General features: G+C 35.5%; 1 protein-coding gene across 4 annotated transcripts; it reads right to left on the reverse strand.

Annotated features, from left to right (window-relative positions):
- Positions 1–31,137: 31,137 nt before the first annotated feature.
- On the reverse strand, positions 31,138–52,464 carry LOC131051333 (HVA22-like protein i). 4 transcript variants are annotated; one of them, XM_057985796.2, is made up of 7 exons: positions 52,314–52,464; positions 46,036–46,178; positions 45,846–45,944; positions 40,914–40,970; positions 39,932–39,995; positions 39,548–39,754; positions 31,138–32,087 (listed from the first exon to the last, which is right to left on the reverse strand). In XM_057985796.2, the coding sequence occupies exons 2-7, from the start codon at positions 46,062–46,064 to the stop codon at positions 31,641–31,643; spliced, it is 903 nt and encodes a 300-aa protein (XP_057841779.2). In that variant the 5' UTR covers positions 46,065–46,178; positions 52,314–52,464; the 3' UTR covers positions 31,138–31,640. The 4 variants fall into 4 exon arrangements, with proteins under 4 accessions (XP_057841779.2, XP_057841781.2, XP_057841783.2 ...); XM_057985798.2 differs by having other exon boundaries at positions 46,036–46,114; positions 52,314–52,463; XM_057985800.2 differs by having other exon boundaries at positions 46,036–46,107; positions 52,314–52,450.
- Positions 52,465–72,089: the final 19,625 nt, after the last annotated feature.

Consider the following 72,089-nt stretch of genomic DNA (forward strand, 5'->3'; position numbering starts at 1 on the left):
CACAAAATATATATGATCTAATCCTATTATGCAACTATCCATATATATAAAGTATGTGCACATCCAAGACAATATATACAATGTTAAAAAATTAATTACACGTGTAAACAAATGTGTAAAGTCCATAAAAAAGTACATATCATATAGAAAAGTACATGTACATCATATCATAGCCAAATAAACAGCAAAATCTAAGTGCTATCATCAATAACATCTCGTGGTCTCTTCTCCCCGGGACGTGGACCAGATCCACTTGTCTCATGTTGTACAAGGAAACAATAATATTAAAATACTTGAAATTAACTATTAAAAGAATCATTTATCAAATATAGTTGGAATTCATAAATTAAGTTACAAACTTACCATATGTGTGTGCACATCAACTCCAGTAACTTGTTATGCATCTTGTATACAAGATAAGAAACATGATATAACGAACATGAGCACATACACGTGTTTATTTTTTTATTAAATAAAAATGAACATTTATAATTTGATTTTAAAATAAACATATAATAAAATATCATACATAAGGTTGCTCATCAGATCCTCTAGCAGTATCAAAACCAAATGTAGTGCTAGCTAAGTTCTGTACAAGGTCAAATTCAAAGTGTCCAATTAAATCTTAAATTAAGAGTCAAAATAAGATCAAATTAAGTATTACATATTAAGACCTCAAAGGATGTCGATGTGTGTTCAAATTGGCTCTGATAAAAATTATGAGGATAACCTATCCTGATAGTAGTGTCCACCTGCAAACATACATTTAATGAAATCATATTTATTGAATATATATATATATATATATATATATGTGTATCAAATAATTTCAAGTTAAGTTACAATGTTGTAAGAGTTCATATTTAATTTATGAATTTTAAGATACATACCATAGATGGTGTCATAGTTGTCACACCCTCTTCTCGATGTGATGTAGAGGGTCCCTCATGACCTGAATCCTGGAGAAAGAAGCATTCAATGTATCAACATGAAAATTTATATAGTATACAATGATAACATATTAACTTTAAAAGCTAGTACAATATCTAGATAGAAATTGATACTATACCCCATAAGGTGTGTTGAGTTGTGTTCCAGTAGATGCAATATTGACTCTAATATTAGGTGTAGTCCTTATCTACATAACCAAATTTATTTAATGAAGTATTAGATTGTATAAAAAAAAAGACATGCACTTAATTTATACCTATATTTAATGAAGTATTTAAGATTGACATGTACATGTATATATATCTATACCTGGTCAAGATGATCATCGGAGCAAAGAAAATCCATATATGATGTCATCATACTATCATCTGTTGCATCATGCTCAGTTGGAACTGAAGGAGATCCTGGATCAGAAGTAGGACCTACACATGTCTCATGACAACTAGAAAACATATGTGGCATCCATCGAGGAGCGGATGCCATGTGAGCAGCTTGCTCACTCAAGTTACCTGTGAGGGAAGTCAAAGCATCTAATGTCGAAATGAATGATGTATTCTGCACATCTGCAGAAATCGATGGAGCAACAAGTGGAACTATGGGTGGATCTAGTAGGGGATTATTACTCTGTGTCCCTAATCTATGTTGTGGCATTCCACGACCAACACCCTAGAATGACTTAATATCAAAATAATTTGGTTTTTGGTGCAATACAAACTCACAGTATAATTTCCTCAAAAAATAAAAAGGGACCTCATAATTACGATGTGGTAGATAATCAAAAACCATCCACCATCTATCCCAAAAGTGTCTAGCCATTTCTAGATGCACACACCACCTAATTGAAATTCTTTTCTGGTTAGGTTGCATTGGTTCTCTTGTTTTTGGGTTAGTAAAATATGGACATAAATGAGCTTTGGTTATTTTGAGATCAGTGATTTGTCTATAAGTTAAACCATCGGCATAAAAATCATGCAACTCTCATCGTCCTCTATGAAATTGATCTAATTGAGAATCAACAGATCTAACTGACTCGACAACATTTTGCATTGATTTTGCAAACTCTAGAAGATGGGGTGGCGTGATTGGCTCATTTTGGATAGCAGTAATATTTTGTTCAATCACTTGTAGGTTTTCATTAATTCGTTCTCTTAAAACTAATTTCATCCAATCTAGGGAGTGGAGGTGGAGGTGGAGGTGGAGGTGGAGGTGGAGGTGGTGGTGGTGGTGGTGGTGGTGGAGGAGGAGGAGGAGGAGGAGGAGGTTGCGGTGGGGGATTTTCACCTAATAATTCATCTATGTCAAAGACATCCATGATAACAAAGAGCTCCCGCATATATAAAGATATACATGAATTATATACAACTCTATGTCAAAGAAGAATCTATTTTAGTTTTTAAAAAAACATTTATAAATAGTAACATTTCTATGTTATTGAATGAGATACACATGAAATATAATATAATATTGAGCTTAAAAAAATATAAAAGTACATACTATTGAATCTTTAAATATAAAATTTGCCCACCAAACTTAATAAAAACTTTCAATGTAACTTCATAAATCTATTATATATTCAATTTAATTCATTCATTTCTTGTAAAATGCATCAACTATTAAAATCAATATAAAATATTTCATACATGAACTTGTAAAAAAAGTTAAATAAGATCAACATATGGTCAAAATAATGGTGATGTAGTACACATTATATAGGCAAAAGTGGCCATGAAATTAAAAGGATTATTAGGATTGATATAATGGTGATGTAGTACACATTATATGGTGATGTAGTACACATCATATTGATATAAGTAGGATTGCTCGTAAGATATGCCAATGTAAGATCAATAAAGAAGTGAGAAATAGGATGATCCTCCTTAGTGTAAGAATATATAAGGATTGATGATAAGTTCTTAAAGTAAGATATTGAAATGTAAGATCATTACGCTCTATAAACCAAGATATGATAATAAGATCATGCAAGATAATAACAATACAAAATCATCATGTGAGGCACAATCATATGATACTAAGATGCAAAAATGTGTGATCAAATAGTGATAATCTATTATATTCTTTAAAATAATAGGCATGACAATAAAGGATTGTAAATAGCATGCTCTTGTTGAAAAAAAATAAAATAATGATGATGTCATTGATGAAAAATAATAAATAACATGTTTTTAGTAACTAGACATAAGAGTGAGAGATCATATAGACCTAATTATCAGTGTACCTAGATATAATTATATATAAATGGAAGGATATACAAAAATGATCTAAAGTGACAAATTGCCCAATGTATGAACATAAGACAATACTTTAAGAAGATAGGTTAACCAATATACAAAAATAAGATAATGCTTTAATAAGATTAAAAAAACACTATATGAACATATGTGAAGCAAATAGTCTTGAAGATCATAAAATAGAACAAAGATTAAAGTATAAGACATAAATCATTATGGGAAATTAGTAGTTATTAATAAAGATTAGATAATGTAAAAATAGGAGATAAAACATATGAAGTAAAAGTGGGATTAAAAAAGGAAATCAAGTGAGAAAATATTAAACATGCCCTACAAGTGGGGTAATATAATATGAAGTAAACATAAAAGATTAAATTAAACATATATGTTCCCAATGTGGGAGATAAGACATAAAGGAGATAAATAGCTACCAAAAGATAAAGTAGATGTGAAAAGTGAACAATATGAAAGATAAATTATGAATGAAGGAAAACTAAGAGTTTTTTCTAGGTGATAAACTAATATCTTATATCTAGTGGTTTTTCTTTTATGCTATGTGTCACCTCAATGTGTACATTCACTTTGTTGGTGCATCATTATTTTCTTGCATTTAGGTAAACTATTGTATTGCATATTTGCACCTAGGATAGGATAAGATTACTTGGGTAGATATCTACCTAGGTAGGCATCACATGCTCAACTCATACTCCCTACTTTGGTAGAGATGTGGATATATGTTACTCATCTTCTAAATTTTTTTGTAAGAGTTCTCTGTAAAGAGGATTTTATAGATTAAAATTTTCCTAAAACATGTCTCAAAATGATTAAAACACTTGAATCAAGGTCAAAAACTAGGAATATGAGATACATGATATGGATGATGACAAGGATGGTTGAGAATAAAGAGAATTTGAATGGATTATGGTATACTCCTAAGTGTAGGATACTTTTAAAAAATAGTTTATACATGATGCAAGAATTTGGTCTTCATCATGGTACTTGTCCAAGGTGTCATAAGAATGGTTTTCACCCATGAATAAAAAAATTATGTTTACTTTTCTCTCTTTTTTAATTTTTATGCAAGACCAAATCCGTTAGGTGTGGATATGTTAAATGATACACAGGATATTTATAAGTTTTCAAAAATCCTAGCCAAAAAATTTAGGACACCAACTATGGACCTATTATGCAATGTCATGGCATAATAGGACTTATTATGCCGTCATGGCATAATAGGTCCTATTATGCAATGACATGATATAATAGGTCCTATTATGCCATGACATGACATAATAGGTCCATAATTAGTCCTATCATACTAAGTAAACATGTTGAATTAGTACTTTAGTGTTGGAGATGAATTAGATGATGAAGTTGGCAATTCGAGAAAAGCATGTCATGTCATGGCTTAATAGGTCATATTGTGGACCTATTATGCCACGATGGCATAATAGGTGGACTATTATGCAATGTCATGGCATAATAGGACATAATATGCCATCATGGCATAATAGGTCCATAATTGGTCCTATCATACTAAGTAAACATGTCGAATTAGCATAGTTTTAGTGTTGGAGATGAATCAGATGATGAAGTTGGTAATTCGAGAAAATTATGTCATGTTGTGGCTTAATAGGTCCTATTATGGATCTGTTATGCCATGATGGCATAATCGGTGGACTATTATGCAATGTCATGGCATAATAGGTCCTATTATGCCATGACATGATATAATAGGACCAACTATGGACCTATTATGCAATGTCATGGCATAATAGGACATATTATGCCATCATGGCATAATAGGTCCATAATTGATCCTATCATACTAAGTAAACATGTCGAATTAGCATAGTTTCAGTGTTGGAGATGAATTAGATGATGAAGTTGGCAATTCGAGAAAATCATGTCATGTTGTGGCTTAATAGGTCCTATTATGGACCTGTTACGCCATGGTGGCATAATAGGTTCTATTATGCCATGACATGATATAATAGGACCAACTATGGACCCATTATGCAATGTCAAGGCATAATAGGACATATTATGCCATCATGGCATAATGTGTCCATAATTGGTCCTTTTATACCATGACATGACATAATAGGACCTTTATGCCATGACATGGCATAAACCTAAGCCTAAACTTTGATGTCTAAAATTTGAAGAGTAATGTTAATTACTTTTAAGGTTATACTAATAGTGGTAACTTTTGTATTTCCTAATGAGGATTAAGAACAATTTTGGTACATATGTTCAATTTAAGGAATTGGAATGGTGGCTTGCTAGAATTGGTTAATTTTTTTTGTTTTGATTTTGTTTCGATTTGGTTTTGGTTTTTGTTTTGATTTTCATTTAGTTTCGGTATTGTTTTCGTTTTTGTTTTGATGTTTTTGAGATATCTAATTTGATATTTTGTTTTGTTAACTATCTAGGTTTGGTTTTGATTTGTAAATTTGTTGATTAGGGTTTAGGGTTAACTGTGGAAGAATATTTCAGAACAAAATTAAGAATGTACAAATGTAAAAACAAATTTATTTATAGGCTACTTTAAAAAAAAACTAAAATAATACTAAAAAAATCTAAATAATACACAAAAAACAGGAAAAATATCCAAGAAAATTACAAAATGTGAAAATAGATGATTGAATGTGTACCTGGGATAGTGGTTGAGGCTTGAAATGGAATCCACAGCACAGGGGCCCGTTTTTGATCTCCTGTTCTCACTTCACTTCCAGGGTGAAAATAAAAAAATTCGCCCGAAAAAAAGGGTAAAATACGATTTAGAAATGGGGGCCCGTTTTTAAAAAATGAATTTTCGCTTCGGGCCCCCGTTACCTTTCAGCTTGGGGGACCGAAGCATAAACGGGCCCCCGTTTTTAAGAGCGTGTTTTCCAACACGCAAACTTTCGCGAATTTGTGACTCATTACCTTGCACTTGCCTAAATATAAAAGTTAGATTTTCAACTAAACTTAATAACTGTAACTAGATGTAATATTACACAAAGGATAAATTATTGTCCTAGGTGACGTATGTTATGCCAACAATGTCTCTTTAGGACCCACTTTAAGAGACAAGAGGACACAATACAAAATGTTAAGCAATTTACTTCTTATCATCTTCAAAGTTGTCATTCAATGTGCATAAAATTTTGGCTACAAGTATCATCCACAAAGTATTTAGTACATATACTAAATTAATTCGTATGCTCTACAAAAATGTCACCAATAAGATTGTCATGTATTTCACCCTTCACATATAATAGTCATGTAATAATTATTTTGTGGGATTTCTTCGTTAGAAAAAAATTAGTGAAGTAGAACAAGAAGTAGAAAAAATGGATAGATATAAATTGCATGATGCCCACAAAAGCATTTGTAACTAATTATTTATAACATTATTCATAACAATTGTGCATTTTTATCAAGGTGGTCATGTTTATGATCCAAATACGAGAATCCTATTCTAGAGAGGCATCATGTTATTAGCATGATTTGGAAATAGATTGTTATACACACACACAGAGATATGTGTGTGTGTGTGTGTGTGTGTGTGTGTGTGTGTGTGTGTGTGTGCATATAGATAAATGAAAGAGTGATAAAATTAGAGTTCAATTAAAATTTAAGTACAATGTATTAAAATTGTTAGCCACCTGATGAGCATTTTCCTTCATATCGTAAGTGTCCTTTAAGAAAGCATTAGACTTTTAAACATTTTAAAGGTATATAAATGTGGAAGAATCATGAGAAGGTGGCCTATAATTAAGAATAGTAGAGCAAGAAACCTTAATTCATTAATTTTATTTGAGCACACATGTCTATAAAAAAGTAAATCCACTCAAGTGAAGACTATATTTTATAGAAGGAAAGAGTTTGTCAAAAAAATATGGTTCATATGCCATCACCATATAATGAAATTTTAACTTTACCACATAGAGAATAGATTCCTATAGTGTGATCACTCATAGGCTTATTATGTTTTTTGGTACATTTAGTTAAATTAGCCATAGTTTATTTTAAACACATGTTAACATAAAAATGTCATAAAAAACATACTTGATAGGTCAAAGAAATGGATAGAACTAGGGTGTAAATAATATAACCATTGAATAACATAAGCACTTAAGGTTATCAAGTGATGTGTCAACTATGGAGTGTTCTATGTACTAGTTATCATAATCAGCTAAGGTTAACAAGTAATGTGTGAGCTATGGAGCATTCTATGTACTAGTAGCTTTATCAATGGCTATATCGTTCACTTTCTTCTTAAGTTGAGTTGATTCATGAAATAGTGTCTATCCAAGGTGTTGTAAAACATGGTGAAACTATTGTAATGAAAAATTCTTCAAGTTTATGCAAATATGAAATTATTTTTGTCAAAGATTACCAAATAGATTGTTATGTGAAAGTAGCATTCAACAATGAGGTAACATCATAAAACTATACGTGACACAAAATTTACATGGAGAAACCCTTTTGGATAAAAATTCCACACTTAAAGATATCCAAAGCTTGTATTAATCCTCCAATAGATTCTCATTAATATAGCTTCCTTCCTTGAATTTTGGTAGAAATTTGTTACTTCAACAACTTGAAAAACAATCTATGCATATGCTAACTCAAGTCTCCAATTTATAGAAGAGATGGAATGAGAATACCATTGTGGTATCTCAAAACAAGGGGCAATAAAGACACCTACAAAAATCATATACCCCTTACTCATGGATAACCTAAAAACATAGTAAAAATTAATGATTTTTCACATGGATGTCATAACCAACATTGAATAGGAAACCTATCACTCTTAAGGCATCTTACACCTCATTACTCCTAATGATTGACATGCACAACATGGTACCCCAACATAAAACAATATGAAATGGGATCCCTCCATTTTTCTTTGGATGCTCAACAAGAGGAATCTTCATTTAAACTTTGTAACTTTTACTAATGATTGTATCCTTCCTTTATGAGTGCAATTGTAATGCCATTAGTAATTGTAACTAAATATTAAATTGTCCAACATGTCCTTAGGTTTATATGTGCACCTTCCAAGGATCATGGAGACACATGAAAATGACTTGGGATTGCAAGGTACTTATTATCACATTATCCTAGCACAAGGTAGATATGGGAAATCACCACCAGTATAATGAGTATGAAACAAAGGAGGAAATATAAATAAGATAATCACAAAGTGGTAAATTCATGGTAATACCCCCATCACTCCCTCAATATTTGATTTGGCGAGGGGGGATGTGGCTAACAAAGTCACCAAAATTTAAGCACAACATAATAAATCACTATATACCAACTCCTACAAATCAAGTTCTAAGAGGCAAGCTTAATTTTGTGTCAAACCAAATATTTTTTTCTTGTTCAAGACAAATGTAAATTTGTGGAAAATATGATGAGAAATCATGCTATGGAAGACCCTAACCCAAGGAGGGTGAAATATGCCTTTTCTAACAAAATCATTCGACCTACTTTTATAGTCACAAGGTTAAACAAAAAATTAATTTTATAGGGTTTGAAAATGTTTCTACTTTCTCATTCAAAAATTCTCCCGTCCCTCACTTTTAATCACAAACCCATCAATTTATTTTAAAATAAAAATTAAAAACTTGGGTCCTATTCCCTTCAAATATTCTTCCATTTAGGGCATCAATGAAGGATTTGACTAGGTCGTTAGACAAGCTTAGCAAGAAACTCTACATCCCCTTCCAAGTGAATAGTGAGTTAAATAAATAATCATACAAGGGCTTGTGTGTGTGTGTGTGTGTGTGTGTGTGTGAATTCAACACCAAATAATATGTAAAGCACTACAACCCTCAACTCCAACTTGAGGAAGTCAAAAGTAAAATAGAAGAAGATGACCCCTCCAAAATAATCATAATATAACATTAATAATATTCTAGTCAATTAGATTTTCTTCATAAGGAAGAGAATACTTTGTGATGGAAATATAGAATGCTTTGGTTATTATTAGGATACTAAAACATAAATACTTCTACAACAAAACCTATTAAACAATAAATTCCAACACCATAAAAAAAACTTTGATTTGTTGAAGGGCAAGTGTCTGAATCAATGAAGACTCAAAGAGAATCTCTTCAATCATTTTGTGTAGTTCCATAAGAAGAAAATACGGACCAATATTATGATTTAAATTTAATCCTAGACGATATCCCTCAGATCATTTCCCAAACTTAGAATAAATACTAATATAAGGCAGTGATAATGGAGGACAAAAAAATTATTTTTAGAATGAAGAAAGATAAAGCCCTTGGCCCTAATGGTTTCAATATGAATTTCTTTCTTGCTTTTCTGGAGGTTATATAAAATGAATTTTAAAAATGGTGGAATAATATGGAAAACACCCATATACTCCATGGAGGGTAAACTCGTCCTTTTTAGGATTGATTCAGAAAAATCACAAACAATGAGTCTAAATTTGTGTAGACTAATCTCCTTCTACAATACTTCATATAAGGTTGAAAATAATATACCCTCCCCTACTTGAAATGAGAATTTTTTTTTCTAAGCAAGTACATTTTATAAGAAATCATTCTTGTCTAGGAAGCCATCCACTTTAACAAGCAAATTGATAAAAAGTCAAGGCTATCAAATTAGATGTGCCTATTGATTTTGATAAGTTCAACTACTAAGTGATCTACAACACTCACCCCAAGCTACAATTTGATGATAATATTGTGGGGACAATAATGAAATGCATTAGTTGCCCTTGGATTTATCCAGTGGTCAATGGCAACCCAACAAAATTCTTTAAAATATCTAGAGGTCTAAGGAAAGGGTGCCCCCTCTCACCCTTTTTCATATCATTTAAACAATCTCCTCAGCTAAACTCATAAACATGAAGGGTAATGAAAAATCATCCTCAAGACTTTAAATTTTCAACATGGAAAGTTACTTAATCATGAGCTCAATTTGTAAATGACACCATATTACTAGGAAGAGCTACAACCCGAATTGCACAAATATTCACTTCAAATCATAAAGTATACTATATTGCAACTAGTTGCTTGGTTATGTCATAAACTTGACTCATTTTCAACTCAAAGCAATTACTAATATTTTAAAAAATTTTGACTACAAGATTAGTAATTTACAATCTTTGCTCTATTTAGGATTGTTGATATCATTTAATCTCCCAAAGTCTAGAATTGGGAAAAGATTATGTGTAAAATAAAAGCCAAACTAAATATGTGGGCTAATGGTTGATTAACTCCCCCTACGTGAGTTTGACTTACAAATTAGGTATTATATGCACTTCCTATTTTCCAAATAAGAATTATGAATGCACATAAGATGATTATAAGCAAAATGGAGAAATGAATTAGGAAATTCATGTGGAAGGGGAAAAACACAACAACAAAAGGAGATTATAGCTAGACCAGTGGGAGGAAATCACAAAGAGTAAAAATGGAGGGGGCCTTGGCTACCAAACTAATCCATAGAATGATCTCAAACAAAGATAGGTGGTGGGCCTCTTTTCTTTATCACAAATACAATTGATGTGTCCAAATGGTCATCTTAAAAGCAACCCCTTAGTTAAAACAAAACTCAAATTTGGACAAATCTTCAAAGGGCATGGTGTTAACATCTAAGCAACTATACCACTTTCTTAATGGGTCTTTCTACTTTTGCATGCATTATGATCGATACTGACATCTTCATGCATGTTCTCAGGGATGTGGTTCTCATTGTTGGGGATAGGCCATGGACTCAGTCATTGGATTATGAGGGCCTCCCCTTTCAATGTTGTTGTTGCTTTTCTACTAGTCACTTAGCCACAAATTATTCTCTCTTGAGGCTTAAATGTACTACCACTTGAGGGAAGGACGCTAATGGTGATCACTTGACTATCTTAGCTTTTGATTCTTTCTTTGTAGACTCTTCACATGTTGTTGATGGTTGCTCCCAGGATGATGGTTTGCCTTTTTCTATTGGTGTAGCCTCCTCAATCCCTATGGATCCTCCTCCACCTCTTGATACTAGTGCAACCCCCTCAAGACCCATGGAACCTTCTTCATCTATTGCTCCTATTTTATTCCAACAATTGGTGGAGGTTTTGTTGCTTGGTCAGCTTTTTGCTCCTAGTGTTGTCAGTCTCACTATGGGGTTCTCCTCTCTTGGTCCTAGTTGTGGTGGTGTTCCAAATGATAGTATTGATTAGATTATTATTTGTCAACGAAGGAAAGATCCTTCTTCCCCATCTCTTTTTAAACACTACCAGATGTTGAGATGGGGAGTGAATCAACTATTAAAACGAGCAAATAAAACTCATAATTTGTAACTTGCATCTAATAATGAAAGTAAGTAATCAGAGCAACAAGAATGTCCACACAAGAACACCAAATTTTTACATGGAAAACCCAAATTGGGAAAAATTACAATGAGATTCTAACTCACAACATATATATTAATTATTTTACAAAGCTTAGGCTGCAAGCCAAGGAGATCACTACTCAAACTTACAGACCAAGGTGCACTGCCTTAGAGAAAGATACAAATAAAGGAATTTCACAATTGAAGATCACTTCTTCAGGGAAAGATACATAACAACTATCTAAATACGGTATAAGTAGAAGATTGAATTGTATAGGAAATTGGCATATGTCAATATGTTAGTAACAGTTCACATATTTAAACTCGTCTATCACAATAATACTTTCGAACCTCTATTTCACACAGTCTTTTATCACAAATGAACTCAGACACATATACTTCTTTTCACACCATTCTATCTACATAACCCAACCGAATTGCTCATTATATACCATCTGGATCAACAAAATTATTCATAAGATCTAACACAGATAGATGTAGCATGTATATTACCACCAACGCAAAATGATTGGTACAACAGATGTAGAACACATAAAGTCATGTAAGGACCTAAACCATGTTGGTGTTGGCGATTTGGAGGAATTGATTATGTGTTGTATTGACGTTTTGTCATTGATGTCAACACTATTTGTTTGGATGCTTTACTGGCACCCTTCTGGTCCTGGTCGGATGAGTGGTTTCTGGTTGGTTTGGATCTGGCATGATCCGGTAGACTCCGGTATGATTTGGTTATAGAATTGGCTTATTCATGATACTCATGTTCATATTTAGTAAGTTGGTTTTGGTCTAGTGATCGGATGCTACCCTATTTGCTTGGAAGCTTGGCTTACGGTTTTGGCGAGGGTTTCACCGGCAGAACTTTTGTTGAAGGTCTTTGATGAATTGCATAAGTGGTGTTAATGCAGCTTTCGATATGGTTTCAAGATGTTGTTGGTGATCATGTTCAAGAATTGGTGGATGGAGATCATTGGCGTAGTGTGTGGACCTATATTGCATCTCGGTTGGTCTAGGTTATGGACTGGTTTAATGAAGCGTGTGGATTGGACTTCTTGATACGTTTCTGGTATGTCTTATGTGTTGGATATTATTTGTTTGGTCTAAGGCTGACATGTTTTGTAATTATGTATTTGGTTTATTGTCTGGTGGTTGACCTGATTGTTTATGGTCGAGGGTTTGTATATATAGATGTAAGATCTCATTGTAGATCATATGTGGGAATGAGATATGGATATGTAATGTGCAAATAATGTAATATCATTCAGGCAGAGGATTTGGTCGATCATTGGAGATCGAATTGGGTTTATGTAAAGAGGATTTAGTCCTCTGGTATTGAGCTTAACCGGAACTGTACTTAGGCATAGGAGAGGTTATCTTTGCAACTCAACCTCTTCTCTGGATTGTAGTATGGATTTCTATGTAGTCAATGAGACACCTTTTTGTGATGAGTAGTGCACTCTAGGTTTTTGGCCTTCCTGCAAGTGCAGGCCCCTCAATTGTAATTCACATACTTACTGCAGAAGTATTACTTGACTGTGGGTAGGCTTCCCACCATGGTTTTTCCCTTTACCGAGTTTTCCACGTATAAATCTTGGTGTCATGTGGATTGTATTTATTTTGTGATTATTGTTTATGCTTATTTGGTTTAACTGCTATTCTGGTATTTGGTTTAAGCATTCTGGTATTAATGTTTTGGGTTATGGTATTAAATTTTTAATTGCTTGAGGTTCCGGTAATATGAGATAACTCATTCACCACCCCTCCCCCACTCTCAGTTGTCTTTCGGTTATTTGAACTGTCTAATAGTTGGCTCACCTTCCAAAAAGAATTCTATACACAACCACATGGACCCAAAACAGTACAAACCAATCTGTCTTGCACAAATTTTTATTCCAATTCAAAACAATATTAACAAACCACAAAAATAAAAGTTAAGATAATCTAGGAGCATGATCTAATGATCTAAAACACACCTTACTCATCTACAAGACAAGAATGCAATACATTCTTTCACATCAACTTGAATTGCTTGAATTCCATCTGTATACATCTTATGATGCCAAGCGAACCAAACATAATTCACATGAACTCTAAAAATTCGTCATACAAAGATTATTTACCATCTAAAACACTATTTGATCATTCACACAACATCTAGAACATATATACACAATATGTGCATACCGTGAGCATATTGTATACAACCAAACTACTTCTAGACTAGAGAGTTTACATCAATGACATGTTGAAAGGTATATATGTAACAATCTTCCCCTTTGTTATTGATGGCAACATCTACACCACCAGTATATCCTTCCAAATAATAGAAAATCCAAAAGTCTCTCCCCCTTTGATATCAAGACAAAGGGTGTACTATACAATGAACTTACTCCCCCTATGAATAATAATTCATAAACAAAAATAATCAATAAAATATGTACACAAAAAAATGAAATATTTCACCACAAATGCTCACACATCTTGTAAGGTAGGGGATATGATGGTCTTGTGAATGGGAATCAATTCTTTCCAAGCATAGATCCAATCAACTTCCATAGATATCAAAATCTTGATTTGGCTTTCTATATCTAGAATAAGTTGTTCTACAACATTGCAATCTACCAAAATAGAAATAGATGCACACAGAGCTTGAAAACATTGAGCACTTTTACCATGCTAGAGAAATGTGTGTCCACAATGTCTCTCGACCTATAGAAATCCTTCACCACAAGATCTCTCTACCCTACAATCTCATTCAACTGTGTATATTGTTACTCTATATCTAGTCTCCCTTTACCATCATCGTCATTCTTTAAGTCAATAGCCTTAGATGTTTCTAGAATTTTGGTCTCAATAGCATCAATTTCCTTCCAAATTATGCTCATAGACTTGGGCCATGAGTGACAAAACTTGTATACTTAAATCACATCGTCCACACTTTGATCAAATACTGCAATGTGGTTCTTTAGACGGATGTGAGTCTCTGCACACTTGCTTATTAGCCATTGCCCCCTTAATATGTCATCTTCTTCTCCACGACATTTGTAATCTCTATCTCAAGGCTTGAAGCATGTCCCCTTAATATTTAAAATAAAGCTCTTAGTTGGTCTTCATCACTAGAATAATCATCAATTTGCACATCTGAAAGTTTCTTAGGAGAAACTTCAACATGACTTCAACTAAATCCCTAGATACATAACTTTTCTTTCTAGCTTTGAGGTGCAAAATTTCACCCAATTGAAGCATCTGTCAGGGTGCCAAGTTTCCTAGATTCTTCATACCCTATGTGACTATTACCTATAGTACCTCAAATGATATTCTCAATTTAATAATCATCTTCATCTTTGTGGACTTGGAGACATTTGGAGATTCCTCCACAATTATCTTTTCTATCTCTCTCCCTTTCTCTTGATCACTTCAAACATTTGAGCTAAACCAGTCTCATCCTTCTTCTTTCCTTCATCCATATCTAACCTGTTAGGTTCATTCTATACTTATCTTAACATTTTTTTTGCATTTACTCCCTCACAGGTATCCACTAGCATTTCCAACACTTCATTTGCAAACTGATCTTTAGTCTCATTCTCTGGAATACTATCATCAACATTTTGTTGTTCAACTTCGACCATCTACTCTTCTGCATTAATAGAAACTTGTTCAATATTAACTTGACTATCTAAAATTATTTTTGGTCTTACTTCATCAATGTTTTGATCTTTTACTCCCTTCTTCAGAACAAGAACACTCCTAGTAGATTCACCAATGCTCATCTCCTTATTTATCTTTCTTGAAGGACAAGATAATTTTTTCACAACTTCTAAAGCATATTATACTACAATAACATCATATTGTCTAACAATTTGCTTGATGTCATCAATATCTCCACCCATTATTAGATTCACTATTTCTTTCTTACGGAACCTTATATTAAAAATTTGTTGGATTTGGGCTAGGTCCTCCTTTGACAAAGGGCTATAGACTTTGTCTATAGTAGTTGTTTCTATTCTCCATTAATGCTTCATACAAACTTTTAGGAACAAAACATTGAATATCATATAGATTTTGATGACAAATAATCATATATCTAATCACAAGTTTCTCAATTACTACTTTATCAACTGGATGTGACTCATCATAGATATCCACAATATAATTCAATGATTGTTTTCATACATGGCATTAACAAGACAATCAAAGTTAAGAGATGGATCTACCTCTTGTTCTTCTTTCTTACCACCTTTCTTTTGGTTTCTCTTCCTTGATTCACTCTTCTTCTATTCAGTAGAGGTTTGGCCTCTTTTCTTCTTAGCAGGAGGAGCAACGCCTTCTTCTTCAATATCCTCCATCTTAGATCTCTTTGTCCTTGGGCTTATGGTAAATTTATATTTCTCTTCTTCTTTACCAATACTACTCTCAACTTCTTCAACTTCACCTTCTTGAATGTTAAGTTTCCTTTGATCTTTTACCTTCCTTCTCGGTGTCCTCTTCTTCTCACTAATGTAATCAAAGGAGTTCTAGACAAACTCAGCATTGTCAGAGGCAATGTAGAAACTCATTTAGTCATCCTCTATGCATAGACATCTGCAACTCTAGGCAAACCCATGTCATTGAATATTTTCTTCATCTTTTTCTAGAGTCCCTTGTTGGACCTCTCACTCCTCAAGTTTGCTTCTATCTCCTTTGTTGTCCCAAAGCGGGGTTCATTGCGGTCTCTATCCAATCCAATAATCTCAGAGATCTTGGATTCAAGCAACTCTTCAGAAACTTTATATGGTAACTCGAGAATGCAAGCAACTCTCAGTTCAACCAACATGATATAGCAATTGTCTTTGTTGACTATAAAATTAAAGGTCTCCTTATACTTTCGAACCAAATCTAGAAGAAATCTATTCCTTTCGTGTATTCCCACTTGAAATTATACAAACCAACCATCCAATGTCCTCCTAAAAGACTAATCATCTGAACTATAAACCATAACATATAATCCTATATGTGCTTTGATAGGTGAAGTTTTCTCCCATACATAATTATCCCTTATGGAAAGCTCATTTAGGTACATAAAAACAAGACAAACAATCAGAGAACCAAATTTGAATGGGTACTTACTTTTTCTTGCCTTCTCTAGATTGCCCATCAATTGTGCCAACAAGAGTTCGAACAAATAAAAAACGTTCTCTGCATACTACCATACGAAACACATAGTGAATTGTTATCGCAATCGTAGAACTCTCTCAGTTCTAAAAGATTTTTTATGCAAGCCCTTTAGTTGCATATTTAATTCTTGGGTCCTTGATGTGTTTGACAGCCATAGATCTTCCATCCCACTTATAACCAATCAATTAATATCATTCTTCACAGACTACTTCACCAAAATAGTGCCATTCTCACATATGTTGGTCAAATCCCTAATATCATTTTTTGTGATCTTATAGGGTTTGCCCAGATACATTTTGTATCCATGAATTCGCCTTAGAATAATATTTATCCATTCGGTATCATAGAAAAAATTTAAAAAAAACCTCTGAATATTAAACCCTAACTCAATAATGTTCTTGTATTGACTCTTAAGGGTAATTCCATCATTTTTTAAGACATTTTCTTCTAGAAGTCATTGAATTTAGCATGACTTACCTCTCATTTATGATTGGATTTATACCTTGATGTCCTCAGTGTATAGACAATAGCTTGGATATTCAAGAATGCACTTTCTTTATCCTTAATAGTTGCTACGAACAACTATGGTTTAAAAACAAGTCGAGGCTTAAGCTTAGGGTCAACAATAATAGGAATCGACATTGTAGTAGCAACTAGGGTTTACTTCCACTAACAATTCACAAACATAAATTGCACTAACAATTCACAAACATAAATTGCACAATAGCTCTTCTTTTGCTGGGATCTTTCAGAATATCAATTTGCAAGTGAGCAAAATCAGTCTAAAATCCCAACATATTCAAATCAACCAAGTATTGTCAGTCATTAATGCACTATGATAAAAAAGTTGATAAATAATTTGTTACATCTCTTTCTTTGCAGACCAATAAGAAAATATAGAATCCACAAGAAAAAAATTCCTAAACATTGCTTCATTGAAAACACTTCAGCACCAAACTACATGGGGGTTCTTAAGATCTTCTTTCAATTCTCCCCCTCAGACCTAGTGGTCTATTTAGTTTCCAAAAGAAGGCTTAGTTGGATCCATTTTCAATCTTTTCTTCAACCTTATCATCTGATTTATTTACCCAATTCGTCTTCATTTTCCCTCTTTCTTGGTTGATATCAATTTTCTTTGTTGGACCATTAGACTTCTTTGTCCTACTTTTGCAATTTTTTGTAATGTGTCATATCTTGTTACAATGATAGCATACTAGACCTATTTGATAGTTACTTTCATTCATTCTACCATTTATGAATCTCCTATTTGTCCTTCATTCCATAACTTTGATCCCATATGCATTGCAACCATAACAATTCCATTGAAAGACTGAGCAGAGTTCATATTTTTGTATCCACTCCACATCATCCTGCTTCTGCATTCAGTAGCTTATGTCCAAACTTATTGCAAGAGTAACATCCTATGCTAACATATTGATTTTTTATTTGACTTTTGCATTCACTAGATCTATGTCCAAATTTATTGTATGAAAAATAATTGTCGTTAAAAAAATACCTAGATGCAACCCGAGAGAACCTTCTGTCATTATTGTTATTGTTCCGAACCATAATGAATTTTTTTGTTAATTCTGATCAATATCCTTGACCTTTTCTTTTCCTTTATCTTTAGACCTTTCTCAAAACTAAGTCCATATTTATCATAATTCTACTTTTGAGTACTGAGCATGGCATCAAGTATTTCACTTCCATCTTTTAGTTTTACACCCTAGTCAATTTGTTTATTTGCCTCTTTTAGTTTCTTCCTTTGTTTAAAAACTTCCTTTTCAAGTCTGGTACATTCCTCGGTTTTTCTATATACCTTTATGTCAAGATCGTCCATGATCTTCCTGCCTTCATCAAGCAACTTCCCCAAATAGGAGATTTTATCTTCAACTTTCTTACACATGAATTTGTTTTCATGTAAATCGGCCAAAGCGGATCTTAATTCTCCTTCCATATCAACAGCACCTTCATCTTCCTAATTGCTCTGTCCCATAGCATCCATGTCATTCAAATATTCACCAAACATAGTGTTTTGATTCTGGGATCTACCTCAGTGGTTAAACTATAATTTTAGGAACCAAAGCTCTAATACCAATTGTTTAACACTACCGATTGTTGAGAGGGGGTGTGAATAAGCATATAGTAAAACTTGAATTGATAAAACCCATCTGTAACATGCATCTAATCATGAAAATAAATAATGAAAGCAACAAGAACACCATATTTTTACATGGAAAACCCAAAGTGGAAAGACCATGGTGAGATTATATATATATATATATATATATATATATATATATATATATATTGTTTTACAAAGTTTAGGCCACAGGCCAAGGAACTCACTACTCTAGACTTGCAAACCAAGGCACACTGCCTCAAAGCAAGATACAAATAAAGGACTTGCACAATTGAAGATCACTTCTTCAAGGCAAGATACATAACAACTGTCAAGATACAATAGAAGTAGAAGATTGAATTGTATAGGAAACTAGGATCTATCAATATGTTGATAACAGTTCATAGATTTAAGCTCATCTACCACAATAATACTTCTCTACCTTTGCTTTGCACAATTTCACAACACAAATCAACTCATAGTCACATATAATTCATTTCACACCATTCTATCTATATAACCAACTGAACTACCCATTATATACCATTCAAATCAACAAAATTCTTCATAAGGTTGGCCACAAATAGATGTAGCATGAATTTTACCATCAACCCAAAATGATCGATACAACAAATGTGAAATGTACAAAACTGTGTAAGTACCTATACTATATCGACTCACCTTCTAGAAAGAACTCTATACACACCATACACAATCACACATACCCAAAACGGTACAAACCAATATGTCTTACACAAATTCTTATTTCGGATCAAAACAATATGAGTGGACCACAAAAATAGAAGTTAAGATAATGTAGGAGCATGATCTAATGGTCTGAAACACGCTTTACTCATCATCAAGACAAGCACACAATACATTCATCTGCATAAACCTAAACTATATGAATTCCATTTGTATACATCTTTTGATGCCAACTGAACCAAACATAATGCATGTATGAACTCCGAAAATTCATCATACAAACATTAGTTACCATCTGAAACTCTATTTGATCATCCACACAATATCTGGAAAATATATACACAATTTGTGCACAACCTAAGGATATTGTATACAACCGGACTACTTCTGAACCAGAGATTTGACATCAATGACAAGCTAAAAGGTATATTTGTAACATCTCCCCAAACTCTTCCCCAATTTGTGGGTGATTTTTCAACCCACCTTTGATGTGGGGTGCTAGTGTGTTGTATGTGGTCTGTTTTGGCCTATGTTGTCAAAAGTTTGTTCTTGACTAGTTGTTTGTAGCCTTTGTGGTTTGTCTTTGTATAGGGTCAGAACCCTTGTTTTATTGCTTTTAATATCAAAAAGATCTAACTAACTATTTAAGATGTTGAGAAACAGTGAAAAAAAATCTTGAGAACAAAATCTTAAAGCAATCTAGGCGAATTGCCCTAAATTTTTGTCCATCTAGAAGACTAGCTCCTTGCAAGTACATTTGTTTTCACAATTAAGTGGTAAACATTTAGAAAATTCCTAAATTCAATTCTAATCAGGATCTTAAAACCCTCTAAATCTAAATAATGATAGCTACTCATTTCTCTCCTCCATTAAGGGAAGACTACCTTATAATCCTAATAATGAAGACACAATCATATGAGGTGGCATTAAAGGCTTATATACTTACTCCATAATAAAATTGTGCAAGATGCTCAAAAGTAATTTCTCAATTGTAAGAAAATAAAAACATTTATGGCATGAGGATGCAGTTCCTAAAATTGATTTTTTGAATTATGATGCAAAACCAACAACTCAATTTGGGTAACCTAAAAAACAAGAGGCATTGTGGGTCTAGATTGATGTGTTCTTTGCAAGGAACCTAAAGAAAGTGGGGATCACCTCCTTATCCACTTTTCTTTCACTAAAGATGTGTGTAAATGTATTTTAAGTAACACAACTCCCAACTTGCTACTTTGATTTTCCTTAGGCAATCATTGGCATTTAATTCTCTATACAAGGGGTGAGAAAACAAACTCGGTGTCTTCTTGCTATCAAATGCCTTGTTGCACACTATCTTTCTTAGAAAGTTTGGAAGGTTTATAATACTCTTATTTTTAGCATTCAAACCACCCCACCCTATGTAATAACCAATTCAATTCAATCCTTTCTTGAGGAGATTGCTTCTCTTAGCATCAAACGTATTAAGGGAATCAAAATAAGGAAATGTCTCATTTTCAATCCAGAGTTCACTCATTACTTTGATGGGATCTCAAGGAGGAACCTAGCACTAATAGGGACAAGGGTATCCTAAATTTCTAATAAAAAACATTATTTGAGATATAGTACATGTCTTGGCTCTATTTAATACTATAATACCAAAATTTATGTTCTGAACCAAGGCTTTAACTACCCAAAGATGAAACATGAAGGTTTTAAATGTCTAAAAGTTTATTGAGACTAGTCTCATAATCACCACAATTATAAAGGCTCAATTCAATATGTTAAGCTTTCTGTATAAAGTCAAAATCATAAATAAATTAGTTAATTATCTTCTCTCTAAATAGAATTCCAACACATAAGAAGGAAACACAACATAATGGTAGATAAAATGGCCAATGTTGGAGTCGCACTATGTATATGTATATGTACACACACACACACACACACACACACACACACACACACACACACACACACCTATACGTATACTTATATATATATATATATATATATATATATATATATATATGTATGTATGTACACACACACACACACATATATATATGTGTATATATACATACATACATACATACATACATACATATGTATATATGTATATATATGTGTGTGTGTGTGTGTATCTACATATATACATATGTATGTATGTATGTATGTATACATATATGTATATATGTATATATGTGTGTGTGTGTATCTATACATATATACATGTATATATGCATGTATATATACATATGTATGTATGTTATATGTGTGTGTGCATATATATATATATATATATATATATATATATATATATATATATACACACACACACACACACACATGTATATACATATACACACACTCATGCATACATATAAATATATATACACGAATATACATATATGTATATATGTGTATATATGTGTGCATGCATGTGTATGTATATATGTACATACATATGTGTGTGTGTGTATGTATATGTATGTGTGTGTATGTGTATATATGTATATGTATACACACGTATACATATATGTATATATGTGTATGCATGTGTATATGTGTGTGTATGCATGTGTATGTATATACATATATATACATGTGTGTATGTATATGTATATGTAGGCATGAGTGTGTGTACAAACATATATGCGTGTATATATGTATATGTATATGTATATGAATATGGGGAATGGATTCTTAGGTTAAATTTTAAAAAAAAATCTCCACTATTTTTTATCAAATTTTTGAGCTCTTATACATTTTTATCTTAAATTAAAAGCTTCCTCTTCACTATTTTTTTTATTTTGACAAAAAGGGTAAAAAATTATTCAACATAAAAGAGGGTTACAAAGAAAGGAAGGCCAATACGTGCACAAAGAATAAACAATTAGGCACTCCTATCCTCAACCAATAATTGTTCAAACATATGAGATAAATCCAAAGGCAAGCCACTCATATCCACAACATTCCAATCCTACGTACGTTTGGAAGCCCATTTGGCCAAGTAATCTGCTACTCTATTCCACTCCCTAGGTGAAAGATCCCTGATGGATCCCCTTGCTGATCTGCTGTAATTTTTAAAATAATAAACTATATTTTCCTGTGATTTTTGTTGATGGTCTTACAGAATAGAGGGAAGTTGCAGAATGTTTGGTTTCTTTTTGTATTTTTTGAATATATAAGCAAGTAATGAATAAAGAACAACAAATAAGGAAGGAAACCAAAACAAGTAAGAACATTCAATTAAATCAGAATTGATACAAATCGTACTAGGCAGATTTCTGATTTATAATATCCAGATTATTCCCTACGCACTGGGGATGTGCTTACATCTAATAATGGTGCCAACTGAAGGGTAGATGATGAACACAAACCAAGAACACTAGCTATGGCTGAATTAAAGTCTTCACCACTTCCAGCGTATAGTGTACCTGCTGTAATGGTGGCATCAAGTTGAAACAATCACGCCCCAGCTGGGAAATTCAACCACCCTGTTGAAACCCTCACCAAGCAATTTGACTCTCCACAAGGAATAGCAAATACACTCTGACCAATAATTCCAATGCCAAAAGAATCCACTGCCAATCAATCTCTGAGGGCTACGTCCCAGCCAGTACCGATCATGGGGTTTGCATCCCAAATTGAAGAATTGCTCTACCAGAGCAATATCGCACCAAACAAGTTTTCAATATGTAAAAGATAATGAGAAATTAGGTTTCATTCTCCTTATACCTTTTTCCTTCCAAATCTAACCCTAAAGATATATGAAAAGTGCGCTTTAATATAAAGTCATATTTCCCAATATTGGGCGCCCAAGGATAGAGAAAACACCACTTTTTTAATATTAAAAAAACTCCAAGCGCCAAAAGGACCCTGGCAAGTGAAAATCATTTAGAAAGTTCAAGACCTTTCCAACGAGCTATAACACATGGGCATACGAATCCAGATGAAGCCAAAAACCCCTTATTACTCCGAAATGGCTATAGACATAGCCTTATTTAAAATATTAAAACACTAACTTAGGAAATATTTAAATATATTAAAAATATAACCCAAATAGCTACATAAAGCTTGAAACATACCAAAAGCCTAAAACTGAACCTGTCACTTGTTTGTGACTGATGTCGGAAATCATGGATCAACTGGCAGTCTCATCCCTAAAATCTAGGGATGCTCCTCGAAACTAGGAAACACACCCAAATCTCCTAAAACTGAAACCAAGGAATGGTCTCATGGAACCCCAACCCTGGACGCTGTCACAACCTCCTAAAAGTAGGAACTGCCTCCTAAAATGTAGGAACTGCCTCCTAAAATCAAGGAACTGCTCCAAACTGGTCTACTACTGCCAGAAACACCAAATCCAAACACTGAATATCCTGACTGGGTCTCTATCCACCATTGCCAGCCTACAAGACTCCATAATAGGCTAACTCACAGGTCTCTACTAGACAGAGCTAAAGAGGGGACATGACACTAGGAATGTGATAAAAGGTTACAACTTCTAAAGACCTACTCAGCCTTAGAATATGTTTAATAATCACATATAAATATCAATTAGTGTTCATCCAGGTGCTACTCATTTAATATATTCACTGCTGCTTGTGAATCAGATTCATAGATAATCCTTTGCAAGCAAAGGGCATAACATACATAATGGCAAGAGCCTCGATGGAGTTATTTGTGTGAAGCTCTTCTAATGAAAAAGAAAAATTGAATGCCATCAAAACTATCTTGACCAACACCATTGATATCAACATGACCAAGATTCCCCCTAGAAGAGACATCAATGTTTATTTTCAAAATTCCTTGAGGAGGATAGAGCCCTCGGCCCAAGCAATCAATCTTCATCATTACCTATCTAGTCAATCTGCATCTTGCCCCAATAGAAGTACCAGTTCCTTGAGTAGAAAAAATTCCACCTCCTAAAAATACCCACATCATTAGGATCCACTAATTTTTATTTTTATTTTTATTTGTCATTTTTTTGCTCTTAATCATTTTTAAAAAAAATCTAGAAGGGTCATATCCATTATGCTTCAGTCGTCAAGGAAAATGGAGTGAATCTCACAAAACATCAGATTGGAAAAAAGAAACAACAACTAGAAAGCTTTTGATCGGAGCAAGGAATCGACAATAAACAAGGGTCACAACTGTATACCACAAACTTCTCTTTTGTAACACATGAAAGAGTGAGAGAAGAAGAAGAACCTTTCCTCCTACATACCATAGTCTAAGCAATATTATCATCTGAGACCCCATTACAAAGAGAAACAAGAGATGACCCTCATCAGGGAATCAATATCTGACGAAGGGACAACATGGTGATCAAGCAGAAGAAAAGAATCAATCACAAGAGAAGATTGAATCTAAGAGGAAGCAACCAAGAGTCGAACATGTAGCAAGAGGATCCATAATAGGGACATGGACACAATAATTTGAATAATTATAATTTAAATTACTGTTATTATTATTTAAATTTATTAAATTATTTATAGTTCAATTTTAAGATAATCTTAGTAAATTTTTATAAAGATAAAATTATTTTTTATTAATAATTGTAGTGTCATAAAATTGTGACCCCTACAATTTTAATCGCATTTTAGGTCCTCACCTTGGCGACGACATATTCTTCCCCAACCAAGACCTATGTCTGCATTCTCAGCCCTTCACGCTTCCTCCTTCAATACCTGTGGCTGCTTTAGACCTTGTCTGGGCCCCAAGATAGGGCAGGACAGGGGCATGGCGCCACTGTCCCACCCTCCTAGGGTGGCCCCAAGATAGGTCCCCCTGGCCCTATCTGCACTTCGGGATCCCAAATCTCCCCGATGTCGGCCTTTGGTGAGATGAATTAATCTTCCGAGGCATGAATAAAAGGGATTTACTCCTCTCATTTGCATAAGCGACATATACATGAAATACTCGATATGCGAGATTCAAGCGAAGGGTCTTCATCAAGCATTCAAGTCTTCAAGCATTCATCAAGTCTTCTTTTCTTCATGTGTCTTTTTCATTCATCCATTGGAGCAACATTACAACATTCTTTTGCAAGCATGTGTGTGTGTTAGGGTTTTGTCATGCTACATGTCATTTCATGCAATACTTGTGATTACATTCAAGAAGCAAAGCAATCATCCTCAACAAGTTGCAGATCTACAAGGTATACATTTATGTTGTTTACATTCAAGCATTTGCAATTACTTTCTTTCAAGGTTGATTCCTCAACTAAGGTTTGACTAAGGCAAACCCCTATCCACAACCCATCTTCCTCTCTTTTTTGTGTGTAGGTTGCAGGTGTGCAACTGTAATTACAGGTTTGGGCTTCATTTGCAAAGACGGAAGAACCCTTTTCGTTTCGTGGATTTTGTGGAGGACTGTGTACACTTTCGCCACGATCCTGACGAGTTTTCTCCAAATTTGCAAGGCGGATCCGTACCAGTCTAATTAGCTTAGATCCGAAGTTACAATGCGATATCGAACCAGTAGCTCCTCATTTCACTCATTTTCTCTCTCTTTTCCACAGTCAACAAGTCAACTTTCCTACTTACAAAAGAGGGCAAATCACACTTCAACCCTTGCAATCCACTTGGAATTCACATCCTTGTCTCTCTTGGATTTGGATCTAGTGGATTCAAACCCCTCTTTTGAATGTAAAGTTCTTCCAAGCAAAAAACCATCCTATTGACTTCCTTTCTCTCTCCTAGGTGGGGAGTCACTAGGGTTCAATTTTTCCACTTTACAATAACTAATAAGATAATTTGAAAAAAAACAGATTTTTGATCAATATAATTTTAAATATCTTTAAGATGAATTTTATAGTTGTCATATTTTATTATTTATCTTGGTAGTAATGTTTAATCATTGCATTAACGATATTATTATTTTATTTATGTAGATTTTAATAATCTTTTGTAAAATTTGAGCCATGTATTAAGTTATTGTATTTTTTCAAAGTTCTGAACTTTTCACCCTTACATCTATGAAGTTATAATATCTCACAATTATTAAAAATAAAAGATTATTTTCTCACAATCCACTCACATATTCATAATATAATAATAATATTTTCACAATATTTTTACCTTTTAAAATTTAATTTAAAGAATTTATAATCTCATGGATTTCCCATACAATTTTTTTCAAGAATTTTGGAATATTATTAAATTGGATTCCTTGGAGCCAATAGTGGCATGTTGTGATGGTTAATTTGTGTTGTTGTTCTTTCCATCAAGGTTCAAGCCCCACTAGTTCATAGCTCCAGGTTCAAAAGCGTTTACCCCTTAATAAAAAAAATATATTTAAAAAAAAAATTGGATTCCTTGGAGGTGGTCAAGGAATCGCATTTTAGCAAACAAATGCTTCGGGCCTTGAATTATATTTTTCTTGTTCTTATTCCTAAAAAAGCAGCTAATTGTTTGGATTTATTTAGGCACATTGCTCTTTGTAATGTGGTGTATAAAATTATTACTAAATTGGTTGCAAAGAGGGTCAAAATTTGACTTTTGTATTTGATTTCAGATGACGAGGTGAAGGCAAATTCTGAATAGGTTTGTGGTTGCTTCTAAAGCTATTCAATCCATGGCAATATCTAAGGAAAAACCGATGTTCATCAAATGTGATATGGCCAAAACATATGATAGAGTTAAAGTGGTACTTCTTGCAAAAAAAAATCATAGCCATTGGATTTAGTAATCAATGGGTCAGTTGGACAATGAGTTGTGTTACTTCTTCGTCCTTCTCAATCATTATCAATAGTGAACCTTCAGAGTTATTTAAGGCTTCTAGGGGCCTTCACCAAGGAGACCCTCTCTTTCCCTATTTGTTTATTATTATGGTTGAGAGCCTAGGCAGATTTATTAAGTCTCGAGTTTTCCAAGGATTCATTCAAGGTTGGAGTTGGGGTAATAGGCTATCTAAGCATTCCCACTTGCATTTTGTGGATGATACTACTCTTATGGGGGTCACTCGACTTCATGAAGCTAAATATTTCGAACATGCTCTGTATCTTTCTTTAGTCACTTCGAGATAGCAAATCAATGAGCACGAATCCTCTATCTATTTTTTTAATCCTTCTAATCCTATTCAGAGAAGGATTGCCACTATTTTGAGGTTTCAACGTGGTTCTCTTCTCTTGGTAGGCAACCTACGACTTATTTATAGGTGTTTTGTTCATGTGGCTCCATATTTCCTCAAAGAATTTGATGCTTTTTCACGCCAGTTCCTTTAGAGTGGTACTTTGCAGCTTAGTTAAGTGGGAGTGTGCAGGCCAAAGAAAGAGGGAGGCCTTGGTCTCTAACCATCCATTTTGAATGGGCGAGTCCTAGCATCCAAATTATATTGGCATTGGTATACTAGCAAAATTAGGTTTGGGCTTGCATTCTCACACAAAGTATTTATATGGTGTTATCATTTTGGATGTTCCTCGGTGTTGTTTGGAGGGAAAGGGTTCTATGATTTGGCATACTCTGAAGTTTGAGGTTCAACTTATTAAAAGTGACTTTTTTGGATCTATATAAGGGCTCAGCAGCTCTTTTTTGGCTTGATTCTTGGGATGGAAATCCTCCTATTCTTTCCATGTATATGCACTTACAACCCATTTGTTATAGTTTTTCTATAGTTGGTTGGAATAGGGTTGTAGATTATAAGACTATTCAAAATTTTAGGGTAGGCTGCTAATTGCAGATGGAAGGAACCTCGTGATTAGCCACCATGTGGCTCCAAGGAGGCTCAACAAGAGTTAGCTCAAATTCTTGCTTCTTGAGAGTGTAATTCCTTGTCGCGGCAAGATACGCTAGCCTAGGGCAAAGATTCGTCTATTGTTGCAGGGTACTTGGAGCTAGATAAGTAGTTGTTTTGGAGTATAGAGGTTCCTTGGCAAAAACAAATGTAAAACAGATTTTCTTGGCCTAAATGCAACTTGTTTATGTGGTTGGTGGTTCAAAATAGATGTCTTACTTGGGATAATTTGTGCAAGTGGGGCTTTCCATGGACCTTCTATGTGTGTGTTGTGTTGTAAGAGTGAAGAATGAATTCCTCATCGTTTCTTTCAGTGCTCTTTCTCTAGGGAGATTTGGCACTTCTGGTGAGGAGTTTGGAATTAAGCATATTTACATGTCTCCTTTTTGGTTGAGTTTTTGGAATTAAGACTTATTTTCCTCATGTTGCCTAGGTTCTTGGACCCACTCATTATTTGGCATATTTGGTTGGAAAAGAAAACAACGATTTTCAAGATTTTAGAATGGTTGCTCAACATTAGTGGTGGAAAACTATTCACAATCTTCATGAGACTATCTTGGTAAAGTGTGATTTTGCTAGAGGTGTTGATATTTACAATTGGTTCAATTTTTTTGTTCAAGAAGATGATCCTTCTTTTAAGCTAGGAAGTACCAGGTTTTGAAGAATAGATGCAGACAAACTTTGTAGAAAATTAAACAAGAGGGTCAATGGCACCCTCCTCTTCAAGGAGTTTTGAAACTAAATATTGATGTTCTTCTAAAGGGAATCTCGGTCATGTTGGTATTGGTGGTGTAGGGCCTGATAGCTTTGGTGCTATCCAATTTATCTTTTCAGGATTATTTGTGAAATCTGATTCACAAGTGGTGGTGACTCTGTTAAATTTGTAGTGGTCAGATGATATCAATTGGCACTTAGCATTGGTTATTAGACAGATTCTAAGGTTGTTTAGGTCTTTGGAATCTATTACTTTTACTTGAATTCCTAAGGAGTGGAATGACGTAGCAAACTGTCTGCCAAATGGACTTCTAATCAAATGTAGAGTTGGAATATTGTGTATACGGGACAGTTATTTTTATAACTGTCTCATTTGTTGGAGCAGTTGATTGATAAAGATAAGGTTGTCTAGCGTTTTTTACTCTATTGTGTGATTGACTCTTGCTTTGTATTTCTCTGTGTTTTGAATAAATTTTCACCCCTTGCATTTAAAAAAAAAAAAAGAACTAAAATAATAATTATCAGACTAATTACATTTCTTATTCTTGTTAATAATAATAATAATAATAAAATTGCAAGACTAGAAAAACCACTAAAATCGCCAATACTTTCAGCTATTAATTAATAAATTAGATAAACAACAATAAATACATGAAGATTTTCCCACACTAATAGCACTTACCATAAAAATAAAAATAAAAAAATACATGGAGATTTTATTTATCATTTTATATTTGACTTATTTGATCTTGTTCTATCCCCTCTCCTCGTTTCTCGTGCTCACTTCTTTTTCACTCTTTTCTCATTTCTTTATAGTAAGTCTTGATCTACAACCCCTACCATTTTACAGCTCCTCAAACTCTTTTTCTTTCATCCTAGTGATATTCATAGAATGTAACCCCAAAGCGTTAATATGAATCACATCTCATAGAACCCCAAAGCGTTGATATGAATCGTGTAAATCTGTTCAAACTAACAATAAATACATTCACCACTTTGAGTAGCTTTTGAATCATATCCTTCGAACACAATCACCTAATTTATATAAATAAACTTGCTATTTGACATTGTATACTCGAAAAAGTTGTCAATAAAACAATAGTAAAGCCATGGATGTTTGTCATTCCTTCTCTTTACTAAGAAACATAGATTAGTCCCTTCGCCCCGTAATTATTCTCTGTAAATGAAAAAAAATACATTCATTGATAGCATTTTAGAGACGACTAAAAACAACATAAATTGAAATCGCATAAAAATATACTCTCTAAGATATTGTAACGCAATCCCACTAAAATTAATTTATATTCTGTATAAAATATTTCCCAGTTGAAAAGGAAAAAAAAATATATAGTCTTCAGTTCAGAAATGGTTCTTGCACTTCTTTTTATCTACAAATCATTTGCCATTTTTTCTCACAAATTTGAATACATTTGACACTAGCACTATATTGAGTTGTTTTTATTCCCTTTTGTATATTTTCTATAAAAGTTGACGAGTTATCAAAGAAAAAATAATCTGTTGTAGAAAATGGGGTAACTAATTGTGTTAAGGGCAAAAATTACATATTCTTCAGGTCCTCATTATCTGTTAAGTGTAAAATATGGACTGCAGTGATCCATGATATTTGACAAGACCAGCAGTCCTACCAAAAAATGGATAACACTTAGTATATGTATTCCATCAGAATTTAAGAGCAACCTATAACTCAAAAATTGCATATTCTTCAGGTCCTCGTTATCTGTGGAGTGTGACGTATCAACTGTGGAGATACATGATCCTTGACAAGAACAACAGTCCTACCAAAAAATGGTAGCACTATAGTCTATAAATTTCATCAGAATTTAAGAGCAAAGTATAACAGCTATCGTACATAAGACTTAAGATTGAGAACAAAATTCCTAGATTTATTTCTGTCAACTAATGTATAACTATTTAATAAATATTGAAATCATAACAGAAATTACAAAAAAAAAAGGGCTCTGAAGTGATTTCCATGTGATGTAACTGATGAGGATAAAAATGATAAAACTATGCCTATTCTAATGTATGTTTGAAAATAACCTAACATTTCAACTTATTGCCAAAATTGTGTTCAAAACCTTTCCTATAGAATACAATTGCAGACATTTTCCAAAGTACAGAATAAATGAATGGGGGAGATCAATAGGAACAGCATTCAGTAAACAAGAAAATGGGCAAGAAAAGCCTCAAAGAAATAACAAATATTTGAGATTTCATGGAGCACATCAACAATGCCCAAGCCAAACAAAAACTATAAAATTGGCTAGAAATGTCTGTAATGCAACAAAATAATAGTCTGAAAACTAAATATACAAATACATTCTCTGATCTTCAGTTCCAGGCTGATTTACAAATTGCCATTACAGCCAATAAACAGCAAGCGAATTGCAAGGTATATATGCCTTACTTACAGATTCCTGCCAAATGAGGGAAGCCAAGTGCATATTATCTACAACAATTATATTCCTGCAATTTGCAAGGATCCACCTGATCACACATTTCAAAGGATGACAATAGTTCCATCGACAAAAGAAATCAATGAAAGAGCCCTGATAGCAGTTCCACGAAACCATACAGCAACTGATTGCTGAATGCTTGTAAAGACATAACATTGGAGCAAATTCAATTCTTTAAAGCATTCAATCAATTTTGGTATTACTCTGTGGTCGAACTTGTTTCAGCCTGTTTCTAGTCATGCGGATAGTTTGTTCGAGTGCAGGAACCTGTTCTTTCTTGACTTCTTCCAGATCAACTTCCATCTCCTCCGTGCTCTCACTGGTTGAAGACGACACACTCACTACTGAGTCGGCAGGGGCTGGTTGCACAGGCTGAGGGGATTGTGAAACTGCATCTTGTGTTGATTGGGAACTTACAGCTGGACTAGGTTGGCGATTGACTTGAGATGGTTGAGATTGAGGAGGAGCTGTAGCTGGTCCAGCCTGTCGAGAACCTGCAACAGGTCTACCCTGTCGAGAACTTGCAGCTGCTACAACCTGTCTAGAACCTGCAGCTGGCACAGCTGGCACAGACGGAGCAGATGGAGCAGATGGTGCAGATGGCGCAGCTGGTCGGGAAGGCTGAACAACCTGCATAAAGTGTAAAAATAATTATGATTCTCACAACATCGCAGAATCTGTTAATACAAAATTGCAACAAGCACCACGAGATCCAAAATTGGACACTCCAAAATAGATAATAAAGTATAATCTAAATGGATAAAACGGGATAGTTAAGATATGTTCTATGAGAGGATGGCCAACATAGAAATGTTATTTTTCACAGGTTCACAGGTTCCAATCATAAAAGCCAGGCAAAAAGAACATTATCAAAATATCAAACAGATACTAGCAAAATATATTACCAACGAACTCAATTTGCCATGGATCCAAGTAGGCTCCCTGGCACAACTATGGTTACTTGCAAATATAAAGTTAAAAAGATAAAATTGTAATTAATTAAGAAAATTCTAATTCTAGTAAACAAGCAAGTCTGTTTAGAGGTTTGCAAGTCATTTCTCTCTTTCGATACTAGTTTGTATCTTCATGATGGACGGAAGATAATGTGTCTTCCAACATTTGAAATGAACCAATATATTTAATATGCATGTGAACTTCAATGGATAGAGGAAAATGATTACTTTAACCTTCAATACCCAGCACAATAAAGGTAGAATCAAGGAGATTATACACATTTTTTAACAGTAAAGCTTTTTTGTAAACTCTAGAGGCTCCTTACTTATAGAAATTTATTATAACTATAAACAGAAATATCACTTCCAAGGTGCCCCATAGTTAATTTTGCAATTCTCTGTGTGTTTTGTATATAAATCCCTACCTTCCATTATTGTTCCAATCAAACTATAATTCTAACTCACAAATGATACTTGTATTTATATTTATAAATGTAACTTAATCAAAAATTATGAATTTCATTATAAAATTCAGTTTTATCACTTTGACATTAATCTGAAATTAGGCTTATCTTGATTTTCTGCAATAATTCTCCTTCCTTCCTTCTTGCAGCTGTTTTTCCTTGAATGTAGTCCTTGATATCTAGACAAGTTACGGGTTTTCATCCAATAACTTGATAGGAGAGGTAAGAATTTTTCATCCGTAAGTCTCTTAATGAAATAATTTCTCCTTTATACCCTATTGATGAAAGAGTCACCACCTTTCATACCATCGCCACCCTTGGAAGACAAATTTTAATTTTAATTAAATTATTTTGCTAGCACTAATTTTAATTGTATCGACTTTTATGATATGGTCATTACTTTATACTTTAATAGCCTAGTCAATGATTTTAATATGCTGTGGTCTATTGCATTTTGGCAGAGCATGACAATCTGCCCTATTGATTGTTTGTCCTTAAGAGATGACAACTCCAAAATTTCCATCCAATTAATGCTAAGATGACATAACATGGATACACGCTCATCAATCCTAGGTACTTCAACAATTAAATTATCTTCTTTATCGATAATACTCACTAATCTTGATTTCCATAATGCCCTTGCTTCCTTAATGACCTTATAATCACGTGTAAGCTTCAACATTATGAACAAAAATCTCTTGCACATCATTATTGTGAAGTTCACCTAGGAATTTGCATTTGCTGATCATAATACCCCATACCATTCCCTCTATTGTTACAAAACTATTCAAAGATAACACCCTCAACTGAAATATTTTGTCATGGCTGTCATTCAGTTTCTCTTTGCTCAAAAATAAAGAAATGTTGGTTAGCTTCTTGCATCATTCCCAAATGCCTCCTAAAGGACTAAAGGTGGAAGATGCATCTTCAACTTATTCATTATAGCTATCCCAAAGGGATAGGAAAGGCAGAGAAAATAGCTAGAAACGGTACTAAGGAAATAATAGTCATTATGACCCCTACATTAAAATTTCAATAAGCCATGTTAAATATTAATTCCTTCCCAAACGGTCATGTGTTGCCAATATTTAAAGAGGATTATTGACACCTTCGTTCTTTATTTATTTATTTTTTTCTTGATTTACGATATCATATTATTATCCTTTCTGCTATTAAATTTGGATGTGAGTTCCTTATTATTATATTAATTTCTGCTGTCACTGTTTAATAATTAATCATTCATATTATTATATTATTTACTGCTATTATTGTAATACCCATTCAAACTTTTATCGCAACTCATGTTCTTCCTTACCATGTTACCGTAATTAATTATCAAGAAAGGAATATTCATATTACAAATAACATAGAGTTTTTTTCCACGTACCACTGTGAGTTTGTATTACCATAGCCCAGCATTAGCCAGCATTTCACACCTCTTCATCATGCATGCCCTTTGGTAAGAGACACACCCTTTCACCATTAGCACCTCTTGAAAGAGTGCAACTCTTCATTATTTCTGCCCTTTGAATGGGACCTTTCATGATCAGGTTTGCACTTCTTATTTAAATCAGATGTGCACTTCTCATTTTCAATTTATCCCCCTCTCAAATGAGGTTCTCTTCTCCCTTTTATATCTCATTTGGTAAGAGACACACCCTTTCACCATTAGCACCTTTTGAAAGAGTGCAACTCTTCATCATTTCTGCCCTTTGAATGGGACCTTTCATGATCAGGTTTGCACTTCTTATTTAAATCAGATGTGCACTTCTCATTTTCAATTTATCCCCCTCTCAAATAAGGTTCTCTTCTCCCTTTTATATCTTTTGACCATTCATTAACTAAATTAAATTTTAATTAATTATATTTAATTATATTCATTATTATTTTAATTTAATTTTTAATATTTAAATTTTATTATTATTGTTTATTATTAAATTCTATTTCAAAGTGGGGACATTACATACCTCCTGGAATCACCTCTTCTCTACTTCTGTATTGTCTCATTAATCATGCCCTAGACTTGGATTCTTCTATCTTTAAGTCTGCCTCGGCATGAACCTTTATATAGTGTATTTGCCCCTTGCCAACGCATTTATAGCCTAGCTCCCATGGCTCTCTACAAGAAAAGCATAATTTCTTCCTCTAAAGCTCATTCTTAGTTTCCTAACTCTTGTGTTGTTTTGGGGAAAATGCTATGGGGGAAATGCTATGGGTTGAGGTTGAGGGGTATCTTTTTGGAAGGACTCCTCATGTTGTTCTGTTGGTATATTCTTGGGATGGAATTTGTTCTTGGTTGTTGAGTCTTCCAACCTCAATGCATTTCAAATTGCATCTTGTAGAGATGTATGGTCAAACGTGCTCACCAAGCCCCAAACTGACTTTGTCAAACACTTGATAAACAAGTGAATCTTTTAATGATATCAGATTTCCACAGTCCATGCTAAAAGTCTTTTGAAACATTGGTGATAAAAATTTGCACACAATCGAATCCAGATGCATCAAAAGAATTGAAGTGAATCTTTCCTCGATAAATCCATCACCATGATTGAAATCTCTGAAATTCTGCCACATAATCCTCTAGTTCTACCAATCTCTGCTACCTCTAACATGTTAATTCTTTAAAATGCCTTCTGCATGCTTCTGATCAAACCTAGCGTTAAATCTTTGTGTAAATCCATCATATGTTGAAATACATTGATGTCCTTGTGTGACAATTCCATTATTGCACCACTCATGTAATTCAATCCAAATGAAGAATAGCAAACTTAATAGCTCCCTCTTCTATCATAGGACTAAGTGAGAGATGCATCAAATTTTTTGGACCTGAGCTCTTGTTGTGATTTTTCCTGAACCATCAAATGTGCTTATTCTTTGTTGTGGATCTCTATTGCCTTGTGCCATGGTTTGTCTTCCCCTAAATCTATTCCTACCATTGCAAAATTGTATGAAAGGAGCATCACATCTAACATCGTGTTCAATCCTTGAATTTTCATGTATTCAGGCCTCAAATGCTTGATTTGACACTTCTTGGGGTGGTTCTGTTCTGAACAGAAATGTGGGTTGAGTAGGACATGGTGCAATAACTTGATAAGAGAAGTAAGGGTTTTCATCCTCTAGTCTCTTAAATTCCTTGGAGGGTTTTCGTCCTCTTTGGCTGTAATAATATTTATTCCCAATATGATGCCTTTTACTTAATGAAATGATTCTTGTTAATACCCCATTGGCAAAAGAATAACCACCTTTAATATCATCACTGCAATTGGAAAACAAAAACTTAATTTTAATTAGATTATTTTGCTAGCGCTACCTTATGAATATTGCTAGCACTACTCTTATCATAGTATTAATTGTATCAGCTTTTATGATTTATACTCTTGCCTAGTCAATGATTTTAATATGCTGTGATCTGTAGTATTTTGGTGGGGGCATGACAAATAAAGTACCGCCTATTAATATAATGATTTAATGAAACAAAACTAAAGCTCAACCACTTCTTATATGGAGTTACGAAATCTTGTGACACAAGTAAATGCAAATGATATGGGAACTTACGATAAAAGATTGTAAAGAATTTATCCAAAAGAACATTGACAAATATGAAATATGAAAACTTTAGGTTTTGGCCAATTTTCAGGGAAACATAAAATTTACTATTAATACCTGAAAATTTAACAATTCTAATAAATTTAAGTAAACTTTGTTGCAAACCCAGAACATAATAGCCAAATACATGTTCTCACTTTAGTTAATTGATCAGTCTAATCTTGGTAAATTTTGTGAGCAAATTAGCTGATTTGCAAAATTTCCCGTATAAATACACCCTGATTCAAAATTAGACAAGTGAAAAAAGTTATCCCATAAAAAATACACTGATTCTCACAAAAATACATTGTTTTGAAAAGCCTAGATCCTGTCATGTTCATATTATTAATGTCCATCAATTGAACTATACTATTTTGTGCTAAAATTTTCATTGGCAAATTTCCATAAGAAGAATATTTCCTTTGAAGTATAAGAAACCAAATTATATAATTAAAAATAATATGCTTGAAATTTTTGCAGTCTGAAGGAATTAGTTTCAATCAGTTCATGAAATTTAACATTCTACAGTATCCCAAAATATTTCTGAATAATGTTAAATTTCAAAGCTTTGCATGGGCCAGTTTAAATTGGACTCAATCCACTATGTTACTTCAGAGTAAACAATCTGACCACAACTTATTGATTTGACCATCAAACAATAATCAAAGTTCACTGTAGTGTGGCACTTCTGAAGACCATTCAATTTCACCTCACTGGAAAATCATATGTTACTAATCAACGATGTACAACACAATGACCATAAGGTTTCAACTTTCAATAGACTTTTAAGCAAATAACTTTGCTTAAATTATTTAGCATTAGTTAATGGGCATTTGTTGACCTTGATACCTGACACAATACACACAATATTTTTGTGACACACATGAGATCAAATTTGGTGCATGTAACAGTATCTGCCACCTTCATACCAGAACTATGATTGTTGAGGTGGCCATTGCATCAGCCATTTAGCAACATTCACATTCTACAACATCAGCTAGATCTGAGTCTCCTTACTTTTTCCCAAATTATCCAACCATAGCTAATATTACGCATTCCTATCAATCATTTACTTATGCCAACAATGAAATGTTAAATTATTTTCAGTTAGAATGAATAGATTATTAATTTGTTATATGATTTACTTCCCATAGATTGCATGAAACTCCTCTCCACTATTCTGCTAATCCTTACAAGATGGAAGATTTACTGTGCCAAGGGCGCATGACATGGCCTACATGCGGTTCCCTCAAGGTTCCCCACCTATCTTGGGACATTTTTGTCATGTGACCGTTTTACTCTGCCTTTCCCCCACACACTCCCTATCTTTGCAAGTACTAGAGAAAGACGAAGAATCAGATCACTATAATCTATGGGTCAAGAATTAAATTTAATATGACATTACTCGAATTAAATTTATACTTACAAACTTATACGAGTTTAATACCATAACAATTTGTATTAACAATGTGAGCTTTAGATTACTATCTTACGTGGTAAACTTATGTTAATAGTATCATTATATACCATCAGAATTGAGTTGTGTTAATAATGTTAGACTGTATTAATAATATTTAGTGTTACCCATGTTAACTTATTCTAGCACTGTCAATGTTAACAAGATCGGATCCTATTAGTATTCTGCTGAATTATTATTATTGTTAATTATCAATTATGTTATCAGTATTGTGCTGAATTAATGTTAGGCATATCACACAATATTGTAATGGGCCATATAAATCTCACCTGGCTGCTTTTCTTACAGTCAACGTGACTGCTATGTTCCCTCCGAATCATTCCCTTTCTCTTATACCTCGTGTGAGAGTATGTTGTCTTACATCCAACCCCCACTTCGGAAGGAAGGGATCGCTGGCATTTAAATCCACTGAAGTGCTATGCCCTCTCCCCAAAGGGACACGATCCTTTTGGACAGCATGTCCTTTGGGGTCACGTCTCTCCTACAAGGCAGATCGGTGTTTTCCTAATATTGATTATGCTCATAGCGAATAATTAAACAGTGATCAATGTGGGTAAGGGATGAATAATTTAATAATAAACTTTAATAAATTGTGGATATTCAGCCACATACCTTGATAATAAATATGGATAATAATAATGAATATTGATAAACATGAAAATAATAAGCATTAATTATTTATGATATTAATAATAAATATGAATAATTAACGATATTAATAATAAGCAAGGGTGTTAATACAACAAGGACATTAATAACAAATATTAATAAACAAAGATATGAATAATTCTTTTAATTGTGGACAGCCTTGAAAAATAATATATATTTAGTTAATAATAAATTGTGGATAATTTTTAATAGTAATTTAGGAATAATAATCATCTTTCTAATAATAAGAATATACTGAAATGATTAAAGTAATAATGAGCATATATATATATATATATATAAATGAGCATAATATAAGGGTCATTTCACTTAGTTAAATCCTATTTCAAAATGGAGACATTACAATTTTAGAAATCAAAGATTGATCTTAGTTGACAATCCTGCCACTTCTGTCATTATGAAGAGGATTTCAGTAAAATTACGTGACTCATTTTGATTGTTCTGGTTTTTTTTTTAAATCTTATCCTTCATTTCTTGTCCTTTCTGATTCTTTTTTTCTCTATGCTTTTCCCTGATCCCCTATTACAATGCAATGAGATTAATTTAATTAATAAATGCAATATTATTACTTTAGACTGAAAAATAAACAACAGAAACCTAAATATATTATTAAATGGTTACTTTGATATTGTTGAATGGCTTAACAAACACCAAAAAAACTCCAAGAAACAAACAAAACAAAACAGAACAAGAACATCCACAGTTATAACAAATATTTTTGACATGGTAAAATATTGATGCTGCTTTGCGGTTCCTTACATTCATGATACATCTCTAAAAGAATATTAACGCCTTACAACATTTTCATTCTGTCAAATTGAAGTAAAAGTTTTTAGAATAAACTGTACATAAGATTTTGCATAAATACAACAAAATACAAAGAGCTTTTTAATACAAAAAATGTTTTCCATAAACAGAAAATGAAGTTTATGAATGAAAAACCTGGACAGGCCTAGCCTTTGATGACTGTGTGGCAACATACTGAAGCACATCAAAAATTCTAGCTTGAACATAAGATGAAGACTTCCGCCCATACAGAACTGCCATATCCCCAGCCCTCGTCTTAAATTCATGTAAACTTCTATCAATATCAACCTCATGTTTTGCTACAAAAGGTCTCACAAAAGTTTCATATACATAGCTTGTTCCCTGAAGATGGTAACAAACAACAGTTGTTTGCTATTAATGAGAATTAAAAAAAAAAAAAGAGCACAATAGAGAAGATCTATTGAGGCCTTCTGACAATATATAAGGAAAGCCCTGCAACTGTAGAAACTTCAGCAATATTTAGGGAAATCCTTCAAAGAATCTAAAAAGAACAAGTACCTTTGTCTTAGGATACCACAAATACAAAATGAATGCAACTTTAGCTTCACCATACATGGGCAACCTGCATGTGGAACAATTCAATCTAACCACTTAGTGGTGAGTTCAATAGTATAAGCTAAAAAAAACATATAATATGTAATGTTAATACATATGGTGATTTAGACCTTTTATCATCCCAGAAATACTTCCAACCCCAGAAGACAGTCTTGTATTATATGCTTGCAAAATTTTATGTTCTAAAACACATGTAGATCTCTAGAAATGAGACTCCAATTAATAAATCCAAGTGATTTATTTTAAATGAAGATCTTATTCTCTTCGCATTTTACACTTACAATCAAAATGACAAGCAGAAACCAAAAAGTACTTCAATTTTCATAAATCAGAAAGGCGAATAATTTTTAGCAAATAATTTCTTGCCATTGTTGTTTTCCATAACTAAGAGATCTGGAGTTAATTCTGGGCAGTGTTAATTGCACTTCCTATGTAGAAGACTTGATAAAGGAAGCACAGTTCCTTAACTTTATCCAGACCACTGATTGCACTCATTCATCCTGATGATGGATAACAGAGAGTGATCCAAAACATTGATGCAAAAAATAACACAATCAAATCCAGAAGCATTAATCATAATTTATCCAGAGCTTTAAAACAACGCCACATATTTTAAACTACAATTGCCAAAATTCCTCGTATCAACTATCACTTCCTCAACAAGTAATAAAATAATATTTGCCTCTGAAGTCTGAAGATATGATCAGTGTTTATTTACAACCAAACCAAACATTACAACCAGATCATGATATTTAATCATACCTTAATTGATGCAAAAGACTATTTTTGGACCAAATAATTATTACTTTACATTTTATACATAACACTCATTTTTACAGCTACAAATCATCCATTTTAATTTTGTATGTGTAAAATTGCATTGATACATTCTCTAAGTCAACGGGAAAATAAGGCACATACATACCATGAAACGAAAGTATCTAAAACTCTTTCAAGTACAGTAAGTGTTGCGATTATTATCCTGGAAACAAAAGGCCAAAAAACCTCAGCATCTAGAGTTATCCATATAAACAGCAACATAATATATTCAATCTCAGCAAATGCCAAAAAAATTCCAAAGAATGAATACAGCTTTGAACATACACTGATATTTTATCATAATCATTCATGTATTCAAACTAATATATAGAATGGGTCAATAACGCAAAGACATGAGCAGATATTTTATCAAAGCCTCCATAGTATCACAGGTCATAAGAACACTTTCAGATTTAGAGAGTAAGTTAAACCTGAATGAATATTAAATAATAGCTGACACTAATACCATGATGCTAGTGGAAGTTGAAGCTTCTTTTGAAGAGAAGTTTGTTACCAGATACTGCAAATTGAAGGAGTTTTGATATATCTAGGTTTGAATGAAAACATTCAATTAACTAAACCAAAATGCAAATAATTAAAAATAATATCATGATCGAAGTCGGAATTTGTTTCTAATGTAACCTTCAAAGAATGATGCTTAAATCCTCCCAAACCCTATATTCTATGAAAAACATTAAGGAGGTTGAAAATTATCCAGGAAGATATAGCAGGCAGGACAATGTAGGACACCAGATTTTAAAAAGAAGAGCTTGGAGACAGCTGCAAATCAGTCGCAACCAACCATCAGGTAACGCAGGGTTCAATTGAACATTGCAGTGGACTTGCAAGATATAAAAGTTATGTATCTTGTAAGGGTTCACTTGAACATTGCAGTGAACATTGCAATGGGATGCCTTCGTATGAAAGGCATCTAAATCCAGTTAAAAAATTCTGATTTTGGAGGAGAACAAGCTTTTAGTATCTGGAACCCAATGTAGTCAAAGTATGGCTGGCTAACATTACATTCTTGTGCCTTTCTAAGAGACTATACTTTCCAACTTGTGTCATGTCCCTTCCTTTTTGAGTCAGCTTTGAGCACCCTCCCAAGCAACGGTGTTCCTTAACACCACATAAATATAAATGATAAATATATATTAATTAATAAAATTTAAATTAAAAACATAATAAAAATCAGTTTTCAAATTTCAAACTAGGCACCAAGAATAGGACCTATGGGCCCAAAAAGTGGGGAAGGTATTATAGCAAATTCCATTTCTCAATTTTGGCATCAATGATCATTTTTCCTATTGCATAACTGGTATTTCCAGGAACTAGCTGTTGTGATTGAAACCTCTCTCAATTGGCTGATCTGAGGTAGGACACAAACCCTCACCTCAGTTTTGCAATCATATATAGGGCTGCAGCAGCCCTAATCAGAAACCTTAATTATTTCAGGATAGGGCTTAAGTTTGGCAATCAGGTTAAGACATTGAGTGTGGCAAGTTATTCATTTGGAGGAAGCCGGCGATTACCAAGGATAGCAGATTGCTGTTATATGAGTCCATAGACCTGCAGTGGCAAGTCTGAGTTACATCTGAGTTGGTGGGCCTTGAATCATCCCCACAGACCACAGGCCACCCTATTGCCACCCAGGAGCAATCAGTAGCAGCATATCATCAAGGAGTAGTTATATTTCAGACCAACCATCTACAAATTAAGGAAACTTTGGGCAATCACAGACTCCAGCAGTCTAAGCAGCAGGCTTTTCCACGCCATAACCAGCAGGTTGTCTTTTATCAAGGTGGTGACACTTCTTACCCACATCCCAGCAATTTACCTCCTGTGAGCTGTCCAGTAACATCATGTTCCTGCTCGGTGCAGCAGCATCCTGCTTCACACAGGTACCAACCAGGAAGAGGGAAAGATCCCAAACACTTGCATCTTATTTGAAAGGAAGCAGCTCACACTCAGGTTATCGTATTGAAAAGACAATTACCCAGATTGCTCACAGCTATAAGTGATTGCCATCTTCACACATTGTATGATGTTTATAAACCCTGGGGGATCATTCAGTTGAAGGGAATTAATGCTATCAGATCATTGAAACTTCAGGCCTGGCCATGTATCAAACACTTCAATTATAAATCTAGCTACACCAGTGTTGGTATTTGTGATTTCCAATCCTTTACTATTTGGATCTGAGCTATAGTTAATTAATCTGTTATTTCATCACTATTTGACTGTATCTTCTATTTGGTGAAGAAACTTGGATGATAAAAATTACACAACAGACAGTAATCAGGAAATTGCATCACTGTTCATAGTCTAGGATTTCACAACTCATTTTAAAAAACGGGGCTGTTTTAGCTGCTGCTCATGATGCTCTCTGATTGAACCACAAGGAAGACGACTGGAATCTGCTTTTGAACAGCCAACATCTTCCAATTAAAGGGTGAAGCTAATCCACATCATACAGTTTAGTTGAAAATTTATGGAATTATTTTAATCTCCACTAGTCTTTCAAGCATAAAAATAAAACAACAGAAAATACAGAACTGCCTTATATCTTTTGCCATGGTTCTTTGGCACGAGAGAAACAGGCACCCCTTCAAGGATAAAAGCATGAATGTAGAAACACTCATACGGCAGTGAAAGCAGCAGGGTTTGAAACCATGAAAGCTCAAGCCAAGAACGATCCTTTTTTTAATGCAAATAATATCAGTAATCTGAGTACAGTTCAAGGTCGCTTGTTTCTTGTGCAAAACATAATTTCAGTAAAAGTGGATATTATATCTTTTGGCATGGTTCTTTGGCATGAGAGAAACAGGCACCCTTTCACAGATAAAAGCATGAATGTAGAAACACTCATACGGCAGTGAAAGCAGCAGGGTTTGAAACTGCAAAAGCTCAAGTCAAGAACGATCTCTTTTTTAATGCAAATAATATCAGTAATTTGAGTAGAATTCAAGGTTGGTTGTTACTTGTGCAAAACAAAATTTCAGCAAAAGTGGATATTATATGTAAACCTGCCGATAAGATTCAAAATAATGGATCTAATAATTATCAACACAAAATGATGAGATCAAATCCGACTAATTTGATTAGGGTTCAAGGTTGCTTGTTACTTGTTACTTGTTACTTGTGCAAAACATAATTTCAGTAAAAGTAGATATTATATGTTAACCTGCTGATAAGATTCAAAATAATGGATCTACTAATTATCAATACAAAATGATGAAATCAAATCCGACAAGGCTGTTCTTGGCAGAGGTTTTAATGAAACAATGATTCAATCCTGAAGATAATTCCCAGCTTGACATCACAGTCTAAGAGACAGGAGTTCATAGGTGTTAACACCTCATTTGAAGAAGCTAAGGATCTTTGAACATAACTCAATGAAAATAGATTTCAACACTAACGCAGAAAGCATGGTAAATTGCCAATTGGTTAGCTAACTAAACAACCAATTAACCACCGCTAATGGGAATAAAAGATTAATCTAAATATCCCACATATGCTTGCACGTGATATTTTCAAAGTTCAATTACATATCATAAAATTTATGCTTAAGGTTGGACCATTAGGTGGAGACATGTCAGCATTATGGCATAACATGATAACCATTAGAAATATAATTGTTGAGAAAGTCCCCTTGCTCCATTCAGAGTTCAAAACATTCTTTCAGAATGGATAACATTTTTCAAGCAACTGCTCCAGGCGACCCTGTACAAGGTGTTAAAAAATCCCTCTTGTCCAAAACAGCAGCTCAGAAAGAGCCACAGAATTGTGAGCAGCTTTAATTTTTCTTAGATGCCAGGACCCATTTATGTTGTAGGAAAACTCAGCCCAAATGGCAGAAGGAACACTGTATACTGTAAAAGCCTATAGGGAGACAAACATTGTAAAACAAGTCTGATTGGTGACGAGTTTACATTGGAGAGCATTGTGCAAGCTCACAAATGACATTCAACGTTCAAACGAACAAATTGACTGCATCCAGAGACAATAAAACCTCACAGAAAGAAAGCAACGAATGTAACACTAAAATGAACTAAAAACTTCTAACTTTAAACTACATGCTTTAAGCATTAGAAGCCTTTCACATTACAATTTATTGATTACCTGACATGTGGAATTATAAATCACTGTGTAGAAAACTCTTATAATGATGCTCAAACTCTACTATGTTGAAGAAACCCTGAACCTAAGTGTACGAGATGGACTAGCTATAAGGTCCATGTTACAAGAAATGCAATGTGCTCAAAGCTCTTATAAATCACAAGAAATGCAATGTTACAAGAAATCCAATGAAATACAATTTGTTGATTACCTAACATGTGGAATTATAAATCCCTGTGTAGAAAGCTCTTATAATGATGCTCAAACTCTACTATGTTGCAGAAACCCTCAACCTAAGTGTACGAGATGGACTAGCTATAAGGTCCATGTTACAAGAAATGCAATGTGCTCATTTCATGATCATCACAACCATCAGCCTAAAAGACCATATGAGTTCTCCAATAAAGCATTTCCAATAACAACTTTAACTGGTTTCTGGTTCTGTCAGCAGTCCTAAGCAATCAGGCAATATTTTGACTCTTCCAGCTCACCTACTGTGTTAATTCACATGATTCTCAATAATGATATACAATTGTAACTCTCTTTTATGATTTTTATTGTCAAACCATGAGTCATTTTTGCATTGGCCAGGCCTAAAGCTGAACACCTGTTCTAAATATTGTTTTGTTGTTTAAACCATGGTATTTGAGGATTAACAATTACACAGACTCAGGGAAGACAGACATTTTGCAGAGATTTGATATTACTTTCTACCAAATAGATTTTGTGTGATATAATGTATGCCCCATTCTCTGATCAAAAAAATTGAAATCTGAGATATAAAGTATTTTTGTGGCAATCACTTCTAGTTCTCATTTTAAATATACATAATACTTAATTTTTGAAAGTTGATCTAAATGTAGAAGAACAATACACATCAAGCTTAAATGTATATTAAGCGCAAGTTCAGATGGATTACCAATACTGACACCAGAAAATAAGTTGCTCTATCTCCGGCTTATTTTTTTCCACAATTTTAAAGCACTCAAATGCTGGATATGCATAACCAAGTATCAATCTGCAACCCACAGATGTCAGCCAGGATTCAAATACTGAAGCTTTGCAATTTCTCATGAAAAATGACCAGCAGCACAAACTGTACAACTTACATGATGATTCTGGTTATAAAAGAAGTCATCGTTGCAATCCAGAAGTTTTTTATTATGTCAAAGTCCAGCAGCCTTTTACCTTCACAGAAAACCCTTTAAGCACAATCTATCTACTTCAATCGAAAAAGAATCCAGTGCCCAATCTGGAAGTAAATTCTAGCAAAATCAATAACAGATAATCAAGGTATTGGGCTGCAGGCATTTGAAGACGCATCTACTAAACATTCATTAACTAAATGTAATTTCAAGAGGTGGGAAGATGAATTTTTTAATAAGAAAATACATGGTAATAAAAATTTATTGATTAGATCATTCTGCAAAAAATATTTGTTCATTTGAAAGTTTCAAACTGTCACAGAAATTACTCAAAATCATGATCCTACCTTGACCACTGCAATTTATCATGTGCTATTAGCAAAAAAACTTATTTTTGATACTAAATTTGTTATCAAGAAATTCTAAGATCGTGGCACAGAATCATTATCAAAAATGATTTACATTGATACCCAAAACAACACAACATTAAGTCACAAAAATTTACCACTAGAAATGTAGACTTACTGCATATTGAAGGCTGTGAATCGTCGCATTGTAGCATATTATGTTTTCTCCATTGCTAGTGAAGCATTACTGTTAATGTATATTTTACACTTGACCCAAAATAAAATTTAAGTGTAATATCGTACCTAGTTTATTAAGCTAAGATATTAAGACACACATGCACCTTGACTTGAGATACACAAGTGCCACCACTGCTTCATCAATTATTGAATGATGGTAGTTAAACAACACCTCTTTCCAGTTAAGGCCATCTTTGTCTCAGTTAGACTGACCTCCTTATTGGAAGTGACGAGTTGTGTTAAACTCATACCTTTTGGACATGTCATCTCCTTAATTCATGGATTCCAGAGGCCTATAAATTTGTACATATCGCTTTGTAAATTTCAAATTTCCTCCATTGGATTAAATATAGAATAGCGTAATTCCAAAGCCACAATGTTATAGGGTTAGTCCATTTTTAGGTTTTTTTGACATATTTAGTGAATGGTGGAGCTAATATGAGCTCACCTTTGTGTTTAGAATAGCCAAATGAGCTATGATCCACCTTTAATTTATCCAATTTGAACACTAAGGAGATCGCTAATAAGGAATAAAAGTTTTGCCTTAATTTTTGTAGGTCACTTTTGCAAGAGCCCTCTTGGCAAGAAATGGACTGCACGATTACATCCAAGATCATCAGAAACATTTGGAATGACTGTAAGCTTTATATAGTTCTAGTCTATCCTCTTAGAGACCCCCTTCAATTTTCTCGAACAAAGCATGCAAATTTGGATCATATGTCATCTTCTGCATTTTCCAAGGCTTGGTTTAATTGCACAAAACATTTCTTATTGTGAAGCAGATGAAAATGTATCATGAGCTGAGGTTTGCATGGGGATATTATCTGAAATTCTTTGCATACCAAGGTGCCCACAATTGTATTCCTTGGCAAAGGCATTCATATTTCAAGTCATGAAGAAAGAACTCTTATAAATCCTCGGCATGCCTACTAACACATGTTTAAGGTTATATTGACACACGATTCTAAAGAAGAGCACAAGTCAAGGGGGAAAAAGAAGCCAACTCTTGTATGATGGTACGTTAACTATTTTTTTAAAGTAATGTGCGTAATTAATGCAATAAACATAACAAATTTAGGCATCCCAAAAGGTAGAGAAATTTTTTTATTATAAACGGCTTTTAAATAAATGCTTAAATTGAAAAGGACTCTCAAAACATGCACTCTATTAAGTAATTGACCTTTTTTAAGTGAATATCCCCTTCTATATAAAATTTCCATGCCAAATCATTCTCTTTTAGATGCCAAAATATTTTACGGGAATATTTGTTATGTAGCCTTTATTTCCTTTGTAAAACACCTTGCCTAGAAATGGGCATATCTTTTAACCCAATTATTCAACTTTCATGTTCCCATAGGCTTTCAAAAGATGGTTCCACATTCTTCCATATGGTGTAATTGTCTATTTTTGTTGTCATTTGTGCATGTTTTGAAACAGATATCTTGTGACTTCTATATGTAGCTTTAAATAGACTTGTATTCACATTGATTATAAAGTAAACATGTACTAATGAGAAATCGCTAATTCTACTTACCTAGGAGGGTTCTTGTATGATCTAATAATGGGGGCTGCCAATGTGTGATTGTCTTTTTATTACACCTGCAACTCTCCTTTCTCTTTCTCCTTTTCAGCAATATGGATTGACTATAACAACTCACACCATATAACTACTTTGCATGGAAAACAAAAATATCTATGTTACTAAGGGCAATGGGGTTGTATATAACCACTAAAGGAACTAAGAATGAAGCTAAGGAGGACGCAGCTAAAAGAAAATGGCTCAAAAGTGTGACTAAGCTTTTGGCTTCTTATGTCTAAATGTATCAAAAGATCCACTCTTTCAACAATAGAGCCACTCTTTCAAATATAGAACTTAGGTACACCTACGGAAACATGGAAAAAACAGAAATCTCTGTTTGGTAAAACTAATGAACTAAGAGGCCATCAATTGAAAAACTGATCTCTTTCTTAATCCAACAAAATTTGACAACATACAAGATCTTGTCACAAGGAACACCTAAGGAAACATGGAAAAAACGGATCTCTGTTTGGTAAAACTAATGAACTAAGAGGCCATCAATTGAAAAACTGATCTCTTTCTTAATCCAACAAACTTTGACAACATACAAGATCTTGTCACAAACTTTAGGTCATTAAGAATACATCCGAAGGAATGTTAAATTGAAAAGGACTCTCAATTCATATTGAGTATGCTCTCAAAACTTGGACCTAATTATTCAATGTTCATCTATACATTATGTGCTACTAATGTTGCTCTAGGCATTGACTTTAAATGCCCACCTTTTATGCGTTTGCAAATGCACTAAATAGAAAGCAAGATAAACTAATACGAATGGGCAATATAAAATCTTCTAAATCAATAAGAAAGATCATGCTAACAAGGATAAGAAGCAAAACAAGTCCACTAAGAGCAACACATCAACTAATTAGCATAAATTATCCTCAAACTCCAAAGCTGAATGTAAGATCCACTCTTCTATTAACGATTCATCAACAAAAGAGAGGACTACACATTACTATTTTAAAAAGTCTAGACATGAAGAATATAAGTGTGTAAAGAGATTAACTAATTCACTTTTCCATTCATTCTTGTACATCTATCTCCTACTACATCACACGTAGGAACAGGCAAGGCACTTGTTGTAGTTGAAGCTTATAGTACAAGGACTTGTATTCTTGATTCCAGTGTTTCCCACCACATGGCCATAACACAAGTTTTGTTTTCCACATTACAAACACCATTTTTCAAGCCAAATATCTTGATGGGTGACAACTCTACAAGGAATGTCTATGCGAGAGGACCCCTTGGCATGGGTTAAGGGTCATTTCATGATGTCCTTTGTCTATCTTCATTGTCAACTAATCTCTCTATTATCAGATCATTCATAGTGGGACTGATAAGAGTGTTCAATTATCTCCAAATTTTGTTGTGATTCAAGAACTTCAAATCAAAGACATTGTTACAATAAAGAAGACTAATCACAAGTCAAGGCTTTGTGCCTTACATTTTGCACCTAATGCCCATTTAACAAATCTACATTCACCACAAATCTGAGCAAATTTTGGGATGAGTGATACAATCATTTGAACCTCATGTAAACTAGAGTTTATGAGACATGCATTAAGATTCGACCACCTTCTATTGATTCTACAGAGATTTGAATTGCCTCTCTAAAGGCTTCCATTGCTTCTTCTCAATGTGATCTTTCATGTTTTCTAGGTGCAATTATTTGGGATACTTACTTGAGAAATCTTCCATGTATGTTTGTTGAGTCCCATCTTGCACATCCAAAGGCCATACTTGACAACTTATCTTTCCTCTTTGATGGCATTGCTCCAACAAATGCATCTTCATTACCCTTGGCACTTGTTCGATCTCATCTTCCACATGTCCTTGAGATGACACTATCAACAATTGCACTTGAGACACCTAATCAAAGATTGGCACTATACAACACCAACAAGGAGACCAAACATGAGTTCCTAATATTGCATTATTCCCTCATTTTCCATCATGGACTGGGAGGAACTTCTGCATGCACCTTTAGGCTTGCTTCTTCCTAAGAGAAGGAATGTTTTTAGCAAGCATGGATCTTCACCAACCTACACTGTCATTCTTTCTTCACAAATGTTGAAGGCATCACATCTAGGGTAGGTTACCTAGCTCTCACTTCTTCATTTATCTCTCTTTGTAGGGGTTCTCTCTTTCTTTGTGAGGTTTCTATCATTGTACATTAGTACCTAACATGGCGTCATTGTGCAGAACCATTTCTATTTCCTCATAGATTACACTTAAGGGGTTGTTGGTGTATATGTCACACTAAAATAGGATAACAATTATGATGTGTAATATTGCACCTAGTTAATTAAATTTACTTGAGATACACAAGCACCACCATTGCCTCATCAATCCTTGATTGATTTACTTAGGTGCCACCTATTTTTAGTCAAGTCAACCTTTTTCTTAATTAGACTAAGCCGACTCTCCTCCTAACTCAAAATGATGGAGAGTTGCACTCATACCTCTTGGACATGTCATCTCCTTGATTCATGGACCCAAGATGCCTATAAATTTGTATGTTTCTCTTTCTAAATTGCTCCATTCTATTGAAATATAGAGTAGCATTTTTCTTCAATTTGCCTTTGTGGCTAATCCATAAACAATAAGTCCAATGTTGTATTATGTTTATGACAATAAAAAAAAATGACATATCGAATGCAGATGTAGTACAGATCTACATCTGCACAAAAAATCCCATGCATTTGACAACAATTTTGATTGAAAAAATCATTTTGGAAAGAAATTAAGGTCATTTTAAAAAGTAAATAATTCTCCATAGCCCATGGCATAGATTTCAAGCCAAATGTAGATGTACTTAATATGGAGGCTTCTACAATATATTTTTTGTTGGGTTTCAACAAGCATTTTCAGCCATTTGACATCAATTTCTATTAAATGCATAACTAACGCCTTCCCAGCCCTTGGAAAAGGCAATTAAAAAATAATCAACAGAGTCATTATTCCAGAAGATTGGGTATGTTATCACTTTCTATGTGAAACAACTGATTTTACTGCAAATGGTGTAACAGTGCATGTCAGATAACAATGCAGTACAAAATCAAGGTCTCTAGGGCAAAATGAAGGCTTGCAGAAAAGGCTTATCAGAAGTCAGACATCATTTCAGAAAGAAACTGGGGTCATATATTAAGATAAAAGATGTCATACTATGAATTACGCTATAGCACATGCTGAATGCTTAATTAGTTGGTTTCTGTCACTAATTGTAAAGTTTGAACGTGGAATTAGCATACATCTGCTATTTTCTCCACAAAGAAAAGACAAACCCTATCAGAAGAAATTTACTCTCGTGGTTGAAGATTAATCTGATTTCCCATTACAAATGCTTTGCCAGGCTTCGTCGTGTACCTTTTCCTAAGAAAACAAAAATCATTTCAAAACAATTTTTCTGTCATACTTTAGATTACACTGGTAATCATTTATGATCAAAATTGTTGTCAGATTTTAACAGTAAGCAGATTGTCCATTTCATAGAATTTGCCAAGGTTTAAATAAAGAACATCAGACACTTTTCCATGGCAAATAAGAGTTTCACGAAAAATAACCTATCATTTTTCAAGATAATGTTGATCTCTCTTCACAAATCTGCGGTTATAGTTGATCCGCAGCTTTCTCGAACATATTGTAGGGTCTCAAAGACGATTTGTCGTGCATTATTCACGATTTCGTACTTAAAATTATTCTAGATCACATTCTTCGATTCAACTTGCAAAAAACACATATTTTTAACGCAAATAAATACTTTTCAACAGGGATTGTCAAGTATTAGATACTTTTTACCACAACAAAATAGATTTAAGCCAATGTTTCTCAGAATAAACTAAAAAAGCATTACTTCGAGGGCAAACGATAGGGTTTCAGCCAAAGTGAGAAGACCACAACAGAAAAACCGCAAAGATCCTGCTTCAGATTTTATAGGAACAAAAAAGTTATTGCTAGGGCGGAAATACAAATCGAGCCGTTTTGCGGTCATTTTATGATAGGTGTTGCAGAAAAAACTATCAATTTAACGGCATAAAATTTTAAATCCAAGGCATCTGGAATAGAGAACGAGTTACCTGCTTGTGACGAAATTTTCTGCAGATATTGCAGGCACGAACCCTTTGAGAGTGCGCTCTACAGAAGAAATCGCAGAGCTTAAACGTAGATTATTTATACGGGGATATTAAATCGCGCTAGGCGTGACATGCGGATTATTTAACCATAAAATGAGGAAATTATTTATTGATCGGACGGGCAGAAGGGGCATGGCTACTTTTCGAATGTAGCCGTTAAGTACAATGATCTACGGTGGAGATGCGTCCGGACAGTGTTTTCGTAATTTTTTAAAAAGTTATTAAATTGATTATGGATTTTTCTGTTTAATATTATGGTTTTGAAAATGATTGGTTAATATGTACTTATGTTACAAGCAAAGGATTTGGCATCAACTTTAATTGTTTTTAGCTAAATTCTTTTTAAAAAAATTGTATGCGTGGAATATTATATTTTTATTGTTTTTAGCTAAATTCTTAAAATAAAGTAAGGGTGGTATATTATATTTTAATTTTATCTTTTTTAAGAAATAAGGTGATTTGTATGTAAGGGAATTTTATCCATTTGAGGATTTGTCGTTACGTTTTGATATGGACAAGTATTCTTTCATGATATTTGCAAGGGTAAAAGGCATATATGATTATGTCCATTGTGCCAATTAATGTGGCCCTCCTCTATGGTTTGGGGGAGATCAATCATTTCCAAGTGATGTGTACAATAATATTTTAAAATTAGAAATTTGAGGTTTAAGTCCATTTTATGTTAAGTAAATTTGTAATTTTTGAAAAGTCTTTTTTTTAATTTTATGTTCTTGTTGTGTGTCTTGATGATGGATCATAGTGTTTGATTCGAAAAGTTGGTGACAAAAAATCTACATGGTCTAATACGGAAGCAAGCACGTTGATTATTATGAATTGTGAAAAATTCATGAATCTGATTTTCAAAAATTTAAAATATGTGTATTTGTTAGTCATCTCAATATAGCTTTGATAATTAGTTTTTACATTGATTAAAATTTTCACATTTGTATGAATCATAAGGCAAGGGGATCATTAAGCATTATAGCATCTTAAACATTTTCATGTATTTCAATATCGTTTTTTTTATTCTTCCTTGTGAGAATTGTTTATGAGATGTCATGTAACTTACAAATTGTTTAACAAGAAAGCAATTGGATGGAAAATATATAGAAACATAATATACAAATGATGTCCCCTATCACATTATGTAATTGAGAAAAATATGTTAATGTCACAAACTAGGTAGTTATTATTATTTGTAGAAAAAAGCTCGACACTCCCATTAGGTTGAAATTTGGAAAGAGTGGCCTAATGGAGGCCAATGATGAAACTCACAAAGGCACTAATAGCTAGTTGTAGTGTAGTTAATTGTATACCTCTACAATTTCACACTCGCTTTGGGCCCACTCTGGTGGTTGTGCCCCATGCTCTTGATTTATCTTTGATTATGCTCAATTTTTAGACCATTTTTGGAAGCTTAGCGCAATCCCTTGTTGAACGGCCTTTTTCTAGCCTAGAAGACCTAGTGGGTGCCTATCACCCTTGTCAAGTCATTTTGGCCCCAAATTTAAAATCATAAAGGTTAGTTTTTCAAGTAGTAGGAAAGTGCTCCTCAATGTTGGCCTTAACCAAAAATTAAAATCGAAAAGGTTTAAGTTGCATATAAATACAACTCCCTCTCTCATTTTCTCACTCATCTACAAGCTCTTCAATATACAATCTATTAGGCATTACAATTGAGCATTCAATCTAGCATCTTCAAGGCAATTGAGCATAAGTTTGCAATCAATGATTCAAGCATTCAATTTTCAAAAATCATGATCAAGTTTTGTGTGTTCCTCCATGACGAAGGCATTCATTAACATCAATCAAGCAACATCAAGATTTGTGTGAGACTTCATGCAAGGTTTTCATATTGTAGACAGTCAAAATTGTCATGTCTAATTAAATAAATATTTTATTTATTTAATTATCTAAGCCTAATTCTTCTATTAATTAAATAAATTTTTATTTATTTAATTAATTCATTTATCCTCTTCTAGCCTTATTTTTCATTTAAATAAATACATTTATTTATTTAATTAATTCATTTATCCTCTTCTAGCCTTATTTTTCATTTAAATAAATACATTTATTTATTTAAATTATCCATTTCCTAAATTAAATAAATATTTTATTTATTTAATTATCCCACTTCTTCTATTAATTAAATAAATCTTTATTCATTTAATTAATTCATTAGCCTTTTCTACCTATGACACATGTCATTCATCTCTTAATTCATACACTACCTACCCCTTTCATTATTTTATTATTTCCTTTACCTACCCTCTAATCCTAGCCGACCTCTCTTTTTACACCTCTCAATCTTAACCCTCCATTTCTCATTGTGTCTTCTATTTAAGGAGATGCTTTCTTCATTGTCTAACCCTAATGACACATCCTAATGACCTAATGACTGATTTTGAGTACTTGGCTACACTACGATCCTACTTGCAACCACATTCCGTTCTTTGTTGAGCTCTTGTGCATACAAAAATCTGAGAGCAAATATATCAAGCAAGATCAATGGAGATAGGAAGAATGGAGATCAAAACCCTATTGGACATGTGATGGTATAATCTTTGTGATTTTGAGTTATTTTGCATTGTCTTAGGTTATCTTCATATGTTATGGTGGATCTTTGTTCATTGTTAGGCTAGGGTTTGGTGGTTGAATTCATTTAGCCTTTCAATATTGTTGTTTATTGTTATCCATTTTCACCATAAACATTTTGGCACGCCCAGTGGGACTGTTGTCCCTTTGCATTTAACAATTTTGTTGCAGATTTTGCATTTTTGAAGTTGCAGATCGGACAATTTCGACGATATTTTAGGTTTTTTCCGCGTCTGCGAGTGTTCGGATCGCGTTTTTGTGTTTCAGAAGCGTCTGCGATAGAGGGAATCGCGTCTGTGTTTCTGTCAATTTTTATTTTTGCAGGTTTCCGGAAGGTGCGTCTGTGACTCCTAACCGCGTCTGCGCTGCATCGGACCGCGTCTGCGTCATTTAACAGCGTCTGTGATCTTTGAGCGCGTCTATGCATAACAGAACCGCGTCTGTGTCATACAAACGCGTCTGTGTCTGGTATAGAGGCGTCTGTGCTTTCTGTTTTGCAATTTCAATTCTTCTGAGATTCGGGTTTTCGGATTTTGTACTTAGGGTTTCAGATCTGGTTTATTTTCGGCTAACCCTTGCAGATCTAGCTAACCTGGTTTGTGCAGCTTGCTTTGGAGGCAAAAACGTTTTTTGTTGAAGGCCCCTTTTCACAAAGTCTTTTGAGTTTTTCTAAAATTTACCTAACTTGTGTGCTTGCAGGAAGGGGTGATCATTTGAAACAACCCAAACTACTAACAATTTTGTTGCAGGGCCTTGGCTAGGGTTTTTGTAATTTTGTTGTGTGCCTTGTTTTCATAGACTAGCAAACACTTCCATTGGTGCACTAAAATTGAATCATTGTCTTTTGTGTCTTGAGCAATGGGCTCTTTTTGTTTAATCTTTAGAGGGCCTGTCTTCCCATGTGGTCATTAGGACTACTAGTGAGAAGAGAACGACCCAAGTGGTAGCGAGGAAAACCCACCTCATCCAAACCACTATAATCAAATGTATTCATGGTGAAAACTATGAATAACGTGTGCTGATTAGTTCATACCGACACTATGTCTCCCCATAAACCCGTTTGATCAAATTTATTTGATCATTTGTAGGGCGTAACCCCTACCAGCTGGGAGTCTTCTGTATTTACAGAGCTGAAAGTGCCGCATGTATGGCCACACGAGCGGATGCCCTTACTAGCACCTCTTTGTTTTAGATGCCCAAATCCTTCTAGTTGTTGAGGCAGGAGGTCGGACCTCTGGTAGCGGCCCACACACATACGGTTCTTAGTAGAGATACAAAGTTCACCATGGGGAGTTTTCATGGGGACTGATGCTTGGCTGACCCGAGAAGTGAGTGTCGAGGGTGGAGCCAGTGAGGTCAAGCATCTAAGTATCCGCTCTGAATAGCGTAGCCTCGGGGGTAAAACCCTATGTGGGATCAACAACTATTGTCTTGGCCAGCCCTAAGATTTGTGCTTGTCTTATGCTAAACACTCAAACATTCAAGACAAAACAACAAAACATTGTGTCTTTTGTGTCTTCAAGTGTATGCAAAAAAACTTTTTATATCAAACAACACACTTTTGGAGTCTAAACAGTTTGCAAACATTGAGTCATCAACATTGTGTCCTCTTGTCACGAAAAACAATCGAAAAATCAGATTTGGTCACAACAAAACAACTTCACAGATAGGAAAAATTGCACTAAGGTTACAGAAACGCGTCTGTGTCTGTTCAAACCGCGTCTGCGTCAGATAAGCGCGTCTGTGAAGTACAGAATAGCGTCTGTGTTTTTATCAGCGTCTGTGTCAAACAGAGAGGCGTCTGTGTCTGGGAATCGCGTCTGTGAAGTATACAGAGGCATCTGTGTCAGGATTTGAAAACTTTAACAGCCAAGCAAACAAAGAAAATTAGTTTCGGCATACTTGAGCTTCTTAGGTTGTCTCTTCAAGTTTCATCTAGCATTCAGCCTGTTCTAAGGTTTCACACAGTCCATCATTGCTTCATACCTCATTTTACATTCATACTTGTCTAAACTTGAGTCAAAAAGGTCACTTGCTTGTCCTCACTATACTCTTTCAACACACTACATACAACTACACTTTGCTAAGTGGTCCCTCATCAAGGTTTTTTACCTTTGGGTCTCATTTGGTCTTACTTAGGGTCAAGGTCAGCTTACCTCATCAAGAGAAACTATCCTCTCTTTGGAAGTCACACCTACTCTACTACTTACATACTTGGTCTTACACGTTGGACATTGCAAGTACACCTCAAGATTCACTTACACTCCATACAACTCTTGGTCTTCCATACTCTTTTCACTTTTCATCTAGTCTTTCACATCTTGGTCTAACACCTAGTTCATGGTTGAAACCCGCCTTCAAAAATCTAGGAGAATAGCTAAAGAAGCTCAAGAATCCGTAAACATGAGTTCTTATGAGTATGACAATGATCTATTCTACAATCCTGAGCACACTACATTACCAGACATGAATGTTTATAGACACAATCCAAATGTGGAGAGCGCAAACACTATAAACAACAATGCTACACACAATGACACAGTGGACAACTCTTCAATATTATCAGCAGACATAGAAGAGTCCATAATGAATCCTCAATTCAATAGATTGGTTGAAGAGATAATGAGGAGAGATCGACAATACTTTCTAAACATGATGGCACATAGTGGAGCTAAAATACCACATGATTTTGACTTATCTCAACTTATGGAAAGTCGACCCTCGCAACAAACTCAATCCAACATGGATCAAAGGAGACCAAATAGTGGAGAAAATAGAGGACCGAATAATATGATGCCGGAGTCACCATCAGCTTTGCTTCAAAAGCCAGCAATCCCACATACACAAGCTCAAACATATGATACTTACACTCAAGGACCATCATGGAGGCCTTATGCTCAATCACATGCTCAAGGTATGAATCAATCAAAACAAGTGGATACTCAAGGACATCCTCAAAATTTTGACACAAGGAGACCTCATGTCAAAATTGGGGGCAACACAATGGAAAATGAAAGGCCTATTGAATATGGTTTATACACACAAAACAGATATGGGGTTCCCCAACAAGAAGTTATGCCAAGTGCTCCATACATGTCGCAACAATATAGACCTCCATATGGACATGTCTACGATCAGTATCATCCATATATGCAACAAGCTCCTCCTCAAATGGGTGTTTCAAACATGGGGTATGCTACAAGAAATCAATCTCCTCCCAAAAATAATTTGGAGCAACAAATAAGAGATTTACAAAAGAAAGTGGAGGACATGAGTACATCAAAACCTACATACACTACGAGAGATATATGCCCTTATCCCTTCGATAAGAGCATTCCAATGCCTCCATTTCCTCCACACTTTGTGACACCAAAATTTGACAAATATAGAGGGAGAGGAGACCCCAAGGCACACATAAGACAATTCTTCACAGCTTGCATTGAGGTAGTGGCAGAAGAAACATACTTGATGAGGTTGTTCCCACAGAGCTTAGGAGATCAAGCTATGGAATGGTTTTCTCAATTACCTCCTGGTATTAAGTCATGGGGCGACTTAGCGGAGGCATTCATTCAGCATTTCTCTTACAACATTGAAACAGATGTCTCAGTTACTACCTTGTGCAATACTAAACAAAAGGAAGGAGAATCTTTCGCAACATTTTTACAAAGATGGAGAAACTTAGCTAGCAGATGCTCTTGTGAAATCCCGCAGAAACAAATGGTGGAGATGTTCACACAAAATGTTAATAAGGCTATTGGCTATGATCTCAGAAAAGCTTGTTTGTCTACATTCAAGGACGTTATTGAAAAGGGCCTAGCAACAGAAAAGGTCTTAATTGAACAAGGAGTCATTAAGATATTCAAAGAAAACAAAGAGGACTTTAAAGGAAAGGACAAACCAAAATTTTGGAACAAGAGCAAGAACACAGTTAATGATGGTGTTGTTGATGCCAACACAGTGAGACCCAAGTTCGTCTTTTCTGGATCAAGTTCTACCAACAATCAGGTGAACACTCAAACAACTTCTAGACCACGAAGGAAGTACACTCCATTGGGGGAACCACTTGAATCAGTATTCAAAAAGCTTGTAGCAAACAAAGTGATCACAGTTCCAGATTTTCCTCCATATGAACCAAAGGTCAAACCAAATTGGTGGAATGATGATGAGTATTGCGAATTTCATAAGAGTAAGGGTCACAAGACAAGTAATTGCCATCGATTGAAAAACATTGTGCAAGATCTCATTGACAGAGGAGATATAGAGATTGAGGGACATTCATCTAATCAAGAACATGAGGTGTTTAAGGAACCATTCCCAAAACATGACAAAGGAAAAGCCAAAGTCACAGATGATCAAGCCAATTACACTAGAGCACCTTACAATTATGATTCTACTATCAATCACATCTCAATGGACAATCATATCTCTACTATTACTATCAAGAACAAAAATCCTGAGAATCCTTCTCAGAGACCCAAGATTGTCCTAAAAGGTGTGGGATCTTCGTCCGAATCTACCTCTGAATGTCATGTTACAACCCATCGAGGTAAGATTACATTGCCAGGTGCCTCCACTAAGAATACCAATCTTTCATCAACCAAGCTTGAGTACGACCTTGTAGAACAACTAGGGAAGACACCTGCACTCATCTCTATTCTTGAGCTCTTACGTATATCTCCTGCACATAAAGCTATCCTTGACAAAATCTTGAGAGATACTGTCGTCCCTACTGATCTGAACGTGGACCAGTTCCAAGCCATGGTGGGATACCTATCCGTTCCACACTCCCTCACATTCACAGAAGCCGATGACGCCTCCATAAGTCAGCCACATAATCCACCTCTACACGTTGAAGCTTTCATACATAAACACCGAATAAAGCGAGTCCTGATAGATGGAGGAGCAGGTCTTAATATTTGTACATTGAGCACCATCAGACAATTGGGATATTTTGACAAAGCTGTGAATTCTACAAACCAAATCACCATTAAGGCTTATGATGATGAAGAGCGCTCGTCCAAGGGCACAGTCACCTTACCGCTAAGAATAGGGCCAATCACAAAGGATGTGGTTTGTCAAGTCCTAGATCTAGATCTCACGTATAACATATTGCTAGGACGTCTGTGGATTCATGAAATGAGGGCAGTCCCATCAACATACCATCAATGCATAAAGTTCCCTCACAATGGAGTCGAGGTAACGGTCAATGGTGATCCAAATCCATTCATATATTGTAATAACTTGAGATCACATACTGAGACTATCATTCCCAGCAATCGTGAGGCTACTCCTTCATCAGCATATATTGATCCTGAGTCATTAAAGCCCTCGACATCCAAACAAGGTGAACTTAGAGCCAAGTTTCAAGAAAAAGGCATGGGAGAATACACTCTGAATCAGACAATGTTTTTACGACAAGTCATGACCTCTCCCAAGGAATATGGGAGGCCACATCCTAACAAGCAAATCTCCATCATGATGCTCAAATGGGATCCTACCATCTTTCAAAAATGGGGTGAACTAGAAGAAGAAAATTTATATAAAATGCTCTATAAGGATGTTGAAGAGGACACACATGATCAGATTATTATACCCTGTGAGAACTATGGCAAAGGCTTCAAAATTTTGCAAAGATTCGGGTATGATGGAAAAAGCCCTCTCGGACTACGCAAAGAAGGTGTCATGGAGCCCTTACAACCTGAGCTAACTACAAGAAGGGAACGCTCCAAGGGGCTTGGTTTTCTGAATCCCAGACTACATAATAAAAGAACAAAAGAGGTATGGCGAATTAAAGTTGCCGAAGTTCAACAAGAGGATTACTATTCCACAGACTCCAATGAGTGGGAATGGGGTTCAGACAAATCCTCCAGTGACTATGAGCTCACTGAAACATTCAGAGAGCCAGATGAACCCACAAAGGAGGAGGAATTTTACAAAAAGTTCTGAGTTGGTCAAGAACCAACCCATAAGGATCCCGCACAAGCTTCGTTTCAAGGTCCTAGGTCAAAATCACATAGGATGAGGACACCTATCCCAGAAGGCTCTACTAGTGATGACAATTTGGATTCGCTCACGATCGAAACTGATGAGGAGAGTGCCATCGATGACCTCGACGATTACCTTGACATACCTGAATATAACCACATCTTCACTATTAGTCCTGCAAACCCTGAAAACACTAATGACCTTCCCCTTGTTCATCCTCAACTCATTGACTGGGATCATGAAGGACCAGCACAATTTGATACATTTCAAAATGACGAAGCTATTGTCGACTATCTTGGCATTCGAGATGATCTTCCCCCTGGAGACCACAAAGCAGGATACGCCATAGAGCTCAACAACATAGCATACTTTGGTGAGGGTGTCGGGCCTTCTAGTCGCAAAAATGTGAAAATAAAAACAAAACAAGGGTCTTATGGCGAAAACCACACTGTGGCGCTATCTGACTCCAAAAAAGTAAAAAGAAAGGACGTATCTGAGGGTGAAAACCTCTCTGAGGCACCCGAAGATGGAAGGCTCGACATTCTCCTAGCGTCATACGAGGAAAAATCATCTATGTTGGTAGAGGAGACTATAAAGACAAACATTGGTACAGCAGAGGTTCCACACAACATATTTTTGGCTCAATCATTGACGGAGGCCGAGAGAGCAAAATTCATACGCTTCTTTAAGGGACGACAAATCAACTTCGCATGGTCTTACGCGGATATGCCTGGGCTAGACCCGGATTTGGTAATGCATCATTTGACAGTCAAACCGGGGGCAAAACCAGTAAAACAGAAATTAAGGAAAATGCATCCACAAGTGGCATTGCTAGTCAAGGCAGAGCTGGAGAAATTACTGGATGTCGGATTCATACGCCCAATTGATTATCCCGAATGGATTTCCAATTTAGTACCTGTCAGCAAACCGGATCGCAGCATCCGAATATGTACAGACTTCAGAGATATCAACAAGGCTTGTCCAAAGGACGATTTCCCATTACCAAACATTGACTTGATCGTTGATCTCACAGCAGGTCATGAAATGCTATCTTTAATGGACGGATTTTTTGGATATAATCAAATTAGGATTGCGCCTGAAGATCAACATAAAACATCATTCACTTGTCCATGGGGAACCTTCTGTTGGAATGTCATGCCTTTTGGGTTGAAAAATGCAGGCGCTACTTATCAAAGAGCGATGACCACTATTTTTCATGATCTCATGCACATAACAGTGGAAGATTATGTTGATGATCTCTTGGGAAAATCAATAGACAGAGACACACACTTGGACATACTTTCAGTTGTCTTTGATCGGCTAGAAAAATATAAGGTAAGATTAAATCCTAAGAAATGTGTCTTTGGAGTAACCTCCGGGAAGCTCCTAGGATTCATTGTGTCTAAAAGAGGAATAGAAGTTGATCCAGCGAAGGTCAAGGCTATCTTGGACATGCCGCCACCCAAGAATATCAGTCAACTTCGATCTTTACAAGGGAGACTCCAGTCCATACGAAGATTCATAGCACAACTTGCAGATAAGTGTAACCCTTTCCAGCACCTGCTACACAAAAACATCAAATTCAAATGGGATGAGAACTATCAACAGGCTTTTCAGGCGCTCAAAGACTATCTTTTGAACCCGCCAGTTTTGATGTCACCAATTCCAGATCAACCATTACTACTTTACATATCAGCTACTCCGACAGCACTGGGGGCACTCCTAGCATAGCAAATACCTGACGGCAAGGAAAAAGCAGTCTACTATATCAGTTGCACATTGGTGGGATATGAGCTAAACTACACATCAATCGAGCGTGCATGTCTCGCTGTGGTCTTTGCTTCACATAAGTTACGACATTATATGCTCACTCACAAGACTAAGTTGATTGCCAGAATTGATCCACTAAAATATCTTCTCAACAAAGCTACACTTACTGGGCAGCTGGCCAAGTGGGTAATGATTTTGAGTGAATTCGACATTGAATACGTGGACAGAAAAGCTATAAAAGGACAAGCCATTGCAGACCAATTGGCAGATGCTCCCATGATAGATGATGCTCCTCTACAGTCAGAATTTCTAGATGAGTCCATTCTAACAATATCACCTGCAAAGCCATGGCAATTATATTTTGACGGCTCATATACACAGCACGGGGCAGGAGCGGGTATACTCTTTATAACTCCCCAAGGCGATTCTATACCAAAGTCATACCGCTTATCATTTCCGTGCACTAACAATATAGCGGAATACGAGGCATTAACAACTGGGTTAAGAATTGCAGTTCAATGGAAGATCCAAGAACTTCGTGTTTTTGGGGATTCTCAATTGGTTATCCGTCAAGCAACTGATGATTAACAAACAAAAGATGAAAAGCTAATGCCTTACAAACAACTGGTAGATGATCTGAAACAACACTTCGCAAAGATAGAGTTTGAGCAGATACCAAGAGAACAGAATCGCGCTGCTGATGCCATGGCTACAATTGCTTCGCTCATTGATCTACCACAAAATGAGACCTGCTATGAATTCCTGGTAGACAACCTGCTGATTCCGTCATATGAGATCAATCCTACGGAAATGATATGTGTTGTTGGTCCTGAATCCCAGTTATATGGTTCCATATTCACATACCTTCGCGACAATATTTTACCTCCCGATCTATCGAACAATCAACGCCACACTTTCATTCGCCAATCCTCTCGATACGTCATTTTAGCAGATATCCTATATCGACGAGGTCTAGATGGCACCCTTCTTAGATGTTTAGAGAGTGACGAAGCTCAGATTGCGTTACAAGAAGTGCATGAAGGGATATGTGGTCCGCATACTAGTGGTCCTACCTTGGCCAAGAAACTCATCAGGACTGGATACTACTGGCCTACTATGGAAAAAGATGCATATCAGTTTGTCAAGAAGTGTAAGCAGTGTCAAATTCATGGAGACCTCATACATGCACCAGCACAAGAACTACAACCACTTGCATCTCCTTGGCCCTTTTGTCAGTGGGGACTCGATCTCATAGGCAAGATTCACCCTCCTTCTTTCGATGGACATAAATTCATTATCACAGCCACAGAGTATTTTACAAAGTGGATTGAAGCCGTGCCTCTCACACAAGTTACTGGGAAACAAATCGCTACCTTCATCTTGAACTACATCATTTGCCGATACGGGATTCCTACTTCCATTATTACTGATAACGGGCATCCATTCAAAAATCAGGATGTTCGTGAACTCTGTGAGCGCTTCCATATCTCCCATCGTTTCTCCACATCATATTACCCCCAAGGTAATGGCCAAGCTGAGGCGTCTAATAAAACAATTCTCAAAATCCTTAAAAAGACAGTCGACGACGCTGGCCGTAACTGGCATATCCAACTCAATCCTGCACTCTGGGCCTATCGCACAAGTGTTCGCACACCTACAAGAGCTACACCCTACTCACTTGTCTACGGCTCTGAAGCCATCTTGCCTATTGAGGTCGAGTTACCTTCTCTACGGGTCTCCTTGAGAAACATAATCAACGATGAAGACCACAGGGTCTCTCGCTTACAAGAACTAGAACTGCTGGAGGAACGAAGGCACACTGCTTTTAATCATCTCAAGGCTTACCAACAACGAATGAGTCGCAGTTACAATCACAAAGTTAAGCCTCGCACATTTGAGATAGGTGACTTAGTACTCAGAGAGAACCCCAAGAATCAACAAGACAGAGATAAGAAGGGCAAGTTCGAACCAAACTGGCTTGGTCCTTACATCATTACAACGGTATATGGATCTGGGGCATATCAGCTCTCAACTACAGAAGGTGAACCCTTAGAGGATCCTATCAATAGCATGCACCTTCGCAGGTTCTACACATAAGCTCTTCGGAACATCCTAATTCAAAAATACAAAAAAAAAGTAAAAAAAATTCAAAAATACAAAAAAATTATAAAACAAAAAAATCGTCACTTGGTGAAAACCTAGCAAACAGGCGCCTTGTGACAACCAAAAAAAAATTGAAAATTCAAAAAAGTAAAGAGAAATAATTTCGTCCAACGGTGAAAACCACTTCGGTGGCGCCCTGGGCAAGTACCATGGTGAAAACTGGGTCACCAGCGCCATGCGTAGAGACTTTGCTCCTCTCTCCTTCAGGATTCTCTTTCATCTTTCACTTTGCACACACTCACAACCTATTCGTTCACAATAAACTTACCCATTCCCATCATGGCTTGTTATTGATCTACTTAAGATTGGTTAGCCATCCATAACCATCCCTTTTCAATCCCTGTCCATCCATAATAAATCAGATCCTATCTGTGGCTAAGGCAAAATCCTACGTCTAGTGATGGGTGTGGAACTCAGAACATCACATGTTTTGAGGAGTACAATTTCTTCCAGCTTTCTTCAGTCTATTCGCGCACAGTCCACAATAAAGCAACATTTGCATCGCAGATCCATAATAAAGTTCCATCTTCTCCACAATAAAGTATCAGTTTCATGGATTCAGTCAGTTTCAAATGAGACACATCAACAACAATGAGCTTCAACAAAATCAAATCTTTCAACAGACTCAGACAACATATGGTTCAGTGCTATCTATCCTTTTTGTGAAAGTGAACATTGTGACCACAATCGAATAAGACTTAAACAAGTGACAAGAGACACTAAACTTGAGGACTACAGTGAATGTTGGTGTCGAGTCTTGGTTTTCTTTTGATTTTATCTTTTGGTGACATGTCTTTTAGCTTTTCCGGGATGTCTTTGACTAGAGATTCTATCTCTAGGATGTCTTTGACTAGAAAGGCGAGGATGGGGTATCGTCACCCATTTTCTTTTGCTGTCTGTGGATTGTCTCTTAGTAATGCTATGACTTGTCCAAGGATATGAGGACACTGTGAGTCTAGTATGAACTGGGGCATTCCTTGTTTGTGACTGTCTTATCTCCATGCAAACAGGTACAATGACTTTCTGGGTCGAACAAATGCCTCGATTGTCATAACCTATTCTGCCATAATAAAGCTCAATGATGATAACGCACAAGAAGCTCTTTCACTTTCATATCTTCTGTCTTCCATCCCCCTTTCTTGATTGACTTCCATCGTCCTTCTCGAGTCCGCGTAGCCCGCTATCACATGACTGAGTATGATGACACACCAAAAATATTTGTATTTCATATAGTTACACCTGCATCACCACATATAAGCATTTCATACATACATATAGATATCACAATTGCATCACATCCTGCATACAACACATGTTAGCACATCTCACATTTTCATTATGTAAATAATCATTTGCATTATCATATTCATCTGCATTACACACATTCACATTTGCATTAGCATCACATATACAACATAAAAGAACAAAAATATATTGCATTGCATCATATAAGCATCCATATCATGAAACATGCATCACATAAGAACATCTCATCACATAAGGTACACATGCATATAGCTGCCGCAAAAATGGATCATCTCTCATATATAATCAAAAGTGTCATGATACAATGATGTCAAAAGAATCATATGGCTACAAAATCACCCGCAGGTGTCTACAATACAAAAATGGTACATATACTGATACAAAGGGGAGCCCTCTATGGCTATGATGAACTCCCTCCCTCGGAGCCGCCTGGCCTCGACGGAGTCTGAGCTCTAGATGGTCCCGCTCCAGGATCCCCCTACCTATCTGGTGGTGGTGGAGGACCCATGACCCCACCGCTGGATGCCTGCCTCCTACGACTCCCTCCTGTAGCCGTCGCTGTGCGCGACGATCTATGGAAGCTCCTCGCCCGCTGATCCGCTGGCACGACACCACAGTACAGATCCCTCCAGTAGGCGATCTCCTCTCCGGCTCGCAGCACATATGCGTAGCCTGCCCCTGCATCCTCTGCTGCCCGCCTCCCTGCCCTCAAAGCTGTCTCGGCCTCAATATATCGTTGGATGGCCTGGTCTCTCTCCCGCTCTGTGTCCCTGAGCCTGATCCTGAGGTGATCCCTCTCCCGCTCCAAATCCGCAATCTCGTCTGCCTGGCCCTGGCAGATCTCTCTCAGCCCTAGCAGCTCATCCTCCTTAGGATCACCACCCTCAGCCGCTGCCTGTGGCTCCTCCTCTGCAGGTGCCTGTACCTGTGCCTCTCCCTGTACCTGTCTAGGTGCCTGAATAGGTACCTGTCTCTGCACCTGCTCCTGTCCCTGCACCTGTCTAGGTCCCTGTGCTCTAGGACCCTGTGCTGCTGGTACCTGTAGGGGCAATCCACCTCGACCCCTCACCACCTGGGCTGCTCTCTCCTGTCCTCCCTCCCTCCGAGGTGCTACTCGCCTCTCCCCCACCACTCCTCTCTGCCTCCGTCGACCCCTGCCTCCATCTCCTCCATCATCATCATCATCATCCCCTCCCACCTCTCCCTCCAGCAGCTCTCCCGGATCTGTCAACCTCGGAAATGGATGCTCTGCCCAATATGCAGAATACTCTGCGTCCATCCCTGCATCCTCTACCTCCGGCCACATGTCCCACGGTAATGGCATCATCTCGGCCATCTGTGTCACGGCCTGATCATATGATAGAAGTGGCCTGAACTGTACCTGATCTCTGACTGTACGGGCATACATGCCCGAGCCTCGCGGCATCCTCTGGATCCGGCCAAACTGTCTGCATACCCTATCAACAAGCTGCCTCTCCAGAATATAGGGTGTCCGCCCAATAAGATACCTGCTCCTGAATGCATAGGGTAGCTCCACTGCGTCGTCATCCCACTCCTCGCACCCCAGGTACGGCCTCCAGATAACCATATCAATGTCATCTATGACGCGTCTCCAATGCTCCAATCGACCAATCCGAGGCTGTGATGTAATCATATCGTCTAAATGAACAAAACTCCGTCCATGCCCTCTGCCTCTGAAGTGGATAGGTCGTGTGATAGGAAGGTGCTCATATGCCCACACCTGTAGGAGAGTCACTCCGCAGCCCAAGCCCACTGATCCGTGGTAAACAAACTGATGCAGCTCATAGTATAAATGTGCCAGGACACATGACCCCCATGCATATCTGGTGTGCTCTGTCATCAGTGTCTCCAATGCTCCTCCCCAGCCAACTGCCAATCCCCGTGTAACCCTGTCTGGACATAAGAAACCACTGATGGCTCCTCCAATAACAGCCGGCAACGCTAGCCCTGTCGCGGTCATGGTATCCCATGCCACGTGACCTGCTCTCATCTCCAACCCGGGATCCTGAAATACCCATCTCAGTGCCTCTTTGTCTCCGTCTCGATCGTATGGAATCAACTCTCCATCGATCGGAATATGCAAAATCCTGTAGATATCCTCCAGCGTCACTGTCATCTCCCCCATAGGCAAATGAAACGTGCAAGTCTCGGAGTGCCATCTCTCCGCCAGTGCAGTCAGCAAACCCATGTTTGCCCGAAACTCAGGCACATATAGCACATGTGTGAGACCCATCTCCTCAATAGAAATCATGTCCTGAATCGACAACTCTGGTCGCAACCTCTGAGTCGATGGGAATCTCTCCCGTGACTCCAGCATAGGCAGATACTCCTGCAGTCAACCAATCAATCATGTCAGTTATCGTGACATTCATTATTTATCACAAAATGCTACTTGCTATCTAAATGCATATGGTTATCTATCCTAGCGACACTCACTGTTCATCACAAAGTGTTGCTATCTATCCTAGTAGTACTCCTTGTTCATCACAAAGTACTACGTGTGTGACATTCCCTGTTCATCACAAAGTGTTACTCACATTCGCACTCCCTGTTCATCACAAAGTGCTGCCTATCTTGGTGCTCCCTGTTCATCACAAAGTGCCTTGATCTATCCTAGTCATCCTAGAGGACCTGCTTGAGTCTATCCTCTCAGCAGCTTATCCAATCGACAGCGTATGTTCATCACAGAACTGCCGATTTGACCTAAAAAGACTCAACTTATGCATTTTGACACACAAACGCGCTTATAGACTGCACAAACGCGCTTCTGAAACACAGACGCGCTTCCTGAACACATACGTGCCTATACCATTCACAAACGCGGCCAGGGAACACAGACGTCCCTACATGACATAAACGCCCCTACAATTCCCAAACGCGTCCACATTCAGCATAAACGCGGTCCCAGGCATAGACGCGCCTGGACCCGACACAGACGTGCCTGTTGGACACAGACGCGCCTGGCACGACACAGACGCGGTTGCACGTTTTTGCATTTTTTAACTATCCTATTCCTAGCGCATTTATTGCTACCTAGCATGCATTAATGACAAAACTTGAAATGCGTGAAAGTACGAGGAGGTTTTGCGGTACTTACCGGCTCTCCTGCATCTGCTTGTCGCTGGAATCGGCAAACGCGGTCAAATCTATGAACCAAAGCCATCGCTGCTGAATACTGCTGCTCTTTTCTCGCTCTGCACTGTGATCTTGTAAGGGTGTGGATGACAATGAGGATGTTTTTTGCCCGTGGTCTATCTTATAGCCTACCCTAGCCCTCGCCCTCATTTCCCGAGTCAGTATTCTTCTTCCTATGACTTTGTCACTTTATCCGGTCTGTCCATTCTAGCCTTTCTTTCTTATCGAGAGATTGTCTGCAATCTTTTCAGACATTTTCATCCAATCTCTCGAGGGGGCATATCATTCCCATACTGGGGCAACTCTGTATCAGTTCATCTTATCTTCTTTGAAACAACGCGACAAGCCGCATTGTCTCAAAGAGGGGCAAAATGTAGACACTCAAAATTGTCATGTCTAATTAAATAAATATTTTATTTATTTAATTATCTAAGCCTAATTCTTCTATTAATTAAATAAATTTTTATTTATTTAATTAATTCATTTATCCTCTTCTAGCCTTATTTTTCATTTAAATAAATACATTTATTTATTTAAATTATCCCTTTCCTAAATTAAATAAATATTTTATTTATTTAATTATCCCACTTCTTCTATTAATTAAATAAATCTTTATTCATTTAATTAATTCATTAGCCTTTTCTACCTATGACACATGTCATTCATCTCTTAATTCATACACTACCTACCCCTTTCATTATTTTATTATTTCCTTTACCTACCCTCTAATCCTAGCCGACCTCTCTTTTTACACCTCTCAATCTTAACCCTCCATTTCTCATTGTGTCTTCTATTTAAGGAGATGCTTTCTTCATTGTCTAACCCTAATGACACATCCTAATGACCTAATGACTGATTTTGAGTACTTGGCTACACTACGATCCTACTTGCAACCACATTCCGTTCTTTGTTGAGCTCTTGTGCATACAAAAATCTGAGAGCAAATATATCAAGCAAGATCAATGGAGATAGGAAGAATGGAGATCAAAACCCTATTGGACATGTGATGGTATAATCTTTGTGATTTTGAGTTATTTTGCATTGTCTTAGGTTATCTTCATATGTTATGGTGGATCTTTGTTCATTGTTAGGCTAGGGTTTGGTGGTTGAATTCATTTAGCCTTTCAATATTGTTGTTTATTGTTATCCATTTTCACCATAAACACATATTAAAGGTTTCATTTATCATTTCAAGCATTTCCATTAAGGTTTTCACCTCTGACCTACCAAGGGTAACCTCTCTTTTCATCCAACATTATTATGGTGAAGGTGGAAACACCAACACGAGATTTGATTTAAGCAATTCCCTATGTGACACGATATTTTTTCCTCTTTTCATGTGTGCAAGTATAGATCAGACAACTAAGAGTTGAAATTGCATGGAGAAAACAACGATAGACAGTCTCAGACTTCAAACAAACAAAAACCCTTGGACTGTCAAATGCTCCAGTGTCCTACATGTTTAGGTTGATTTTTGGAGAGACAAAACTATAAAGTATCTTGATTTGAAATTCGAAACTTTTTATTGACAAAAAGACACCTTCAAAATAGGTCACCTTTCTCCATAGGCTGGCATATTCTACTTCAAAATGTTGTCACAAATTCTCCTCTATCTCTTAATTCTAGATTTGTACTTTTGTATCGGCTTCCAATTCTATATCTTGGTGGTTATGCTATTTATTATCAATTATCCTATTGTTTTATTGAGATATTGCATAATCATAATAAAAAATCATATCCATTCAAATCAAGTAAAAAAAGGGAACAATTTACCGAAGTGTTCAAGTCTCCTTTAGGACTAAAGTTGAACCTAGTTGGTTGTTCCTTAATGAAATGATTAAAAATTAAAAATGGTGAATGAATCAGTTTGTAATTTGCATCTCTATGCTAAGATCCCATTTCCACCACATGTCACTAGAAACATAAAGAACTCAACTTGAGCAAATATAAAACAAAGCAGAGACACTACAAATCAAGTATAACACACATAGTCAGCCTATAACACACATAAAAAGGCATATCAAAGAGGGACGTCTCTGTGTAATTAATAATACATATATGTGTACTACATGTATGATATATAAGATGTAGCAAAGAGGTGAAGTGAATGTCTGTGAGAATGAGAGAAAAAAGAAGCAAAATATGTGATATGTAATTGAGAGCATAAGCAAGTGGTATATTGTAAAGGGAGTAGATATGCTTTAAGAAACTTATTATTATATATTGCACAATGATATAATGGTTTATAATATATGACATGGGTGCGAGATAAAATATGTGTACTTTACCAAAGAGTTATGTAATTCATTGTGTAGTTTCTTATCCTTCACGTCAAGGTATAAATACAACATAAAAGAGTATAGGGAAAAAAAAAATCGGTCTATGCCCTCTCTTTGTCAACATTTTGATTTCATTACCATATCATTGGTAAGAAGGAAGAGAAGGATTGAACTCAAAGAAAAAAAAATAGAGTATGAAAGGATTCAACACTAAGGGATTACAAAAAGAAAGTAAAAAACTTTGATGTTTTGAGGTGACAATCACTAGGTCTTACGAGAGGAGTTAGATGCCTATGGATGATGATCCCACAATAGTGTGTTCCACTTTTTATCCAAAGAAGGACATTGAAATCAACATTTTTTACCAAATTTTCACCTTTTGAAACCTACAACAACTAAACCACTAAAAATTTGAAGATGACATGAACTAGTAATTTTTGAGATTTTATTTGTAGATTATAAATATATATTTTAAAAATGTTAATAAATAATTTGTGAGTTTTTA

This window comes from Cryptomeria japonica, chromosome 11 (genome assembly GCF_030272615.1).
Source record: "Cryptomeria japonica chromosome 11, Sugi_1.0, whole genome shotgun sequence".
Classification (NCBI taxonomy): Eukaryota; Viridiplantae; Streptophyta; class Pinopsida; order Cupressales; family Cupressaceae; genus Cryptomeria; species Cryptomeria japonica.

Coding starts and splice junctions, on each gene's coding strand:
- LOC131051333 (XM_057985796.2), bottom strand. CDS start 46,064: ATGACTTCTTTTATAACCAGAATCATCAT. Junction 45,945..46,035: donor TTTATAACCAGAATCATCAT/GTAAGTTGTACA, acceptor TGTGGGTTGCAG/ATTGATACTTGGTTATGCAT. Junction 39,996..40,913: donor TTAGATACTTTCGTTTCATG/GTATGTATGTGC, acceptor TTCCACATGCAG/GTTGCCCATGTATGGTGAAG.